A 72,089-nucleotide genomic window follows, 5' to 3' on the forward strand; every position below is an offset into this window, starting at 1 on the left:
AATAAAGATCTTTTAGTACGCCAAACCGATAAAGGCGGCAATATAGTTATTATGAATGCTGGTCTTTATAAAAAACTAAATATTGAGATGTTAAACAATCAGGATACATACAGAAAAGTAGCATATAATCCCACATCTCAGATACAAAAAGATTTGTTGTCCCTTTTGAATGAAGGTTTACATACGGGTGCTATTACTAAAAAAATATTTGAACATTTATATATAGAGCACCCAGTAGTACCTATTTTCCACTCATTACCGAAAGTGCATAAAAATGTTTTTCCACCTCCTCTTAGACTGATTATTGCTGGCATAGGCTCCTTAGGTGAAAAACTTGGAGCATGGGTGGATCATTACCTCCAGCCAGTCATCCCTAATATCCCAGGTTATATAAGGGATACTAGCACTGTGGTCAATACCTTTGATACGTACACTTGGCTTCCCTCATATAACTGGCTATCATGTGATGTTGTCGGTGTGTATCCTGCCATACCTCATGAAATAGCGCTGAACTGTCTTAAATATTTTTGCATAAATATAGTGGATATACCACTTGTATTCAAGACTTTATACTACTCTCCACAGAATTCTTACTAAAAAATATTTTTTTTCTTTTGATAGGGATTTTTATTTTCAGAAACAGGGAGTTAGTATGGGGGGAAAATTCTCCCCTTCTCTGGCAAATATTGTCATGTTGGTATGGGAAGAAAGTTATATTTTCTCTAAGTATAATCCCTTTATAAATGATATAGAATGGTACGCTAGGTACATAGATGATTTACTACTTATCTGGAAGGGGCCCATTTCTAAAGTTCCATCGCTTGTGGATTATCTCAATGGGAATGACTACAATTTGAAATTTACTTTTTGCCTTCAAAAACATACTATTAACTATTTAGACATTGTTTTATCGGGTGATGACAATACCAAAAAAATCACAATACTTCCTTTTAGAAAAGCAACAGCTGGAAATACTATTTTGCAAGTTTCATCTTGTCACCCTAAACATATAATAAAAAACATCCCAGTGGGAGAATTTATCAGCATGAAGAGACATTCCTCAAATCAAGAGATTTATACAACTACAGTTCAATCTAGCAAAAAACGACTTTTAAGGAGAGGTTACCCCAATAAATTCTTATCCAGAGCGGACAATATTGTAGCAGATATTAATAGATTAGATCTTTTAAAAAATCCCACTAGAAAAACTAGAGCAAAAAATCAGACTTCAGATAATAAAATGGTTTTCTGCACCCAATATAGCCCGCAATATCAGGATATTATTAATATTGTGAGAAAATATCTACCAGTCTTAAATCAAGATCAGACACTCTGTAAAATCTTGGAGACATCGAATATTCAATTTGTATCTCGAAAAGCAGCCACTTTAGGTACTATTTTGTCTCCCAGTCTTTTTTTGTCAGAAAAAAATCCTCTCTCCGATACTTGGCTAACACTAAAAGGTTTCTATGGCTGTGGTCACACACGTTGCATTTCTTGTGGCTATGCCCAGAAAAGCACATCTTTTCAATCTTATATTACTAATCAGACTTATAATATTAATTCTTTTATGAATTGTAATACTGATAATGTTATCTACCTTGCAGAATATTTTCTTTGCAAATTACAGTATGTTGGTTGCACTACTGGGCCATTGAAAAAACGCATTAGTAAGCATCTATCTGATGCTAGCAACCCAAAAATCTTTAATTGCTCGTCTCTATCAAGACATTTTCAGCACACACATGGAGGAGATGTGTCTGGTTTTAAATTTAGAGCCATAGAAAAAGTTTAAAAACCTTTTAGAGGAGGAGAACATAAGAGAAAAATTCTCAATAGAGAATCCTTTTGGATCTTTAGATTAGCTACTAGAATACCGCAAGGTCTGAACATCAGACAATACTTAATATTACAATATACATAAATTGAAAAAAAAATGTTTTAGTTTTTTTTTTGCAGGTTTTCTCCTGCAATTCCAAATATCTCTGGGGGAGAATTTAATATGATGATGAGACACTATTATAACAAAGAAATTTATATGCCCATAGTTAAATTTATGAAATATTTATTTTCAAATAAAGGTTATTAATGCTAATTCTCAATCAGAATTGATAATGTTGTAGTAGAAAATCAATACCAGATTTCTTAAATAATTCTATTCATTTAAGGTAACTCTCGTACTTTTTTCAGATTGTACTATTCCATGATTCATATATATATACTCTGTATAACTGTTTTTCTTTTGTAGTGTCAGTGAAATATAGTGGTTTTATTTTGTATTTTGTTCTACTGGCCTTTCACTTTTAATTTAACTCCTACCTAGTAATTAACTAATTATTTACCATCTGTGTCTAGGTGGAGGCATGATTGTATGCATAGCTATATATACCATTATGTCCCACAGTGACTTTATCCCATGATTAAGGCTAATACTTAGCTGAAACACGTTCGGACTATCATGTCTTGTGTCCTTGTATCCGGTATATTGTCCTTGTGACATGGCTGTGAGTCGGTCGACAGGGGAAGGGTTACTCGGATACCGGGATGGATGGGTTACTTCTGTGGGGATCTCGGTTGGTCGGTTCCCGGTTCAGTGCCCTGGACCGTCATTAAAGGGATGGGGGTCTGGATGATGGGAGAATTGTGTCCTGACGCCTCCTGTGGTAACTGGTAAAATCGGTTACCAGCGCTGTGCATGGTTGCTGAGGTGATCGGCATATGGCTTGTACGAACACTATAGGCAGTAATGTCAAAGTAGGCACACACACACATTAAGACTTTGTTTCAGTACCTTTCTTTTACTGATGTCCGGTAACAGGTACAGCTCAGGAGGGTAACCAGGTTTTCGGTGCAGGTAGAGATATTCACTCTGGAGATTTGTGAGGCCTCCTCTAACATTGTGTGCGTTGTTTGGGATCAGTCCTGCCTTAAGCTGAGCCTGCCACCTTTTACTTTCTTTGGGGTCCTTCTCCACAACTGACAATGAGGACCTTTCCTTGGGGCTACCAATTCTCTTTCTGGGCCCCTGGTCCTATACTTGGTCAAGTTTGGCAACTCTTTCCCCTTCTTCTTCAGGGGGAGTAAATCCTCCTGATCTGTCCGGGTTTTCTATGCTATTCCTGAATTAATAGCCATCTCGGACTCCGGTGTCCGGGTGAGCTAAACGGATTATATTTGTATCTCTTTCTTTCTCCTTCTAGCCTCCGTCCCTCTCTCTAGGGCGCTTCACAACACGGACCTGTTTCCTAGTTCAGGGTTTCACTGGTCCTCCGCCAACAGCTCTCTCTCTCTCTCCTCCTTCACCCGTCTCCAGACCAACTGGCGCTTTGCTGTCTCCCTGGAAAATGACTCCTCCCCTCAGACCAGGGGTGGAAGGTGTTGTGTGTGCCAAAGTGTACATCTCCCCCTGCACCTATGGATCCTGTGGTAATTCCCCGCAGGGGTGCCACATTCCCCCCTAGTTAACTTCAGTCCTCCGGGACTGAAACATTTTTTTTTTTTTTAACAAAGATAACATAACATTAACATTTATATTTGTAATTTGAACAGAGTCTCAAAAATAAAATTTACAAAAACCAGGGATAATGGGAAAAATGGATAACCAGTCCATACAACGCTAGTCGATCTTCTGCAAGCTGTTAAAGGGAAAGTGTTTTTGCTACCACCAGTCCTGTGGCTTCGGTCCATTCTTAAAAAATTTTCAAAAAGTTTCAGACGTCCAAACAGGTAAAGTCTCTTTAGGCTTAAAGATTCAAATAGACTTAATAATTCACAATACACAACAAAACATTTACTACGTGTGTTCGGCGCAAGGGTCCTAGGTACTGCAGGGGTCTCTCCCGGTCTTAAGCACTGTAGGCCCTTTGGCCCTGGGGTCACCTATTGGTCAAGATTTTGCTCTCCCTAGACAGCTTCTTACGCCAACTCTACTCACCCCCTTTTTTTATGTTGTGTACCTGGTGTAACCTGTTTTGGTCTACTCGTCACCCTTCTATATACTGACTTTAACTACATATTTACATTTTTGAACCTATTTACATTTCCTTTTTGTTATGGTTTACTCCCTGTATCTGAGTGGTGGGTGTCCAAAATTAATACGTGATGACCTCCGTAAAACTGGTATCCCACTGGTGCGTAAGCGAACACTACTTACTGACTCATGTGTTGGTCTACATAGCACAGATATGCCGGAGTGTCTTCCCACTCCCCTAGTGGGAATGGCAGGTACTCCGATTGCAGGATTCCCTGGTTCGGCTACAGCGGGTGGTTCTTCTTCTCTTGATCCTTCTACTGGTTGTGGGAATGTCAACATGGGAATTAAATATGCTCCTTCTATTTGGGGCCAATCTGCGGGTAACTCTCCTAAGATTGTTTTAATTGACCTTGGCGTCTCTTCTTCTGGTATGGGACAATGGATATATTCTTTTTGTTGTAAGGGTTGAGGACACTTCTATAAGTGGTCTCGGGACACTGTTGCTGTTGTTTTTCCGTTATCCTTGCTGATTAGACAGGTATTCTGGTTGTCGAAATTGGATGGTAATACAGTGTATGGGTCTTCTTCCCATTGATTATCTAGCTTATGAAGTCTCTTTTTCCTTTTCAAAACCAATTCTCCGGGGGTTAACGGGATTCCTTGTGCGTTTTTATTGAAATTGGTTTCTGGTCTTTGTCTGGATTTTGCTAGACTTTTCTCAACACACTCCTGTATTTTCTTGTATTGTTCTGTTCTTCTAGTATCCCAATCTGCACTTGAGTGGTCTTCCTCAGGAACTACAATGCCCATTTCAAAGTCCACTGGCAATTTTCTTGGTCTCGCTCTCATCAAGTATGCCGGGGTGCAATTAGTTGAACTTACTGGGATGTTGTTATAGATGTCAATAAGATCTGGTAATTTCTCTGGCCATCTGTTTCTGTCTTCCAAGGGTAGAGTCTTCAGCAATTCTATTACAACGTGATTCATTTTTTCGCACATTCTGTTAGTTTGGGGATGGTAAGGCGTGGTACAAATTTTCTTGCATCCATACAAGCTACAGAACTCTTGAAATATTTCCGCTTCAAAGGCAGGACCCTGATCTGTCAATACCTGTTCTGAATATCCATGTGGCCTGCAGAAATAAGCTTGAAAGGTTCTTGCTGCTGTCTGAGTTGTCAAGTCCTTCACAGGAGCTACCACTAGGTATCTGGAATAGTGGTCCACCATGGTAAGAGCATAAGTATAGCCTGATCAACTGGGTGTGAGTTTGACATGATCCAAGGCTACTAGTTCATTACTTCATCTTTGATATACAGTAAGGCTTTTAATATAGACAGTGTAGGACCGTCCCAATTTAGGGTCACCTTGTCGCTGGTGGGACGGCTTGTATACTTTTTTTGATCAAAAATAGTTCACTAAGTACCCTATATTTCATATGCAACTTTGCTTTACATTTATATATAATGATGGTAAGGTATGAGATATTTTTTGTCTTTTGTAGGTTTTGCATCTTTTTGCTAGTGTGAACATGCTCCTATTTCTTGCATGTGTACCATCTTAGACCTCAGTTCACATTGCTTGGTTTTTTGTCTTGTTTGCATTCTGTGCAAATTAGGGGTGTGGCATCCCCCTTGTTGAGCTGTTTAGTATATATGTAGCTTACCACGGGCTTGGATGGTCTGATATTGGGACCCGGTTCTATTTGTCTACCCTTTTATATGCATTACTTCAACTTTGATATACAGTAAGGTTTTTAATATAGACAGTGTAGGACCGTCCCAAATTAGGGTCATCTTGTCGCTGGTGGGACGGCTTGTATACTTTTTTTGATCAAAAATAGTTCACTAAGTACCCTATATTTCATATGCAACTTTGCTTTACATTTATATATAATGATGGTAGGGTATGAGATATTTTTTGTCTTTTGTAGGTTTTGCATCTTTTTGCTAGTGTGAACATGCTCCTATTTCTTGCATGTGTACCATCTTAGACCTCAGTTCACATTGCTTGATTTTTTGTCTTGTTTGCATTCTGTGCAAATTAGGGGTGTGGCATCCCCATTGTTTAGCTGGTTAGTATATATGTAGCTTACCACGGGCTTGGGTGGTCTGATATTGGGACCCGGTTCTATTTGTCTACCCTTTTATATGCATTACTTCAACTTTGATATACAGTAAGGTTTTTAATATAGACAGTGTAGGACCGTCCCAATTTAGGGTTACCTTGTCGCTGGTGGGATGGCTTGTATACTTTTTTTGATCAAAAATAGTTCACTAAGTACCCTATATTTCATATGCAACTTTGCTTTACATTTATAAATAATGATGGTAGTGTATGAGATATTTCTTGTCTTTTGTAGGTTTTGCATCTTTTTGCTAGTGTGAACATGCTCCTATTTCTTGCATGTGTACCATCTTAGACATCAGTTCACATTGCTTGATTTTTTGTCTTGTTTGCATTCTGAGCAAATTAGGGGTGTGGCATCCCCCTTGTTGAGCTGGTTAGTACATATGTAGCTTACCACGGGCTTGGGTGGTCTGATATTGGGACCCGGTTCTGTTTGTCTACCATTTTATATGCATTACTTCAACTTTGATATACAGTAAGGTTTTTAATATAGACAGTGTAGGACCGTCCCAATTTAGGGTCACCTTGTCGCTGGTGGGACGGCTTGTATACTTTTTTTGATCAAAAACAGTTCCCTAAGTACCCTATATTTCATATGCAACTTTGCTTTACATTTATATATAATGATGTTAGGGTATGAGATATTTTTTGTCTTTTGTAGGTTTTGCATCTTTTTGCTAGTGTGAACATGCTCCTATTTCTTGCATGTGTACCATTTTAGACCTCAGTTCACATTGCTTGGTTTTTTGTCTTGTTTGCATTCTGTGCAAATTAGTGGTGTGGCATCCCCCTTGTTGAGCTTGTTAGTATATGTATAGCTTACCACGGGCTTGAGTGGTCTGATATTGGGACCCGGTTCTATTTGTCTACCCTTTTATATGCATTACTTCAACTTTGATATACAGTAAGGTTTTAAATATAGACAGTTTAGGACCGTCCCAAATTAGGGTCACCTTGTCGCTGGTGGGACGGCTTGTATACTTTTTTTGATCAAAAATAGTTCACTAAGTACCCTATATTTCATATGCAACTTTCTTTACATTTATATATAATGATGGTAGGGTATGAAATATTTTTTGTCTTTTGTAGGTTTTGCATCTTTTTGCTTGTGTGAACATGCTCCTATTTCTTGGATGTGTACCATCTTAGACTTCAGTTCACATTGCTTAGTTTTTGGTCTTGTTTGCATTCTGTGCAAATTAGGGGTGTGGCATCCCCCTTGTTGAGCTGGTTAGTATATATGTAGCTTACCACAGGCTTGGGTGGTCTGATATTGGGACCCGTTTCTATTTGTCTACCCTTTTAAATGCATTACTTCAACTTTGATATACAGTAAGGTTTTTAATATAGACAGTGTAGGACCATCCCAATTTAGGGTCACCTTGTCGCTGGTGGGACGGCTTGTATACTTTTTTTGATCAAAAATAGTTCACTACGTACCCTATATTTCATATGCAACTTTCTTTACATTTATATATAATGATGGTAGGGTATGAAATATTTTTTGTCTTTTGTAGGTTTTGCATCTTTCTGCTAGTGTGAACATGCTCCTATTTCTTACATGTGTACCATCTTAGACCTCAGTTCACATTGCTTAGTTTTTTGTCTTGTTTGCATTCTGTGCAAATTAGGGGTGTGGTATCCCCCTTGTTGAGCTGGTTAGTATATATGTAGCTTACCACGGGCTTGGGTAGTCTGATATTGGGACCCGGTTCTATTTGTCTACCCTTTTAAATGCATTACTTCAACTTTGATATACAGTAAGGTTTTTAATATAGACATTGTAGGACCATCCCAATTTAGGGTCACCTTGTCGCTGGTGAGACGGCTTGTATACTTTTTTTGATCAAAAATAGTTCACTAAGTACCCTATATTTCATATGCAACTTTGCTTTACATTTCTATATAATGATGGTAAGGTATGAGATATTTTTTGTCTTTTGTAGGTTTTGCATCTTTTTGCTAGTGTGAACATGCTCCTATTTCTTGCATGTGTACCATCTTAGACCTCAGTTCACATTGCTTAGTTTTTTGTCTTGTTTGCATTCTGTGCAAATTAGGGGTGTGGCATCCCCCTTGTTGAGCTGGTTAGTATATGTGTAGCTTACCACGGGCTTGGATGGTCTGATATTGGGACCCGGTTCTATTTGTCTACCCTTTTCAATGCATTACTTCAACTTTGATATACAGTAAGGGTTTTTAATATAGACAGTGTAGGACCATCCCAATTTAGGGTCACCTTGTCGCTGGTGGGACGGCTTGTATACTTTTTTTGATCAAAAATAGTTCACTAAGTACCCTATATTTCATATGCAACTTTCTTTACATTTATATATAATGATGGTAGGGTATGAAATATTTTTTGTCTTTTGTAGGTTTTGCATCTTTTTGCTAGTGTGAACATGCTCCTATTTCTTGCATGTGTACCATCTTAGACCTCAGTTCACATTGCTTAGTTTTTTGTCTTGTTTGCATTCTGTGCAAATTAGTGGTGTGGCATCCCCCTTGTTCAGCTGGTTAGTATATATGTAGCTTACCACGGGCTTGGGTGGTCTGATATTGGGACCCGGTTCTATTTGTCTACCCTTTTAAATGCATTACTTCAACTTTGATATACAGTAAGGTTTTTAATATAGACAGTGTAGGACCATCCCAATTTAGGGTCACCTTGTCGCTGGTGGGACGGCTTGTATACTTTTTTTGATCAAAAATAGTTCACTAAGTACCCTATATTTCATATGCAACTTTGCTTTACATTTCTATATAATGATGGTAAGGTATGAGATATTTTTTGTCTTTTGTAGGTTTTGCATCTTTTTGCTAGTGTGAACATGCTCCTATTTCTTGCATGTGTACCATCATAGACCTCAGTTCACATTGCTTAGTTTTTTGTCTTGTTTGCATTCTGTGCAAATTAGGGGTGTGGCATCCCCCTTGTTGAGCTGTTTAGTATATGTGTAGCTTACCACGGGCTTGGATGGTCTGATATTGGGACCCGGTTCTATTTGTCTACCCTTTTAAATGCATTACTTCAACTTTGATATACAGTAAGGGTTTTTAATATAGACAGTGTAGGACCATCCCAATTTAGGGTCACCTTGTCGCTGGTGGGACGGCTTGTATACTTTTTTTGATCAAAAATAGTTCACTAAGTACCCTATATTTCATATGCAACTTTCTTTACATTTATATATAATGATGGTAGGGTATGAAATATTTTTTGTCTTTTGTACGTTTTGCATCTTTTTGCTAGTGTGAACATGCTCCTATTTCTTGCATGTGTACCATCTTAGACCTCAGTTCACATTGCTTAGTTTTTTGTCTTGTTTGCATTCTGTGCAAATTAGTGGTGTGGCATCCCCCTTGTTGAGCTGGTTAGTATATATGTAGCTTACCACAGGCTTGGGTGGTCTGATATTGGGACCCGGTTCTATTTGTCTACCCTTTTAAATGCATTACTTCAACTTTGATATACAGTAAGGTTTTTAATATAGACAGTGTAGGACCATCCCAATTTAGGGTCACCTTGTCGCTGGTGGGACGGCTTGTATACTTTTTTTGATCAAAAATAGTTCACTAAGTACCCTATATTTCATATGCAACTTTCTTTACATTTATATATAATGATGGTAGGGTATGAAATATTTTTTGTCTTTTGTAGATTTTGCATCTTTTTGCTAGTGTGAACATGCTCCTATTTCTTGCATGTGTACCATCTTAGACCTCAGTTCACATTGCTTAGTTTTTTGTCTTGTTTGCATTCTGTGCAAATTAGGGGTGTGGCATCCCCCTTGTTGAGCTGGTTAGTATATATGTAGCTTACCACGGGCTTGGTTGGTGTGATATTGGGACCCGGTCCTATTTGTCTACCTTTTTATATGCATTACTTCAACTTTGATATACAGTAAGGTTTTTAATATAGACAGTATAGGACCGTCCCAATTTAGGGTCACCTTGTCGCTGGTGGGACGGCTTGTTTACTTTTTTTGATCAAAAATAGTTCACTAAGTACCCTATATTTCATATGCAACTTTGCTTTACATTTATATATAATGATGGTAGGGTATGAGATATTTTTTGTCTTTTGTAGGTTTTGCATCTTTTTGCTAGTGTGAACATGCTCCTATTTCTTGCATGTGTACCATCTTAGACCTCAGTTCACATTGCTTGGTTTTTTGTCTTGCTTGCATTCTGTGCAAATTAGGGGTGTGGCATCCCCCTTGTTGAGCTGGTTAGTATATTTGTAGCTTACCACGGGCTTGGGTGATCTGATATTGGGACCCGGTTCTATTTGTCTACCCTTTTATATGCATTACTTCAACTTTGATATACAGTAAGGTTTTTAATATAGACAGTGTAGGACCGTCCCAATTTAGGGTCACCTTGTCGCTGGTTGGATGGCTTGTATACTTTTTTTGATCAAAAATAGTTCACTAAGTACCCTATATTTCATATGCAACTTTGCTTTACATTTATATATAATGATGGTAAGGTATGAGATATTTTTTGTCTTTTGTAGGTTTTGCATCTTTTTGCTAGTGTGAACATGCTCCTATTTCTTGCATGTGTACCATCTTAGACCTCAGTTCACATTGCTTGGTTTTTAGTTCCAAGGGCTGTTTGGTTATGATAGGCTGGAGTGGTGCTTTCTGGTTGTTACGATCTCCTCTTCTTAATGAGCATTTTCCACAATTTTTACACCATTTTTCTATGGAAGACCTCATGCCAATCCAATAAAACCTCTCACGTAACAGTATTTCCAGTTTTCTCCATCCAAAGTGTCCTGCTCCATTATGGTACGCTTCCAATACCCTTTGGACGTCTCTCTTTGGAACCACAACTTGCCATACCATTTAATGTGTCCTTGGATTGATATACCGTCTGCACAATTGGTTTTTATAGATAAATAACCTGCTTCTTTCTTTCCACAGGTATTGGGCCTCTGGGGGAGCATTCTTCTCAATTTTGGAATCCGGTTGGGTTACCAGCCTCTTCACTAGGCTCACTGCCGGATTGCTGTCTTGGGTTTCTTTCCATCTATAATGAGGCAGCGGGTTTAGTGCAACATCCTGACGGTTCTGGTAGATATGGGTTTCTGTCATTTTCCATTTTCTACTTTTATGGAAAGCTGGAAGTTCTATTCCTCCAAGTCATCTGTTTCTTCTTCAAGCCCTTGCAAATGTACTTGAGGGTTTCTGGAGAGGGCATCAGCATTTGCATTTCCACGGCCTGTTTGGTACTTGATGGTAAAGTCGTAGTTCGATAGTCGGGCCATCCAGCGCTTCTCCAATGCACCAAGCTTTGCAGTATCCAAGTGTGTTAGCGGATTATTGGCCATAAAGATGGTAAATTTTGAAGCTGCTAAGTAATGCTTGAACCTCTCCGTGACTGCCCAGACCAAGGCCAGGAACTCCAACTTAAAGGAACTGTAATTTTCCGGGTTCCTCTCGGTAGGTCGAAGTCTTCTACTGGCATAGGCAATTACTCTTTCCTTGCCTTCTTGTATTTGGGACAGTACTGCTCCCAGGCCTACATTACTTGCATCCGTGAAGAGGACAAATGGAAGGTTATAATCTGGGTATGTCAAGATTTCCTCACCGGTCAGGGCCTGTTTCATTTGTTGGAAGGAGTCTTCTTGTTTCTTTCCCCATTCCAATGGCGGCTCTGAAGACCTTCTCTTCTTAGCTTGGCCTACTAGAAGATCTTGTAGGGGCGCTGCCATCTTCGTGTAGCCCTTAATATATCTTCTGTAATACCCAACCAAACCTAAGAACTGACATACCTCTCTGACGGTGGTCGGCCTCTGCCAGTCCTGGATCGCTGTCACTTTTTCGGATCAGGTGCTACGCCATCCGCGCTGACCACATGCCCTAGGTATTGGACTTTTGGCTTCAGCAGGTAACATTTAGATGGTTTGAGTTTCATTCCATACTTTGTTAGAGCTGTAAATACCTCCACCAGGTGTTCAAGATGTTCTTCATAGGTTTGGGAATACACTATGACGTCATCCAGATATAAAAGTACCGTCTCAAAATTCCGATGTCCCAGGCAGCACTCCATGAGTCCCTGAAACGTCCCCGGAGCATTGCATAACCCAAATGGCATGCTATTGAATTTGCATAGGCCCATTGGTGTTGTGAATGCTGTTTTCTCCCGGTCTTCTTCTGCAACGGAGACCTGCCAATACCCACTAGTGAGATCTAATGTGGAGAAATACTTAGCAGTCTTTAATGCAGCAAGAGACTCCTCTATCCGGGGTAACAGGTAAGCATCTTTGTGAGTGATCTTATTGACCTCCCTGTAATCCACACACATCCTCATAGTGCCATCCTTCTTTCTGACTAAGACTAAGGGGACCGCCCAGGGACTACAGCTATCTCTTATAACCCCGGCCTCCTTCATGTCCTGCAGCATCTCTTTAGCACACTGGTAGTGGTTTGGTGGGATGGGTCTATGTCTCACTTTAATCGGGGGATGATCTCTTGTGGGTATGTGATGGCGTACCCCTTTTATCCTCCCAAAATCTAATGGATGCTTACTGAATACTTGGCTAAACTCTTGTACTACCCAGTAAACACCTTGCTTCTGGTGGTCGGGAGTGGCATCAGTCCCTATGTGCAACTGCTGACACCACTCCTCCAGCTGTCCCTTGGGGTTGTTGTCCTCCACCTGACTTGACGGGGGCAAGGGCTCTAGTGTCTGTATGTTGTTATTACTGACAGTGTACAGCTTTGCTACAGTAGCATACCGGGGTAGTTTCACTTCTTCCTCACCACAATTCAACACACTGATTGGTACTCTTCCCCTGCATACATCCACCACCCCTCTAGCTGTCAGCAGTGTAGGTCAATGCTCTGAATATACCGGTTCTACAATTGCCTGGTATTTCTTTCTTCTGATACCCATAGCTGCTCGACACCATATCATCATTTCACTGTTTGGTGGTAATACAATGGGAAATGGGTCTGTTACCCGCGCACTGCCAATCTCCCCCCTAGACAGATTTACCTGTTGCTTGTGAATTAAGGCACGGATTTCTCTTTGAAGGACTCTCGCCCAATGCCAGCAGTCTTTGTAATCTGTTGGAGTAAAAACATCACTTCTTCAAGGCAGTTTTCAATCATATTAGTACCAAGCACCATGTAAGGATATTTGTTATTGGGGTCATCTTCTACCTCACATAACCCTTGGCCTCCCAACTCCACCCTCCCCATCTTTATTGTCACTTCTCTAAACCCCACCTGATTCAGTGGTTGACCATTAGCTGCTGAAATGACAAGACTAGAGTCTGGGGGTCTAAGATCAGCATCAGACCAAAATTGCTTGCAAAGGATATGTGGGATGGTCGTGACTTGTGACCCAGTGTCCAATAAGGCCGATGTGGGGATTCCTTCTAGCGTAATGTTGAGATACGGGCGGCCTCCCACATACCGACTACACCAGTCATATGGGCCCTGCCGTTTTATTCCTGGGGGTTGGCCCTGGGACCCAGGAATCTCGGGTTTAAACTACATCTTCTTGCAAAGTGGCCTATTTTGTTGCAACGAAGGCAAACGGGTTGTCCTGAAGAATCCATGTGGTCGGTGGCTCTGCGTCGGAATGGTGCGTTGGTCCCCTGAACGGGCGACTTGTTGATCTCCTCCACGGGCGACATGAGCTTTCTTCTCATCCACGGAACATCCTCAGGGGATTCAGCTAACTGGATTTTGCTTGGTGGTTGTGCCTCCGGTCTGGCTTGCAAGAGTTTTAGCACGTAGTCCATGTTTTTGGTTAGTTGTAACACTTGATTACGTAGGTCATCAGCAGATTCAGGTGTGACAGCTTGTCCTACCGCTTCTACAGAGTTTTTAGGGGTAGGCTCTAAGTTCATGTGAGAGGTATTAACCTGCCAGGATGGAATTGCAGGTTTTGCAGGTAATGGGTCTCGTAGTACAGTTATAGCACGGTCCTTTAATGTATTAAAATCCACATCTGGATGATCTAGGACCCACTTGTGCACCTGCTGACGGTGAAAGTATGATCTCAACCCAGTCATAAACTGTTCTGCAAGCAATTTATCTTCATCTTGCACACTTGCTGGATCTACCTGTTTTATGGACCTGAGTGCCGCTTGTAAACGTAGGGCAAAGTCTCTGATGGTATCTTGCGGTCTCTGCTTGCATTGGTAGAATAGCATCCTTAGTTCAGACTGTGTGCGTTTTTCAAAAAGCAGCTTTGAGCTTATCAAACACATTTTCTATAGAGTCTCCATCAGCATCGCTCCAAGTCTCAGCTTCTAGCTCCGCTGCACCTATTAATTGTCCCTGCACAACAGAGGCTCGCTGCATTCCTGTCATCGCATACATGTCCAGCACCGCACACATTTTACGTTTGAAAGCTGCTAAGGTACCGGGTTTACCTTCATACGTCGGTAACCATTTGGCCCCTGGTACATACGGCAAGGCAATTGGCATTATCGGGACCATCGCTCCGGATGCTGCGGCTCCTTCACCAGCTGAGGAATCGGCTGCTGCTGCGTCTTGGGCATTCCCTTCCTCAAGGTCTCAGATATTGTTTGCTTCACTCATGACGGTGCCCCCCTAGTTAACCGTTACCAGCCGCTACGATTAACTCCTTCAGTAACCGGTGACTCAAAAAAAAAAAACGGCGGGCTATCCTCGCGCTCCTTTACCCGTGCCCCCGCGACTCTCTCCGCTCTGTGACGCAGTTTAATTTCTCTATGATGCAGTAATGATGGCCCATTTTACAGTACACAAACTTTCAATAAAGTTCAATTTGACCACACAGTACCCGGTTCTACCAGGCCTGGTATTCTGTTCGTGACGCCAAACTGAGTCGGTCGACAGGGGTAGGGGTACTCGGATACCGGGATGGATGGGTTACTTCTGTGGGGATCACGGTTGGTCGGTTCCCGGTTCAGTGCCCTGGACCGTCAGTAAAGGGATGGGGGTCAGGATGATGGGAGAATTGTGTCCTGGCGCCTCCTGTGGTAACTGGTAAAATCGGTTACCAGCGCTGTGTATGGTTGCTGAGGTGATCGGCATACGGCTTGTACGAACACTATAGGCAGTAATGTCAAAGTAGGCACACACACACATTAAGACTTTGTTTCAGTACCTTTCTTTTACTGATGTCCGGTAACAGGTACAGTTCAGGAGGGTAACCAGGTTTTCGGTGCAGGTAGAGTTATTCATTCTGGAGATTTGTGAGGCCTCCTCTAACAATGTGTGCGTTGTTTGGGATCAGTCCTGCCTTAAGCTGAGCCTGCCACCTTTTACTTTCTTTGGGGTCCTTCTCCACAACTGACAATGAGGACCTTTCCTTGGGGCTACCAATTCTCTTTCTGGGCCCCTGGTCCTATACTTGGTCAAGTTTGGCAACTCTTTCCCCTTCTTCTTCAGGGGGAGTAAATCCTCCTGATCTGTCCGGGTTTTCTATGCTATTCCTGAATTAATAGCAATCTCGGACTCCGGTGTCCGGGAGAGCTAAAGGGATAATTGTTTTATCTCTTTCTTTCTCCTTCTAGCCTCCATCCCTCTCTCTAGGGTGCTGCACAACACGGACCTGTTTCCTAGTTCAGGGTTTTACTGGTCCTCCGCCAACAGCTCTCTCTCTCTCTCCTCCTTCACCCGTCTCCAGACCAACTGCCGCTTTGCTGTCTCCCTGGAAACTGACTCCTCCCCTCAGACATGGGGTGGAAGGTGTTGTGTGTGCCAAAGTATACATCTCCCCATGCACCTATGGATCCTGTGGTAATCCCCCACAGGGGTGCCACAGCTGCTTTTATATGTTCCTAATAAAAGCTTAATTTTATCGAAGATCCGCTGGAAAACCACATTTCTTTTTCCTGTTCTCAAAGAGTGCCTGGAACCAGGGCTATTCCGTTGTCGGATCAACTCACACAGAGCCTCCAGCTGTTAACGATCGGGTGAGCTGATTTCTTTCTCCCCTTCTCCCTTTCCTTATTTGTCAATGTTATACTATGGGGCAGTGCAGATCTGCATTTTTTTATTCTCATGGTAATTTTGAAAAAAATCACAGCAGGCTACAGGTGGATCACGCGTACCCATACATGTCTGTGGATGCATGTAAAACATCACACTGCACTCAGGTGTCATCAGAGTGCAGTCTGATTTCCACAGGCTCAGACAATAGGAATGAAGAAATTAAGCTCTCCATCTTGCACTTGTGCTCCGGTTTTCTCATGTGAGAGAATCGAAGCCCACTAAGCTGATGTGGCGCCCCTGAGGGTTCAGTCGCCACAGATGTACTGCACCTCAACCAGAGGTGTGGCATCTCCTTCTCTCAGGTAAGGATGGAGTACTGCCCGGGACCCCAACACCTGCACTCAACACTACACTACTCCAGGCCGGCTGGAAGGGCATTATGCATTTCTTCCGCTGCCCCGTCCCTGGCTGGAGTGGGGGGAACCAAAAGGTTGGGGGAACCAAGTAGTGGGTGTGGGTGGAGGACGCAGTACAGGGGAGCACTTTCAGGAGTAATATAATAAGGGAAGCCATCATGTGTAGGGGTGCATTCAGTGAGAGAGAAGAGGAGAAGAGCAGTCTGAGGAGCAGAGTCTCTTCAGGAGCTCTGCTCCAGAGTGGGGACTAGTAAGAGAGGCCCAACAGTGAGAGGGGAGCGGAGGAGAAAGGCTCCAGTAACAGAAGGGATCCCAGGGTGTACGGTGAGTGCAGGACGGCACCCGTACCCCCGAATCTGCCAGGCGTCAGAGGGATCAGGCCGCAAGAAGGGCACCGGTCCCTGGACTAGTCGAGTTACTTCAGGTCTCGGAAGGAAAACCGGAGGCTTCTGCACTTTCAAGGTGCAGTTGCCACATCCGCACCTAAGCCGCCAAAAAGGGCACCAAGCCAGGTCCGGGAACTTCAAGTTGCCCAGAGAGATCTCAAGGTACCCGATCGGGACTTCGTGTGGCAGGGCCCAGGGCAGGTGGGAGAGACCCAGCGCGGGAAGTCAGCTCAGAAAGGAACATACAGAGAGGGGTCCCTTTAAGTGCTCTTGAGATACTTGTGGGAGTGCTGAACCCCTGCCTGGTAAACGCAGCACGACGTGGGAGACTGTCAGCTATCTAGTGCTACATGAGGAACCTAAATAACTGTGAGTAAACTCGGATGACTGCACCCCACTCAGTTATTTCTACCACGCTATCGCTACTGCATTACAGAGCCCAGCATCACCATTTGCACCTACACTGCCCTGGAGCTGTGCTCTGCCTGTGGAGAGCCGCACCAACCCAGCTGCTCTAACACCTGCTCCAGAGGTCTGCAGCAGCGCCGGTACCGATTGCCGGGAACCACAGGTGGCATCACGAGACAAAGCTGTTATTCATCCCATCAAGTAACAAACCCCTTTTTATGAGTGACCCCAGGGTACGGGACCGGGAGACGACCGCCGTGACGTCCCTAGAAGGTAAAGGCCCGGGTACCGAGTTTCCCCCATATCCCCTGGGTGAGTCATCCCTTCCTGGCATCACGAACAGGATTCAAACAAACCCGTTATCACTGGGTATTGTGCGCTTAGAGACTGTGTTTCTTTACTGAATGTGGCGCCCGCCCCAGAAGAACGGGCGCCATTGTGTGCGTACTCAAAGACAACAAGGAATCACCTCCCATCGTGGGCCGAGTCCCAGAATGGCGTCAAAAGCGAGGCCCGCCCCAAGCAACAGAGACCATGTATGTAGATGTGTCTATCAAAGTAGGGGGGCCGCCCTTAGGGGTGACCGACAACAGGCTGCCATGGAACCACCCCCGAAAGGGGAGAGGAGGAGGAGAGAAGCAGTGGAGACAGGGTGTGGTCTTAATCAGTCTAGACAGACCGCACCCGGCAACCAGCATGGATGGAAGCCAGTACCGAGCCTCCGCCTCTGGCCTGCAGCGCAAGTGACCCCCCTCACCCTGGAGGGAGCGATAACCAAGCTGTCCCCGGAGGATGCCGAATTCCTCCAGGCTGAAGTGCAGGAGCTTAGCCAGCAAGTGGAGAAGGCCCAGCAAGCAGTAGTTGCCAGGTGGAATGAGGAGCTGCTGGCAAAGACCGCAGCCCAGCAGTGGCCAGCGCTGGGTGTCACCAGTGGCATCCCAGCCCCGGTGGAGCCTGATGAGCGCCAGGAGGCCACGTGCAGCATAGGAGCAGGTAGGAGAAGTTCCCCTGTCCCGGGCGCTGAAAGCGCCAACCTGCTCCTGGGCATCCTGCAGAACCCTCTGTCCCCGGGCACGTACGCCCTAGAGCAGCTGCTGAGTAGTGTTGAGCCACCCCCGTAGTGTTCGAGTTCGGTTCGGTTCGTCGAACACCCGTGTGTTCGCCGAACTGTTCGTCGAACTGTTCGTCGAACACCTTCGAACACCGTTAAAACCAATGGCAGGCAAACAAAAACACATAGAAACACATAGAAAACACCTTCAAAGGTGTCCAAAAGCTGACAAACTGCTCAGAAGACACAACTAACACATGGAAAAGTGACAAGTACATATAGTCATGCGAAAAGAAAAGAGGTGGAGGAGTAAAAGGAGGGGGAGACACAGATATAGGCATGTCATGCCCTTCTAAAATCCAAAAAGTGAGAAGCCGACACGTTCAGTCCGCTCCTGCCCGTGCCACCTCCGTGTCGCCGGGTTTGTGCCAGAGCCGCGGTGAACCCTGACGGCCAGCCCCCCTCTCCCAATACTGGTGCCTGTCCGCTGGTGGGTCGAGCGAGCCCCCCTGTGGTGGAGGCAGCTCTAAGCTTTTTAATTTAAATTGTCTCTCTAATTTGAATGAATGCACTTTAAATCCATTTACAAGGATCTATTGGAGGGCAAGTCTCATGCCAGCAGCCGCGTAATTCCAGCTCCAGTAGCGTCCACTAAAGCTGCTGCAGTTAAAAAGCTTTTATAAGGATCGAGCTCGGCTGTCCACCGCAAGGCATCCTACTGCCAGTCCCAGCCCCTATGCCTTGGGGTGCCTCCTGATGCTCTTCACTGAGTATCCCGTGGTCCCGAAGCATTTCCTTTGAAAAAATTAAGTGTCCAAACTACAGGTGGTGTAGCTTGCTTAACAGCCGGGATAATCCGCTGACTAGCAGACACTGCTACTAGGCACAAAGTATTTCCTGGGCTAGATGCAGTTAAAAATTTGTAATTAGATACTCTCGTTGGATGCTGAGAAAGCATTCCATAGAGTCTCCTGGCACGCCATATATGATTCTCTTAAAAAGATTGGGGTAGGGGTCTAGGGGACCCTTTTATAGCCAAAATCACGGCCCTGTATCACAATACGTCACCTAGGCTGAAGATAAATGGAACTGTAGCACCCTGAGGGCTCGGTTGCTACAGAGGTATTGCACCTCACCCAGAGGTGTGATATCTCACTCTCAGGTAAGGATGGAGTGTGGATCAGGACCCGACACCTGCATGCATTACACCACATTGTCGTGGGGCAGGGTGACCAATATGCCTCTGAGATGGGCACGACAGTCCCTGTCCCTGGCTGGAGTGGGGGGAGGGAACACTGAGGAAGGGGAACCCTGCAGTGCAGGAGCAGGGAGGAAGCAGTTCCTGGGTGCATTGAGAAGGGAGTATAAAAGGTGGGCACCATCTTAGTTCAGTGCAGAGAAGTCGGAGCAGAAGTGGCAGGGAGCAGGGGCTCTGCATGAGCTCTGCTCCGGAGGCGGGCCTAGTAACAGAGGCCCAGGCCTGGAAGAGGGAGAAGGAAGGAAGAGGAGCGGAGAAGGCTCCAGGAACGAGGAATGAAGCGATCCCAGGGGTGCGGACGGGCGAGTCGCCACCGCACGCCCGAATCCACCTGCGTGGAGGGGTCAGGCCATAGGGGGAGACCGGTCCCCGAAACTAGTGGAGGCAGGAAACGACCCTCAGCTAGAAACCGGAGGCTGTGACATTTTATGTGGCGCAGCCCCTCGCTACACCCGCTAGGAAGGCACCACATAGGGTCAGGGAAACTGGCGCCAAGTTTACCAAGAGGAGGCTCGAGGCAGCCGGACAGAAGGGTTGGTAAGAAATGCTAGACAAAGGACACACAAAGGGGGTCCTGTGAAGCGCTCCAAAGTTATCTGGGAGTTGTCTGAGCCCCTCACCTGGTGAGCACAGTACGACGTGGGCAGCCGTTACCTGCAGACGTGGTCTGGATAATAAGAACTGTGAGTAAAGGCCCTGGACTGCATCACTGACTCCGTGTCGTTACTGCTGCTGCCCTGCACCATCACCCCCATCCTCCGCATACACTGCCCTGAGGCTATACTCCTCCCGTGGGGAGTTATGCTACGCTCTGCTGCACCCAAAACACCAGCCTCAGCGGTCTGCCCTGCAGCGGCGGTTCACTCTGACCGCAATCCACGGGTGGCGTAGTCGGACATTTAAACATCAAAACCACATAAATAGTTCCGCCACTGGTTTGACCACCCTGAGCCACGGAACCGGGTCGCCGCCACGAAGACTACAACCACCAGCATCCACCAAAAAGGGTCCGGCTCCGGGTGTCCCAAGGCCCAGGGGGTGCATCAGAACATTTTCATCACCTTTCACAATCACCAATGGGGCAAGGCAGGGATGTCCTCTGTCCCCTCTCTTATACATCCTAGTGATGGAGCACCTGCTCTCATCAATTCGCCATAACCCCAATATTAGGTGGATTGAGGTGGGAGGCACCGAGTACAAGTGCTCTCTATTTTCTGATGATGTCCTAGTATATATCACTCAATCACATATATCCATCCATGCTGTTATGGCTGAAATAGATCACTTTGTTACATGGTCAAATTTTAAAATCAATGCAGCGAAGTCTGAGGCCCTCGATGTCTCCCTCCCCAAATCCATATAGGATTCCATCCAGTCCAACTTTCCCTTTGCCTGACCCTCACAGGGTATCAAATACTTAGGAATTCCTATTCATAGAGACCTCTCCCATCTATGTTATCTTAATTTTGGGCCCTTTATTGAACAACTCCATACAGACCACGGTTGGCAAGTTAGAACTGTAAGATTCACTACGTGAACCACTGGTGTTTTGTGGAAAAGCACATGTACACTGTGTTCCAAATTATTATGCAAAAAGTGTTTAGGAGTGATAAGGGAAGAATTTGTTTGTTTGTCAGTTAAACTCATTGATGGTGATGTGTGTCAGGGCTCTTTATATCACTGTAAGCAATTGCAGACACCTGTGCTATTTAGTTTGGCAGGTGTGTCCAATGAAAGGCAAGACTACTTAAGAAGGCTGTCTCACATTATTAAGCAGCCTACATTTTCTGCCAAAATGGGAAAGAAAAAGGATGTGTCGGCTGCTGAGAAGCAACAAATTGTGGAGTGTTTAGGTCAAGGCATGACTACAATCAACATTGTGCGATGATCAGGATAAAGTGTCTTGGCAATCAAGAAGTATGTAGCTGATTCACAGTACACACGTGTGCGTGCTGATAAGGGCAAATTGAGGACTCTTTCCTACAGGCAATTACGTCAGGTTAAAAGAGCAGCGGCAAAAAAGCCTTGTCATAGCAGCAGACAAGTTTTTGAAGCTGCTGGTGCCTCCAACGTCCCCCGAACAACAAGATGCAGGGTCCTTCAGAGGTTTGCAGCTGTGCATACGCCATCCTGTCGACCCCCTCTATCCACTTCACACAAGCAGAAACGGCTCCAGTGGGCCAAACATTACATGAAGACTGATTTCAAAACTGTTTTGTTCACGGATGAGTGCCGTGCAGCGCTCGATGGTCCATATGGATGGAGTGGAGGATGGCTGGTTGATGGACACCCCACGCAAACACTGCTACAGCGCCAACAAGGAGGAGGTGGAGTAATGTTTTGGGCTGGAATCATGGGGAGAGAGATTGTCGGCCCCTTTAGGATCCCTGAAGGCGCTAAAGATGAACTCCATAATGTATGTGGATTTTCTCAAACAGCACTTCCTGCCATGGTTCAAGAAGAAGAACCGTGTATTTCACAGCAAGATCATTTTTTTGCATGATAATGCACCATCTCATGCTGCACATAAAACATCTGCATCTCTGGCTGATATGGGCATAAAAGGGGACAAACTTATGGTGTGACCCCCATGCTCCCCTGACCTCTACCCCATTCAGAACCTCTGGAGCATCATCAAAAGGAGTGTCTATGATGGCAGGAGGCAGTTCACATCTAAGTAACAGCTCTGGGAGGGTATTCTGTCCTCATGCAAAACAATTGAAGCAGAAACCATCCAAAACCTGACAAATTCAATGGACGAGAGAGTTCAGAAGCTCCGTTTGAAAAACAAGGGGTCCTATGTGAAAATGTAACGTCACCTAGAATAAAGTTTTGAGTTGAAAACTGTTTGATTTCAGTTTCTAATAAACTGCTAATGCTTATAATTTCAAAAATGACCATTTTTTTGGTCTTTATTAAAATGAAAAGGTTGATCGAAAAGTTTGGGGGATCTAAGAGTGTGGCAACCCAGTAGTCATGATTACTTCGAATTCTGACAATATGAGGGTCATGTTGCAGGTAGTGCAGCAAGAAGGCACTTATGTGTCTTGCGCATCTCGGAGCCCCAAAATTATTTTCCGGGCTAGATGCAGCTAAAAATTATTATTAATTTTAAATCTGGTGGAGCTTAGTATAGATGGCCAGTAGGACCAGTGCTGCACACTGCTACAAAGCCCAAATTATTTTCCAGCCAAGATACAGATAAACATGATTAGTAATTTTAAATCTGATGGAGCTTATTATAGATGGCCTAATAGAATCAGTGCTGCACACTGCTACAAAGCCCAAATTATTTTCCAGCCAAGATACAGATAAACATGATTAGTAATTTGAAAGCTTAAAACGGTTGGTAGGGTGATTTTAACCAATCATCAAGCTTTTACTCTCCGCAGGATGACACAGGGGTAGAAAAGTCGTTTCGGATCCATGATTTGTTCATCTTTATGAACGTGAGTCTGTCTACATTATCAGTGGAGAGCCGCGTGCGCTTATCTGTCAGCACACCACCAGCAGCGCTGAACACACGTTCAGACAGAACGCTGGCTGCGGGGCATGACAAGATCTCCAAGGCGTAAGTGGCTAGCTCCGGCCATTTATCCAGATTGGAAGCCCAAAAAGAGCAAGGGTCCAGTGACACAGTCATGGCTTCAATGTTTACTTGGAGATACTCCTGTACCATCGTCTCTAGGCGTTGACTATGTGTCAGACTTCTTGTCTCCTGTGGCCTTGCAAAGGATGGGCTAAAAAAGTGGTGAAATGATTCAGCAAAATTGATGTTACCAGCAGATACTGTGGTTCTGTTACGGTTTGAGTGCTGAACACTTGACGGTCCCACGGTTTGCAAGTTGGAACTGTGAGATTCACTACGTGCACCACTGGTGTTTTGTGGAAAAGCACATGTAAGATTCTGCAACAGTCTCTGCTGATACTCCTGCATGCGTGCATCCCTTTCTATGGCAGGAATAATTTCTGCAAATTTACTTTTGTACCGGGGATCTAACAGTGTGGCAACCCAGTAGTCAGGATTATTTCTAATTCTCACAATTCGAGGGTCATGTTGCAGGTAGTGCAGCAAGAAGGCACTCATGTGTGTTGCGCATCCAGGAGCACCACGTCCCTGTTGTGTTGGTGGCGAGGTAACAATCATGCTTCCTTCCTCTGTCCTCTCCCCCCAACCTCGCACAACAGAAATGTGATCAAGGTCTCCCTCATCTGATGAGTCTTCCATCAGTTCGTCCTCCACTTCTTCCTGGGCTCCTGCACCTTCCTCACTAGTTTGGCTGCTACCATGCGCCCTGGTAAAACCATCTCCCCCACCCTTACATGCCTGACGCCTTGGTGCTGCCGACCGTCTGGACCTTGCAGATGTTAGCCCTTCCGCATACAACTCCTCCTCCTCTACTTCCTCCACCTCCTCTTGTGCCACCACCTGACTCCGAATTCTGTTTAACATGTGCTCAAACATGTAAATCACTGGAATAGTCATGCTGATAATGGCATCGTCAGCACTAAACATCTTCGTCGCCATTTCAAAACTGTGCAGAAGGGTGCATAGGTCACTGATCTGAGACCACTCCTCCAGCGTGATTTGCCCCACCTCTGGATCTCGTTGGCCCAGGCTATACGTCAGAACGTATTGCACCAGGGCTTGTCGGTGCTGCCACAGTCGCTGCAACATGTGCAGAGTTGAATTCCACCGGGTAGGCACATTGCATTTTAGCCGGTGAAGTGGCAGGCCCAACGACTTCTGTAGAGATGTAAGTCGCTGAGCTGCGGGATGCGAACGGCGGAAGTGAGCACACAGCGACCGTGCCCTCTGCAGAAGGCCATCTAGTCTGGGATAGTGGGCTAAAAATTGCTGGACAACCAGGTTCAACACGTGAGCCATACAAGGCACGTGTGTGACATTGCCCCGGCGAAGGGCCGCACCCAGGTTTGCAGCATTGTCGCACACGGCCTTCCCTAGTTTCAGGTCCAGTGGAGACAACCATTCATGAAATTTGTTCTCCAGAGCTGACCACAACTCCTCAGCTGTGTGACTCACATTTCCCAGACATTTCAAAGTAAAAACCGCCTGATGACGTTGAGCCCTACTGCCAGCATAGTAAGGAGGTGTGCAGGATCCCTTCTGTGCAGTTAGAAAGCTTGTGGCATGACCAGACAGGCTTTGGGTGCAGGTGGAAGACCGAGAGGAGGTTGAGGAGGCAGAAGCAGTGGAGGAACTTTGACATAAAGAGGATTGACGCACAACTCGTGGGGACGGCAAGACTTGGACAGCAGCCCCTTGTCCTGCTGTCACCATAGTTACCCAGTGCCCAGTCAGCGACATGTAACGCCCCTGTCCATGCCTACTCGTCCAAGTGTCTGTGGTGAAATGCACCCTGTCACACACAGAGTTTCTCAAAGAAGCGGTGATGTTGTGTGCGACATGCTGGTGGAGCGCAGGCACACCTTTCTTTGAGAAGTAGTGCCGACTGGGCATCTGGTACTGGGGCACTGCGACGGACATAAGGTCTCGAAAATCCTCTGTGTCCACCAGGCGGAAAGGCAGCATTTCTGTAGCCAAGAGCTTGCAGATGGTGAAATTCAACCTCTTAGCTTTGTCATGGCTAGGAGGAAATGGTCTTTTATTTGTCCACATCTGAGGGACCGAGGGCTGGCCATTGTGCTTAGACGGGGTTGATAAGGGTGTCCCCGGCAAACTGCCGGTCTGTGAGGAAGATGCAGGCGGACATGTTAGGTTGCCTTGATCCAAAGGTGGTGCTATCGATGTCGGACAGCGCTCAACACCAGCTGGTGTTACCACCTCCAAAGAAAAATGCACAAGATATGGCAGACGGTGGTTGGCCTGGCCGGCTAGGCCGCATTGTAGCACACTGAGCTTCCCACTGCAACTTATGCTTCATGTCCATGTGCCGGTTCATGCATGAAGTACTCAAACTATGTATTTTTTGGCCTCTACTTAGCTTTTGCTGACAAATGTTACAGATAACACGAGTTGGGTCATCTTTATCGATCTGAAAAAATGCCCAGGCTATGCAAGGCTTAGCACCCATGCGACCTGAAGAGCCACCACGACTTGTGGTGAGAGGCAGAGTTGTGTTTGAGGATGCAGTTGTTGACGTGCTTCCAGTACTACGTCTCTGTCCAGGAAGGCGCAACCTGACCTCGTCGTCACTAGCATCTTCCTCCACCTCCTCTGCTGACTAGTGTTGAGCCACCCCCGTAGTGTTCGAGTTCGGTTCGGTTCGTCGAACACCCATGTGTTCGCCGAACTGTTCGTCGAACTGTTCGTCGAACACCTTCGAACACCGTTAAAACCAATGGCAGGCAAACAAAAACACATAGAAACACATAGAAAACACCTTCAAAGGTGTCCAAAAGCTGACAAACTGCTCAGAAGACACAACTAATACATGGAAAAGTGACAAGTACATATAGTCATGCGAAAATAAAAGAGGTGGAGGAGTAAAAGGAGGGGGAGACACAGATATAGGCATGTCATGCCCTTCTAAAATCCAAAAAGTGAGAAGCCGAGACGGCCAGTCCGCTCCTGCCCGTGCCACCTCCGTGTCGCCGGGTTTGTGCCAGAGCCGCGGTGAACCCTGACGGCCAGCCCCCCTGTCCCAATACTGGTGCCTGTCCGCTGGTGGGTCGAGAGAGCCCCCCTGTGGTGGAGGCAGCTCTAAGCTTTTTAATTTAAATTGTCCCTCTAATTTGAATGAATACACTTTAAATCCATTTACAATGATCTATTGGAGGGCAAGTCTCATGCCAGCAGCCGCGTAATTCCAGCTCCAGTAGCGTCCACTAAAGCTGCTGCAGTTAAAAAGCTTTTATAAGGATCGAGCTCGGCTGTCCACCGCAAGGCATCCTAGTGCCAGTCCCAGCCCCTATGCCTTGGGGTGCCTCCTGATGCTCTTCACTGAGTATCCCGTGGTCCCGAAGCATTTCCTTTGAAAAAATTAAGTGTCCAAACTACAGGTGGTGTAGCTTGCTTAACAGCCGGGATAATCCGCTGACTAGCAGACACTGCTACTAGGCACAAAGTATTTCCTGGGCTAGATGCAGTTAAAAATTTGTAAGTAGATACTCTCGTTGGATGCTGAGAAAGCATTCCATAGAGTCTCCTGGCACGCCATATATGAATCTCTTAAAAAGCTTGGGGTAGGGGTCTAGGGGACCCTTTTATAGCCAAAATCACGGCCCTGTATCACAATATGTCACCTAGGCTGAAGATAAATGGAACTGTAGCACCGAGGGCTCGGTTGCTACAGACGTATTGCACCTCACCCAGAGGTGTGATATCTCACTCTCAGATAAGGATGGAGTGTGGATCAGGACCCGACACCTGCATGCATTACATCACATTGCCGTGGGGCAGGGCGACCAATATGCCCCTGAGATGGGCACGACAGTCCCTGTCCCTGGCTGGAGTGGGGGGGAGGGAACACTGAGGAAGGGGAACCCTGCAGTGCAGGAGCAGGGAGGAAGCAGTTCCTGGGTGCATTGAGAAGGGAGTATAAAAGGTGGGCACCATCTTAGTTCAGTGCAGAGAAGTCTGAGCAGAAGTGGCAGGGAGCAGGGGCTCTGCATGAGCTCTGCTCCGGAGGCGGGCCTAGTAACAGAGGCCCAGGCCTGCAAGAGGGAGAAGGAAGGAAGAGGAGCGGAGAAGGCTCCAGGAACGAGGAATGAAGGGATCCCAGGGGTGCGGACGGGCGAGTCGCCACCGCACGCCCGAATCCACCTGCGTGGAGGGGTCAAGCCAAAGGGGGAGACCGGTCCCCGAACTAGTGGAGGCAGGAAACGACCCTCAGCTAGAAACCGGAGGCTCTGACATTTTATGTGGCGCAGCCCCTTGCTCCACCCGCTAGGAAGGCACCACATAGGGTCAGGGAAACTGGCGCCAAGTTTACCAAGAGGAGGCCCGAGGCAGCCGGACAGAAGTGTTGGTAAGAAAGGCCAGACAAAGGACACACAAAGGGGGTCCTGTGAAGCGCTCCAAAGTTATCTGGGAGTTGTCTGAGCCCCTCACCTGGTGAGCACAGTACGACGTGGGCAGCCGTTACCTGCAGACGTGGTCTGGATAATAAGAACTGTGAGTAAAGGCCCTGAACTGCATCACTGACTCCGTGTCGTTACTGCTGCTGCCCTGCACCATCACCCCCATCCTCCGCATACACTGCCCTGAGGCTATACTCCTCCCGTGGGGAGTTATGCTACGCTCTGCTGCACCCACAACACCAGCCTTAGCGGTCTGCCCTGTAGCGGCGGTTCACTCTGACCGCAATCCACGGGTGGCGTAGTCGGACATTTAAACATCAAAACCACATAAATAGTTCCGCCACTGGTTTGACCGCCCTGAGCCACGAAACCGGATCGCCGCCACGAAGACTACAACCACCAGCATCCACCAAAAAGGGTCCGGCCCCGGGTGTCCCAAGGCCCAGGGGGTGCGTCAGAACATTTTCATCACCTTTCACAATCACCAATGGGACAAGGCAGGGATGTCCTCTGTCCCCTCTCTTATACATCCTAGTGACGGAGCACCTGCTCTCATCAATTCGCCATAACCCCAATATTAGGTGGATTGAGGTGGGAGGCACCGAGTACAAGTGCTCTCTATTTGCTGATGATGTCCTAGTATATATCACTCAATCACATATATCCATCCCTGCTGTTATGGCTGAAATAGATCACTTTGTTACATGGTAAAATTTTAAAATCAATGCAGCGAAGTCTGAGGCCCTCGATGTCTCCCTCCCTAAATCCATATAGGATTCCATCCAGTCCAACTTTCCCTTTGCCTGGCCCTCACAGGGTATCAAATACTTAGGAATTCCTATTCATAGAGACCTCTCCCATCTATGTTATCTTAATTTTGGGCCCTTTATTGAACAATTCCATACAGACCACGGTTGGCAAGTTAGAACTGTAAGATTCACTACGTGAACCACTGGTGTTTTGTGGAAAAGCACATGTACACCGCGTTCCAAATTATTATGCAAAAAGTGTTTAGGAGTGATAAGGGAAGAATTTGTTTGTTTGTCAGTTAAACTCATTGATGGTGATGTGTGTCAGGGCTCTTTATATCACTGTAAGCAATTGCAGACACCTGTGCTAATTAGTTTGGCAGGTGTGTCCAATGAAAGGCAAGACTACTTAAGAAGGCTCTCTCACATTATTAAGCAGCCTACATTTTCTGCCAAAATGGGAAAGAAAAAGGATGTGTCGGCTGCTGAGAAGCAACAAATTGTGGAGTGTTTAGGTCAAGGCATGACTACAATCAACATTGTGCGATGATCAGGATGAAGTGTCTTGGCAATCAAGAAGTATGTAGCTGATTCACAGTACACACGTGTGCGTGCTGATAAGGGCAAATTGAGGACTCTTTCCTATAGGCAATTACGTCAGGTTGAAAGAGCAGCGGCAAAAAAGCCTTGTCATAGCAGCAGACAAGTTTTTGAAGCTGCTTGTGCCTCCAACGTCCCCCGAACAACAAGATGCAGGGTCCTTCAGAGGTTTGCAGCTGTGCATACGCCATCCTGTCGACCTCCTCTATCCACTTCACACAAGCAGAAACGGCTCCAGTGGGCCAAACATTACATGAAGACTGATTTCAAAACTGTTTTGTTCACGGATGAGTGCCGTGCAGCGCTCGATGGTCCAGATGAATGGAGTGGAGGATGGCTGGTTGATGGACACCCCACGCAAACACGGCTACAGCGCCAACAAGGAGGAGGTGGAGTAATGTTTTGGGCTGGAATCATGGGGAGAGAGATTGTCGGCCCCTTTAGGATCCCTGAAGGCTCTAAAGATGAACTCCATAATGTATGTGGATTTTCTCAAACAGCACTTCCTGCCATGGTTCAAGAAGAAGAACCGTGTATTTCACAGCAAGATCATTTTTCTGCATGATAATGCACCATCTCATGCTGCACAAAAAACATCTGCATCTCTGGCTGATATGGGCATAAAAGGGGACAAACTTATGGTGTGACCCCCATGCTCCCCTGACCTCTACCCCATTCAGAACCTTTGGAGCATCATTAAAAGGATTGTCTATGATGGCGGGAGGCAGTTCACATGTAAGCAACAGCTCTGGGAGGGTATTCTGTCCTCATGCAAAACAATTGAAGCAGAAACCATCCAAAACCTGACAAATTCAATGGACGAGAGAGTTCAGAAGCTCCTTTCGAACAAGGGGTCCTATGTGAAAATGTAACATCACCTAGAATAAAGTTTTGAGTTGAAAACTGTTTGATTTCAGTTTCTAACAACCTGCTAATGCTTATAATTTCAAAAATGACCATTTTTTTGGTCTTTATTAAAATGAAAAGGTTGATCGAAAAGTTTGGGGGATCTAAGAGTGTGGCAACCCAGTAGTCATGATTACTTCGAATTCTGACAATATGAGGGTCATGCTGCAGGTAGTGCAGCAAGAAGGCACTTATGTGTCTTGCGCATCTCGGAGCCCCAAAATTATTTTCCGGGCTAGATGCAGCTAAAAATTATTTTTAATTTTAAATCTGGTGAAGCTTATTATAGATGGCCTAATAGGATCAGTGCTGCACACTGCTACAAAGCCCAAATTATTTTCCAGTCAAGATACAGATAAACATGATTAGTAATTTGAAAGCTTAAAACGGTTGGTAGGGTGATTTTAACCAATCATCAAGCTTTTACTCTCCCCAGGATGACACAGGGGTAGAAAAGTCGTTTCGGATCCATGATTTGTTCATCTTTATGAACGTGAGTCTGTCTACATTATCAGTGGAGAGCCGCGTGCACTTATCTGTCAGCACACCACCAGCAGCGCTGAACACACGTTCAGACAGAACGCTGGCTGCGGGGCATGACAAGATCTCCAAGGCGTAAGTGGCTAGCTCCGGCCATTTATCCAGATTGGAAGCCCAAAAAGAGCAAGGGTCCAGTGACACAGTCGTGGCTTCAATGTTTACTTGGAGATACTCCTGTACCATCGTCTCTAGGCGTTGACTATGTGTCAGACTTCTTGTCTCCTGTGGCCTTGCAAAGGATGGGCTAAAAAAGTGGTGAAATGATTCCGCAAAATTGATGTTACCAGCAGATACTGTGGTTCTGTTACGGTTTGAGTGCTGAACACTTGACGGTCCCACGGTTGGCAAGTTGGAACTGTGAGATTCACTACGTGCACCACTGGTATTTTGTGGAAAAGAACATGTAAGATTCTGCAACAGTCTCTGCTGATACTCCTGCATGCGTGCATCCCTTTCTATGGCAGGAATAATTTCTGCAAATTTACTTTTGTACCGGGGATCTAACAGTGTGGCAACCCAGTAGTCAGGATTATTTCTAATTCTCACAATTCGAGGGTCATGTTGCAGGTAGTGCAGCAAGAAGGCACTCATGTGTGTTGCGCATCCAGGAGCACCAAGTCCCTGTTGTGTTGGTGGCGAGGTAACAATCATGCTTCCTTCCTCTGTCCTCTCCCCCCAACCTCGCACAACAGAAATGTGATCAAGGTCTCCCTCATCTGATGAGTCTTCCATCAGTTCGTCCTCCACTTCTTCCTGGGCTCCTGCACCTTCCTCACTAGTTTGGCTGCTACCATGCGCCCTGGTAAAATCATCTCCCCCACCCTCACATGCCTGCCGCCTTGGTGCTGCCGACCGTCTGGACCTTGCAGATGTTATCCCTTCCGCATACAACTCCTCCTCCTCTACTTCCTCCACCTCCTCTTGTGCCACCACCTGACTCCGAATTCTGTTTAACATGTGCTCCAGCATGTAAATCACCGGAATAGTCATGCTGATAATGGCATCGTCAGCACTAAACATCTTCGTCCCCATTTCAAAACTGTGCAGAAGGGTGCATAGGTCCCTGATCTGAGACCACTCCTCCAGCGTTATTTTGCCCCACCTCTGAATCTCGTTGGTCCAGGCTATACGTCAGAACGTATTGCACCAGGGCTTGTCGGTGCTGCCACAGTCGCTGCAACATGTGCAGAGTTGAATTCCACCGGGTAGGCACATCGCATTTTGCCGGTGAAGTGGAAGGCCCAACGACTTCTGTAGAGATGTAAGTCGCTGAGCTGCGGGATGCGAACGGCGGAAGTGAGCACACAGCGACCGTGCCCTCTGCAGAAGGCCATCTAGTCTGGGATAGTGGGCTAAAAATTGCTGGACAACCAGGTTCAACACGTGAGCCATACAAGGCACGTGTGTGACATTGCCCCGGCGAAGGGCCGCACCCAGGTTTGCAGCATTGTCGCACACGGCCTTCCCTGGTTTCAGGTCCAGTGGAGACAACCATTCATGAAATTGGTTCTCCAGAGCTGACCACAACTCCTCAGCTGTGTGACTCACATTTCCCAGACATTTCAATGTAAAAACCGCCTGATGACGTTGAGCCCTACTGCCAGCATAGTAAGGAGGTGTGCAGGATCCCTTCTGCGCAGTTAGAAAGCTTGTGGCATGACCAGACAGGCTTTGGGTGCAGGTGGAAGACCGAGAGGAGGTTGAGGAGGCAGAAGCAGTGGAGGAACTTTGACATAAAGAGGATTGACGCACAACTCGTGGGGACGGCAAGACTTGGACAGCAGCCCCTTGTCCTGCTGTCACCATAGTTACCCAGTGCCCAGTCAGCGACATGTAACGCCCCTGTCCATGCCTACTCGTCCAAGTGTCTGTGGTGAAATGCACCCTGTCACACACAGAGTTTCTCAAAGAAGCGGTGATGTTGTGTGCGACATGCTGGTGGAGCGCAGGCACACCTTTCTTTGAGAAGTAGTGCCGACTGGGCATCTGGTACTGGGGCACTGCGACGGACATAAGGTCTCGAAAATCCTCTGTGTCCACCAGGCGGAAAGGCAGCATTTCTGTAGCCAAGAGCTTGCAGATGGTGAAATTCAACCTCTTAGCTTTCTCATGGCTAGGAGGAAATGGTCTTTTACTTGTCCACATCTGAGGGACCGAGGGCTGGCTATTGTGCTTAGACGGGGTTGATAAGGGTGTCCCCGGCAAACTGCCGGTCTGTGAGGAAGATGCAGGCGGACATGTTAGGTTGCCTTGATCCAAAGGTGGTGCTATCGATGTCGGACAGCGCTCAAGACCAGCTGGTGTTACCACCTCCAAAGAAAATGATGACCTGCCAATCACGCTGGCTGTTGCGGGTAAAGAGGTGGCAGGTCTGCGCCCCAAAACAGGTGTGACTGCTGTCCCCCCAGTCACAGAGGATGAAGAGGCCGCGGATGCACAAGATATGGCAGACGGTGGTTGGCCCGGCCGGCTAGGCCGCATTGTAGCACACTGAGCTTCCCACTGCAACTTATGCTTCATGTCCATGTGCCGGTTCATGCATGAAGTACTCAAACTATGTATTTTTTGGCCTCTACTTAGCTTTTGCTGACAAATGTTACAGATAACACGAGTTGGGTCATCTTTATCGATCTGAAAAAATGCCCAGGCTATGCAAGGCTTAGCACCCATGCGACCTGAAGAGCCACCACGACTTGTGGTGAGAGGCAGAGTTGTGTTTGAGGATGCAGTTGTTGACGTGCTTCCAGTACTATGTCTCTGTCCAGGAAGGCGCAACCTGACCTCGTCGTCACTAGCATCTTCCTCCACCTCCTCTGCTGACCTCATCTCTTGGCTGACTGTGGGTTGACAGTAAGTGGGATCTCCGACCTCATCATCACCCTGTGCGTTATCACACCCGTCGTCCTCAGAGCCAACCTGTTCCTGCCCTGACAAAAAACTAAAGTTGTCGCTCCAATCAGGTATTTGAGTCTTATCATCGTCTTCCTCATTGTCTCCACCAACAGGAGTTACAGTTTGGGAATGAGGGTCTACATTATGGTCAGAACCTTCTGCGTCTGGTCCTGGATCCGACTCATAAAGATTCTGGGCATCAGTGCAGATCATTTCCTTGTCTGGATTCACAGAAGCGCTGGAGTCGACCTCTGATTCCCAGGCTATAGTATGAGTAAACAGCTCTGCAGACTCAACCATCTGTTCTACCTCATACTCAGACGGGCAGCTGGAGATTTGGGAGCTGTGAGGAAGCAAGTGCGATTTGGGTGACACCTTTGAGGATTGGAGTATTTGTGATGTTGAAGTTGATGTGGAGGAGAGCCCACTTAAAGGAGCACTTGATATCCGTTGAAGCACCTGCTGTTTTTGTGCCTCATCTGGAATTTGTAGCGATTGGCGTGGCCGTAAGAAAGGGATCTTATCACATTGTCCGCTAAAAGAAGTAGACATTTTAGTTTGGCTGGAAGATGGTCTTTCTTCTGCAGATGTTACTGTTGCTTTAACACCTACCCCACGGACACAACCTTTTTTCACCTTCCCAACACGCCTATTCCCCTTTCCACCAGCAGCAGGCCTTTTTCCACTCATTTTGGTGGTTAACTAATTCACAACTCTGGAGTTGTTTGCACAAAAAAACAATGGATGGTAACCGAGCAGAGCTGAGTGGCCAAACTGTGGTATTAGGCCAAAACTATTGGCTGAGTTAGATGCAGAAAAAAATTATTTTGAATTTGCAACCTGATGGAGGTCAGTATAGATGGACTAATACAAATAGTCCCACACACTGCTAGAAGCCCAAATATTTTTTCAGAGGTACTATAGATGCAGATAAAAATTATTTTTAATTTGCAACCTGATGGAGGTCAGTATAGATGGACTAATAGACCAAGTCCCACACACTGCTAGAAGCCCAAATATTTTTTCAGAGCTAGATGCAGAAAAAAATTATTTTTAATTTGCAACCTGATGGAGGTCAGTATAGATGGACTAATAGACCAAGTCCCACACACCGCTAGAAGCCCAACTATTTTTTCAGAGCTAGATGCAGAAAAAAATTATATTCAATTTGCAACCTGCTGGAGGTCAGTATAGAAGGACTAATAGAACAAGTCCCACACACTGCTAGAAGCCCAAATATTTTTTCAGAGCTAAATGAAGAAAAAAATTATTTTTAATTTGCAACCTGATGGAGGTCAGTATAGATGGACTAATAGACCAAGTCCCACACACCGCTAGAAGCCCAAATATTTTTTCAGAGATAGATGCAGAAAAAAATTATTTTTAATTTGCAACCTGATGGAGGTCAGTATAGATGGACTAATAGACCAAGTCCCACACACTGCTAGAAGCCCAAATATTTTTTCAGAGCTAGATGCAGAAAAAAATTATTTTTAATTTGCAACCTGATGGAGGTCAGTATAGATGGACTAATAGACCAAGTCCCACACACCGCTAGAAGCCCAAATATTTTTTCAGAGCTAGATGCAGAAAAAAATTATTTTTAATTTGCAACCTGATGGAGGTCAGTATAGATGGACTAATAGACCAAGTCCCACACACTGCTAGAAGCCCAAATATTTTTTCAGAGCTAGATGCAGAAAAAAATTATTTTTAATTTGCAACCTGATGGAGGTCAGTATAGATGGACTAATAGACCAAGTCCCACACACCGCTAGAAGCCCAACTATTTTTTCAGAGCTAGATTCAGAAAAAAATTATATTCAATTTGCAACCTGCTGGAGGTCAGTATAGAAGGACTAATAGAACAAGTCCCACACACTGCTAGAAGCCCAAATATTTTTTCAGAGCTAAATGAAGAAAAAAATTATTTTTAATTTGCAACCTGATGGAGGTCAGTATAGATGGACTAATAGACCAAGTCCCACACACTGCTAGAAGCCCAAATATTTTTTCAGAGCTAGATGCAGAAAAAAATTATTTTTAATTTGCAACCTGATGGAGGTCAGTATAGATGGACTAATAGACCAAGTCCCACACACCGCTAGAAGCCCAACTATTTTTTCAGAGCTAGATTCAGAAAAAAATTATATTCAATTTGCAACCTGCTGGAGGTCAGTATAGAAGGACTAATAGAACAAGTCCCACACACTGCTAGAAGCCCAAATATTTTTTCAGAGCTAAATGAAGAAAAAAATTATTTTTAATTTGCAACCTGATGGAGGTCAGTATAGATGGACTAATAGACCAAGTCCCACACACTGCTAGAAGCCCAAATATTTTTTCAGAGCTAGATGCAGAAAAAAATTATTTTTAATTTGCAACCTGATGGAGGTCAGTATAGATGGACTAATATACCAAGTCCCACACACTGCTAGAAGCCCAAATATTTTTTCAGAGCTAGATGCAGAAAAAAATTATTTTTAATTTGCAACCTGATGGAGGTCAGTATAGATGGACTAATAGACCAAGTCCCACGCACCGCTAGAAGCCCAACTATTTTTTCAGAGCTAGATGCAGAAAAAAATTATATTCAATTTGCAACCTGCTGGAGGTCAGTATAGAAGGACTAATAGAACAAGTCCCACACACTGCTAGAAGCCCAAATATTTTTTCAGAGCTAAATGAAGAAAAAAATTATTTTTAATTTGCAACCTGATGGAGGTCAGTATAGATGGACTAATAGACCAAGTCCCACACACTGCTAGAAGCCCAAATATTTTTTCAGAGCTAGATGCAGAAAAAAATTATTTTTAATTTGCAACCTGATGGAGGTCAGTATAGATGGACTAATAGACCAAGTCCCACACACCGCTAGAAGCCCAACTATTTTTTCAGAGCTAGATTCAGAAAAAAATTATATTCAATTTGCAACCTGCTGGAGGTCAGTATAGAAGGACTAATAGAACAAGTCCCACACACTGCTAGAAGCCCAAATATTTTTTCAGAGCTAAATGAAGAAAAAAATTATTTTTAATTTGCAACCTGATGGAGGTCAGTATAGATGGACTAATAGACCAAGTCCCACACACTGCTAGAAGCCCAAATATTTTTTCAGAGCTAGATGCAGAAAAAAATTATTTTTAATTTGCAACCTGATGGAGGTCAGTATAGATGGACTAATAGACCAAGTCCCACACACCGCTAGAAGCCCAACTATTTTTTCAGAGCTAGATTCAGAAAAAAATTATATTCAATTTGCAACCTGCTGGAGGTCAGTATAGAAGGACTAATAGAACAAGTCCCACACACTGCTAGAAGCCCAAATATTTTTTCAGAGCTAAATGAAGAAAAAAATTATTTTTAATTTGCAACCTGATGGAGGTCAGTATAGATGGACTAATAGACCAAGTCCCACACACTGCTAGAAGCCCAAATATTTTTTCAGAGCTAGATGCAGAAAAAAATTATTTTTAATTTGCAACCTGATGGAGGTCAGTATAGATGGACTAATATACCAAGTCCCACACACTGCTAGAAGCCCAAATATTTTTTCAGAGCTAGATGCAGAAAAAAATTATTTTTAATTTGCAACCTGATGGAGGTCAGTATAGATGGACTAATAGACCAAGTCCCACGCACCGCTAGAAGCCCAACTATTTTTTCAGAGCTAGATGCAGAAAAAAATTATATTCAATTTGCAACCTGCTGGAGGTCAGTATAGAAGGACTAATAGAACAAGTCCCACACACTGCTAGAAGCCCAAATATTTTTTCAGAGCTAAATGAAGAAAAAAATTATTTTTAATTTGCAACCTGATGGAGGTCAGTATAGATGGACTAATAGACCAAGTCCCACACACTGCTAGAAGCCCAAATATTTTTTCAGAGCTAGATGCAGAAAAAAATTATATTCAGTTTGCAACCTGATGGAGGTCAGTATAGATGGACTAATAGAATGATGCTATGCCCAAAAGATTTTACTTCACTAGGTGCAGTAAAAAAATTGGTATTCTATACACAGGTGTTATATCTTGCAACACAGATAGGCTACTCCACTGACTAACACACTCTGCAATAGGCCAAAAAGGATTAGCTTTGCTAGATTCAGCCAAATGCTGTGAAAAAAACTTGCACAGCACTGGCACCGACCTGCCTGGCAAAACTGATAGGAACTCATGTAACCTAGTCCTGAAAAGGACTCCAATTACAATTAGTCTTTACTCCCACAACCTATCTATTTAAGAGCACAGACCTCCCTGATAAAAGTCGTAGGAAATGCTGTAACCTAGTCCTTAAAAGGACTGCAATCACAACTATTCCCTACTCCCAAGCTATCTGTATATTTGTGCGAAAATTGGCTTGAAATTAACAAGGTATAGCGCACACAGCAACAGCGGTGCCGTCTAACACGCAGCTGCAGCAGTGAGAAAATGGTGGCGACGGGGAAAATGGCTTGGTCTTATAGGGCAAGGACATGTGACATACACTGCCAATGACACATGCCCTTGCTTGTGTGAAAAAAAGCACTTCGCTCCGTGTGTGCGCTGCTGATAGGCTGACAGATTGCACCTCCCCACTGCAAATGCAGGAAAGAGAAAAAAAAATGGAGATCTTCATTGTTCCTGCAGAGATCCATCCCCTGCCCCTCCCCCCACCCCGCTGTACACTCAAACTGCGTATTAACATTAATTTTCATCATTACTGAGAAAAAATCCAGTTATGATTTTGGTGCACGAACAGTTATCGAACATAACCTCGAACAGTCGAATTTTTCTCAAATTGTTCGTGTTCGCCGAACGGCTCGAACACCGCCCAAAACAGCTCGAATTTGAGATTGGCGAACAGTTCGAGTAGAACAACGCTCATCTCTAGTGTTTAGTCTTATTTTAGTCTTATTTTACCTATTAAATAAAGAAATAATTTTTACAAAATTACGTTGGGTCCCCCCTATTTTTTATAACAATCCAAGGTAAAGCAGGCAACTATGGGCTTATATTATCAGGCTTGGAAGGTCCTTGGTTATTGGGCCTTTCCCAGCCTAAAAATACAACCCGCAGCCATCCCAGAATTGGTGCATCACATGAGATGCGCCAATTCTGGTGCTTGGCCCGCTCTTCCCAATTGCCCTGGTGCAGTGGTAATATGACTAATGGTTTAATCCCTGCTGCTCCGACATAATCCATGGCGTTCCCATGACGTTCACCAATTTTGTACTGCAACCTATGGCGCATCGCTCTGAGAATGACACTTCATAGGTCACTCCTGGTCATGTCTCATGAGAGATAATGTCAGTAACTCAGTAACATCATCGCTCGTGAGACATGACCAGGAGTGACCTATGGTTGCAGTACAGAATCAAAGTTGCTGGCTCCCTCTAGATGTGGCGGCTCTGAACAACGGTGACATCAGTAACTATCAGAGTTGCAGAGTTTCATAGAGGGCAGCGTGACTCGGTGACTCTGATGAGCGGTGTTGTGGAGAAGTGGAGAAGTGGCATTACTTTAGTTGAACAATTTAATTATCCCTTTTTACTAGTGTTGAGCGAGCAAGCTCGACACTACTCGTTACTCGCCCGAGCATCTCACTACTCGGGATGTTTGGTGAGCACCGAGCATTTCCGGGTTACTCTGGCGGGAGCATGGGTCTCCGCCCTGCACGTTTGGTGTTCTTTACAGAGCCAATGAACATGCAGGGATTGCCAGCCAGTCACTGTAATGCCCAGCCATGTTGTTTGTGGGCATTACAGTGATTGGCTGGCCGCACAGCGTCACCTCGAGTATTTAAAACCAGGCGCCGCCATCTTGGACACAGTCGCTCCGGATCAGACAGTGTAGAGAGGGTGCTGCTGAGTTAGGGAGAGATATATAGTCCGAAATATGTAGTGTAGGGTCTCTAAAACCTGACAAATCAAACAAACTGTCCTTCTCAGGACTAATATCCATCCCAGACATCAGGCAGGCAGGCAGGCTGTATAGGAGACGCGGTGGTTATACCAGCAAACGCTGCATTACAGTCCTGTGTGCTCCTGTTGGTCAAATTGCTAGATTTATCCCCCAGTCTCAGGGGCCAGGAAAAATCCTTTTTTTTTTCATCTAAATCCTGTATTTTTGTTTTCCTCAGTCAGACTGTACAAATACATGTCTTTTCAACCTTTTGGTATTTCCCCCCCCCCCCCAAAAAAAAATTGAGTGTGTCTGTGACTGTTCAGACACCAATATATCTGTTTAAAAGAGTCAGGTGTAGGCCAGAAAAATAGAAGTGTGGTTTTGCAGTTCCACAGGTCAAATCTCTGTATTATCCTGCTTTTGGCATTTTTTGCCGTAAAAAAAAAACTGGAATAGTGTCTCCCTGACTGTTCAGACACAAATATATCTGTTTAAAATATTCTGGTGTTGGCGAAATAATTAGAAGTTTGGTTTTTCAGCTCCATGGGTCAAATCCCTGTATTATCCTGCTTTTGACATTTTTGGCCGTAAAAAAAACCTGTAATAGTGTCTCCCTGACTGTTCAGACACAAATATATCTGTTTGAAAGATTCTGGTGCATGCCACATAATTATAACTGTAGTTTTGCAGTTCCATGGGTCAAATCTCTGTATTATCCACTTTTGGGTCTTTTTTACATATAAAAAAAACAGTTTGAGTGTGTCGCTGACTGTTCAGCCCCAAATATATATATTTAAAAAAGTCTGGTATACGCCAGTAAATTAGAACTGTGGTTTTGCAGTTCCACGGTTCAAACCTCTGTATTATCCAGGTTTTTGCCTGTTTTAGGTAAAAAAAACAGTAATAGTGTCTCCCTGTCTGTTCAGTCACAAATATATCTGTTTAAAAGATTCTGGTGTAGGCCAGACAAATTGACCTGTGGTTTTCCTCTTCCACGGTTCTAATCTCCTTTTTATTACCCTTTTTCCATTGATGGTCCGAGTGTAAGTTATTTTACTTCATTTACAATGGGCAAGGCGCGTGGCGAGGGACGTGGAACTGGATGTTCTGGTGATGGTGCGTGTAGAGGACGGGGCCGTGGCCAAGGTGAAAATGTGCCACAACCAACAGCCACATGTTCTCGCTCCCACTTCTTGACCCAATTAATAGGGAAGCACACTACAACACCAGTATTGCGAACTGATCAGTGTGAACAGGTTATTAATTGGATAACAGATAATACTTCCAGTTACCTGGGCACCACCACCTCCGGTCTGTCATCCACACGGTCAAGTTTTAGTAGCCGTGAGTCTCGACCGCATACTCCTCCTCACCCTGTTGCTCTTTCCTCCCACCATGCCGAGTGTCGTCAGACAGCAACTGATCCAACACTTGGAAACTCTGAAGAGCTGTTCACTGGTCCATTTCCATATTTGGGCCTCTCGCCTGCTCTGCTTGAAGTGGTGGAAGAGGAGATCCCATGTAGCGATGCCCAAATATTTGAGCAGCTACGGCCACAGGGAGTCGACGCTGGCAATTTGTCACAAGAGGTGGACGATGACGAGACACAATTGCCACGAAGTGAGGAGGAGCATCGTGGTGCGCAAGTGGAAGAGGAGGAGGTGGTGGATGATCTAGTAACTGACCCAACGTGGCAGGAGGACATGCAGAGCGAGACCAGCAGCACACAGGGGGAGGAAGGCAGAGTACCCCAACTGGCAGGAAGAAGCAGTGTGGTGGCCGCACACAGAAGGCGGGCAACAGTTCCCCGTAACACCAACACGAGGGAACCGGTAGGTCTTCCAGAGTCTGGAATTTTTTTAAAGACTCTGCTGATAACACCAAAAAGGCCATTTGTACCACCTGCCATGCCAGCATCAGCAGGGGTGACAAAACTACCTGCCTGACCACCACTAGCATGATCAGGCACATGGCAGCAAAGCACCCGACTTTGTGGGGCGAACCCAAGGGTCCACGACCAGTGTCAGCGGGTGTCACCACTGCTTCTTCCGCTGTTGTGCATGTAATAGAACCCCCTGTTGTGCGTGCAAGGCAATCCCCTGTCCATACTGCATGCAAAGATGCCCCCTCCTCTCAGTCTTCACTTGTTATGGCAGTTTATCAAGAAACAGCATCAACATCCACATCCACGTCCCACCACAGCATTCAAGTGTCCATATCCAAGAGCTTTGAACGAAAGCAGAAAATTAACAGCCAGCGCCCCACAGGCCACAGTCCTAAATTCGCACATTTCACGACAGCTTGCGTTGGAAATGCTGCCTTTTAGGCTGGTGGAGACGGAATTTTTCCGCAACATTATGGCGGTGGTCGTCCCTCAGTACTCGGTCCCCAGCCGACACTATTTTGCCCGGTGTGACATCCCCGCACTACACAAGCATGGGTCCCAAAACATCTGCCGTGCCCTCAACAACGCAGTTACTGGGAGAGTCTACCTGACAATGGACACGTGAACAAGTGCTTGTGGCCAAGGATGGTACATCTCCCTGACGGCACACTGGGTAAACATAGTGGAAGCCGGGACCCAGTAGGACCTTGGGACGGAACACATCCTCCCCACACCGAGGATTGCGGGCCCTATGTCAGTCAGAGTTGCCCCCACAGTGTACAGCTCCTGTGCATCATCCTCCTCCTCCTCATGTTCAGCCTCCATCTCAGATATCACCACATCAGTTACAAGCTGGAAGTACTACAGTACTGCCTCAGCCAAGCGGCAACAGGCTGTGCTGAAACTCATAAGCTTAGGTGATAAACCTCACACTGCTTGTGAGTTGTGAACAGCTGTGAAAGAGCAGGCAGATCTGTGGCTGAGACCGCTGAACCTACATCCAGTCATGGTCGTGTGTGACAAAGGCCGTAACCTGGTGGCGGCTCTGAGGCGAGGCGAGATCACACACGTACCATGCCTGGCTCATGTGCTTAACCTCGTAGTTCAGCGTTTTCTTAAATTGTACCCCGAGTTGCCAGATCTGCTCGTCAAAGTACGCCACCTGTCAGCTCATTTTCGCAAGTCGGCTACAGCTTCCGCCGCCCTTGCTGTGTTGCAGCAGCGTTTGCAGCTTCCGGCACACCGACTGGTGTGTGATGTCCCCACATGTTGGAACTCTACTCTCCACATGTTGCAAGGGATTTGTAAGCAGAAGAGAGCAGTTGTGGAGTGCCAGCTGCAACAAGGCTGTCGATATTCAGGTCAGACTCCACACATAAGACCTCAGGAGTGTACCTGGATGTCTGACATATGTACCATCCTGACAAACTTTGAGGAATCCACCAAGATGGTGAGAGGCGATGACGCCATCATTAGCGTCAGCATCCCACTTGTCTGTCTTTTGCAACGCTCTCTGCAGAGGATTAAAGAGGAGGCATTGCAGCCAGAGTATGATGAGATGGATCAAGAACCCGCAATGGGCGGTTACACACAGCCCAGAATCATCTCATCCCAACATGCATTGGGGGACAATGAGGGAGAGGAGGAGGAGGAAGAACAGGAGCTGGTATCATGCGCTGTAGACGGTAGTACCTGTACAATTGTCATACAGTCGGATCAGCGTGGGTGGCCTGAGTACAGGGGGGAGGAGGAGGAGGAGAGCATGGTCAATCATCATCTTGGTGAGGACACGGAAGTCTTGCCCATTACCAGTCTGGCACGCATGGCTGACTTTATGTTACGCTGCATTAACCGTGACCCTAGTGTTGTCAAAATGTGGGGTGTCAGTCATTACTGGTTGGTGACACTTTTAGTCCCCCGCTACAAGGAGAAATTTCACTCTCTTATTTCTGAGGTGGAGAGGTCTACAAAAATGGGGCAGTACCAGAAGGCCCTTGCTGCAGAACTGTTAAAAAAAATTTCCCATCTGAACACGCTAGCGGCAGAGGTCACAGTTCGTTGACCAACCAAGGCGTACAGGTGAGAGAGGCGCAACTCCAATCCAGCAGAGGCAGGGGAACACTGTGAACATTCTGGGACAGTTTTCTGAGGCCTGCCCAGCTTGCAGGCCCTGAGACGTGGGGTACTCTCACAAGGAGTGGAAAGTTTCAAAAGATGGCGAGGGAGTACCTTGTCGACCGTACCAACATCCTCTGTGATTCCTCTGTGTCTTTTAATTATTGGGTATCCAAGCTGGACACTTGGAATGAACTCGCTCTGTACACCTTGGAGATCCTGGCCTGCCCTGCCACTAGCGTGTTATCGGAGCGTGTTTTCAGTGCCGCTGGGGGAATTATTACCGATAAGCGCACTCGCCTGTAAACTGACAATGCCTACAAGCTGACCCTTATCAAAATGAACAAGGGCTGGATTGGGCCAGACTTCTCATCACCACCAAGTGACAGCAGAGTAACATAAAGTCAAATCCACTGTGTTATTTCGGGAGGTGCATTCCCATGCACCGCTTCACACCCACACATGGGTATAGGCTTCCTCATTTCGGCTTTATTTTGCTCTTCCCCTTATCCTCAGCCTCAACCACCACTACACCACCAGGGGGACCATGGTCCGTGTTGCCAGCATTGCAAGTTCCTCCGTCCTAATTTTTGACAGCTTTTGCTTGGAAGGCATAGGCAAAGACTATGGGAGACCCACTCCCCAATAATGGGAATAATGTTTTTAATATGCTGTACTGCATGGCTCTTGTAAGGAGCATGAAAATCATCTTTTTAAGCTACTGCGACTTCTACCACTTTTCCCAGGGGCATTGATATTGTCTTTTTATTCCACTGCGACCTCCACGTCTCTTCCAAGGGGCATTGAAACCGTCTTGTTAAGCTACTGCGACCTCCACCACTTTTCTAAGGGGCATTGATATTGTCTTTTTATTCCACTGCGACCTCCACGTCTCTTCCAAGGGGCATTAAAACCGTATTATTAAGCTATTACGACCTCCTCGTCTCTTCCAAGGGGCATTAAAACCATCTTATTAAGCTACTGCGACCTCCACGTCTCTTCCAAAGAGCATTAACACCGTCTTGTTAAGCTACTGCGACCTCCACGTCTTTTTCAAGGGGCATTGATATTGTCCGTTTATTCCACTGTGACCTCCACATCTTTTCCAATTGGCATTAAAACAGTCTTGTTAAGCTACTGCGACCTCCACCACTTTTCCAAGGGGCATTGATATTGTCTTTTTATTCCACTGCGACCTCCACGTCTCTTCCAAGGGGCATTAAAACCATCTTAATCTACTGCGACCTCAACGTCTCTTCCAAGGGGCATTAAAACCGTCTTGTAAAGCTACTGCAACCTCCACCACTTTTCCAAGGGGCATTGACATTCTCTTTTTATTCCACTGCGACCTCCACCATTCTTCCAATGGGCAATAAAACCGTCATGTTAAGCTATACGACTTCCACCACTTTTCCAAGGGGCATTGATATTGTCTTTTTTTTCCACTGCGCCCTCCACGTCTCTTCCAAGGGGCATTAAAACCATCTTGTTAAGCTTCTGCGACTTCCACGTCTCTTCCAAGGAGTATTAACATCGTCTTGTTAAGCTACTGTGACCTCAACATCTTTTTCAAGGGGCACTGATATTGTCTTTTTATTCCACTGCGACCTCCACATCTTTTCCAATTGGCATTAAAACAGTCTTGTTAAGCTACTGCAACCTCCACGTCTCTTCCAAGGGGCAATAAACCCGTCTTGTTAAGCTACTGCGACCACCACCATTTTTCCAAGGTGCTTTGATATTGTCTTTCAATTCCACTGCGACCTCCACCATTCTTCCAAGGGGCATTAAAACCATCTTGTTAAGCTACTGCGACCTCCACCACTTTTCCAAGGGGCATTGATATTGTCTTTTTCTTCCACTGCGACCTCCACGTCTCTTCCAAGGGGCATTAAAACTGTCTTGTTAAGCTACTGCGACCTCCACGTCTCTTCCAAGGGGCATTAAAACCATCTTGTTAAGCAACTGCGACCTCCACCACTTTTCCAAGGGGCATTGATATTGTCTTTTTATTCCACTGCAACCTCCACCATTCTTCCAATGGGCATTAAAACCGTCTTGTTTAGCGATGCGACCTCCACCACTTTTCCAAGGGGCATTGATATTGTTTTTTTATTCCACTGCGACCTCCACGTCTCTTACAAGGGGCATTAAAACCATCTTGTTAAGCTACTGTGACTTCCACGTCTCTAACAAGGGGCATTAATACCGTCTTGTTAAGGTACTGCGACCTCCACCACTTTTCCAAGGGGCATTACAACAATCTTGTTAAGCTTCTGCGACCTCCACCACTTTTTCAAGGGGCATTGATATTGTATTTAAATTCCACTGCGACGTCCACCATTCTTCCAAGGGGCATTAAAACCGTCTTGTTAAGCTACTGCGACCTCCACCACTTTTCCCAGGGGCATTGATATTGGCTTTTTATTCCACTGCGACCTCCACCATTCTTCCAATGGGCATTAAAACCGTCTTGTTTAGCGATGTGACCTCCACCACTTTTCCAAGGGGCATTGATATTGTCTTTTTATTCCACTGCGACCTCCACGTCTCTTACAAGGGGCATTAAAACCATCTTGTTAAGCTACTGCGACTTCCACGTCTCTAACAAGGGGCATTAATACCGTCTTGTTAAGGTACTGCGACCTCCACCACTTTTCCAAGGGGCATTACAACAAACTTGTTAAGCTACTGCGACCTCCACCACTTTTTCAAGGGGCATTGATATTGTATTTAAATTCCACTGCGACCTCCACCATTCTTCCAAGGGGCATTAAAACCATCTTGTTAAGCTACTGCGACCTCCACCACTTTTCCCAGGGGCATTGATATTGTCTTTTTATTCCACTGCGACCTCCATCATTCTTCTAATGGGCATTAAAACCGTCTTGTTAAGCTACTGCGACCTTCACCACTTTTCCAAGGGGCATTGATATTGTCTTTTTATTCCACTGCGACCTCCATGTCTCTTCCAAGGGGCATTAAAATCGTCTTGTTAAGCTACTGCGACCTCCACGTCTTTCCCAAGGGGCATTAAAACCATATTGTTAAGCTACTGCGACCTCCACCATTTTCCAAGGAGCATTGATATTGTCTTTCAATTCCACTGTGACCTCAACCAATCTTCCAAGGGGCATTAAAACCGTCTTGTTAAGCTACTGCGACCTCCATTTCTCTTCAAAGGGGCATTAAAACCGTCTTGTTAAGCTACTGCGACCTCCACCACTTTTCCAAGGGGCATTGATATTGTCTTTTTATTCCACTGCGACCTCCAGCATTCCTCCAAGGGGCATTAAAACCGTCTTGTTATGCTACTGCGACCTCCACCACTTTTCCAAGGGGCATTGATATTGTCTTTTTATTCCACCGCGACCTCCACGTCTCTTCCAAGGGGCATTAAAACCATATTGTTAAGCTACTGTGACCTATACGTCTCTTCCAAGGGGCATTAACACTGTCTTGTTAAGGTACTGCGACCTCCACCACTTTTTCAAGGGGCATTGATATTGTCTTTTTATTCCACTGCGACCTCTACCATTCTTCCAAGAGGCATTAAAACCATCTTGTTAAGGTACTGCGACCTCCACGTCTCTTCCAAGGGGCATTGAAACCATCCTATTAAGCTACTGCGACCTCCACATCTTTTCCAAGGGGCATTAAAACCGTCTTGTTAAGCTACTGCGACCTCCACATCTTTTCCAAGGGGCATTAAAACCATATTGTTAAGCTACTGCAACCTCCACGTCTCATCCAAGGGGCATTAAACCCGTCTTGTTAAGCTACTGCGACCACCACCATTTTTCCAAGGCTCATTGATATTGTCTTTCAATTCCACTGTGACCTCAACCAATCTTCCAAGGGGCATTAAAACCGTCTTGTTAAGCTACTGCGACCTCCATGGATAGTAGCAGGAAAACATCCAGCAATCCTCTGAGGAGGTAGGATATGCGCCAAAACTCTGACCACCTCAGGCCTAGCCGCTACTGCATACATGCGCTTGCATTCCAAGAAAACAAAGCAGACGCTAACCTCTATCATCATCTTGCTCCTCACCTTGGCACTCTCAACTCCCCTGATAGAGAAGCAAGGGCCCACCGGAGGAGTCTGGTTCTCTGGTGGGCTCGTCCAATGCTGCCCTAAAGCAGGCCAGGTTAAGAAAAGTGTGGGGGAACTTCCAAGGAGAAGTTAAATGGCTGGGGGCAGTTAAATGGACACCCGGCCACCCTCAGGCGACTGGGGACCGTGTGTCGACACCCGGCCGCGGGACGGCTGGGGACCGATCATGAACAACCGGCCGCCGGGCGGCTGGGGACTGAGTATGGATACCTCACTGCCGAAGCAGCATTGAGGTAGTGGCCAGCTTCGGCCTCCTCCAAACTAAAAGGCCCCATTTGAAGTGCAAGCTAGAAGTATGGTATTGCAGCCTGGGGGTGGGTGGGTGGCAGGCTGCATACTTGTGCTTGCATTGCAAGGAATGGGGGAGGTACAATTGAACACTGCCCTGGGACAAGGACTTGCACGGGGATAGTTGTAAGTCTGTATCTTCTGATGCGGAAAGGATCACTTCTGATGGGCACACTTTTAGGCAGTTACCTGGGTGTCAGAGATGCTTCCAGGGGTCTTCCCCATGCTGTTCCCATGTCTTTTCAGCACTGTATGCATGTGTCACACAGCACATGGCCAGATAAGATTGCAAAATGTTAAAATGACATTTCCCTGTGAATGTATTTGTCACAGTTAAAAGCAATACAAAAGTGCAAAAACGCATAAAAAATGCTTCTTGTGAACATAGCCCAAAGTGTGGAGGAGTATTTTTGTTTTTGGTTATTTATTTTACCTCATACACAAGTCTTTACCCTGGAAAGGAAGTTCCTTAACATATTTCACAGGAAAACCGTTTCAGTTTCCTTTTTGAACATTTTTTTGTGAGCCCGTAAAAGTGCCTTAATACCTCTGACCATGTTGTTGACAGCAGTGACCTGGGGGTCAGAAATGCTTCCTGGGGCAATGTCCATGCTGTCCCCATGTCTTTTGAGCACTGTCACTATCATTTTAGGCTTTCTACAGACTGCCGGGGGTGCGGCCACAAAAATTCTCGGGTCTCCCATAGACTAACATTGGGCTCGTTGCTCGGGTCGAGCACCTGAGTATCACGGTGAGCTCGGCCTGAGCTTCGAGCAACCGAGCATTTTAGTGCTCGCTCAACACTACTTTTTACTTTTCTATTTTGAACAATGTTTAGGAAAGTATATCTTCACTTTCCTTCTGCAGCCAATTTTTACTTTTACATTAGCATTTTTCCCTCTTCTACCAAGAGCCACAAATTTTCTATTGTGCTGTCGATAATCCAGTATGAAATCTTGATTTTTGAGGGACAAGTTGTAGTTTTGAATGACCAAATTGATTTCACCAAAAAATATCCTGGAAGAACAGGAAAAATCCAAATTGGATGAAACTGTGAAAAAAATGCAATTCAGACATTGTTTTTCGGGTTTTGTTTTTTAATTGTATTGAATTCATTGTATAGAAAAAATGACTTGGAAACATGATTTTCCACGTCAGTACAATTACAGCAATACCAAACTTGTATAGATGTTTTTCAAATAAAAGTTTGGTCTGTGTTGCCATTTTCAAAAGCTGTAACGTTTTTATTTTTCTGCCAGTGGAGCTGTGTGAGTGCTTGTTTTCATGGGGTCAGCTGATGGTTTTATTGAAACCAATTTGAGGTACAAGTATACGATATTTTGATTTTTTATTGCAACTTGTTATGGGAAATAACTAGTGATGAGCGAACATACTTGCCCGAGCATCACTGTGCTCGACAAACTCGGCACTCGCAGAGTATTTCCGGGTTGCTCGGGCGGGAACTCGGGCCCCTCCCTACATGTTTGGTGATCTTTAGAGAGTCAATGAGCCTGCAGGGATTGCCTGCCATGCACTGTAATGCCATAGCCATGTTGGTTGTGGGCATTACAGTGATTGGCTGGCCGCACAGGGTCATTGTAACATACCTGGCGGCGTCCTTGCATAGTGGTCCATCTCCCACTGTGCAAGAGCGCGCACTTGATCTCCAGTCCAGAATGTCTCTCTGGCTTCCCTCCATGCTGTCTGCTTGTGTCTGTTTCTGCTGCTTAAGGGCGGCGCCCGATCACTTCCTGCTTTTTGTACCTGCTGTGGGTAACACCCCTTGTGCGTCCTCAGCCTATTGCTGTCTGTCACCTGGTATATAGCCCGCTGCTCCGGCAGTCCTGTCCTGCCCTGCTTCTGCCCGCTGCTCCGGCAGTCCTGTCCTGCCCTGCTTCTGCCCGCTGCTCCGGCAGTCCTGTCCTGCCCTGCTTCTGCCCGCTGCTCCGGCAGTCCTGTCCTGCCCTGCTTCTGCCCGCTGCTCCGGCAGTCCTGTCCTGCCCTGCTTCTGCCCGCTGCTCCGGCAGTCCTGTCCTGCCCTGCTTGTGCTCGCTGCTCCTGCAGCCCCGTCCTGCTCTGTTCTTGCCCACCGCTTCAGGCGTTCCCTCTCTGCTGTGGTTGTCTACCGCATCTGCGGTTCTGTGACCCAGTCTGTACTGGGTCTTAACCTTTCTGTGCTCCAGCCCGTCCTTTTGGCCAGTACCTCCCTGCCTGCATACTCGCCTGTATCCACCCATCTGCATACCTGCCGTGTTTGCTTATATCCACCAGTCTGTGCCAGCCTAACCTGCCTGTTCCTGAGTCCCAGTGTGTACTGGGTCCTATCCCGCCTGTGTTCCTACCTGCTAGTGCCTCCCTGTCTGCACTCTAGCTGTGCTTGCCTGTACCCCTCTACCTGTATTGTTCCTGAGTCCCAGTGTGTACTGGGTCCTATCCCGCCTGTGTTCCTACCTGCTAGTGCCTCCCTGTCTGCACTCTAGCTGCGCTTGCCTTTACCCGCCTGCCTGCATACCAGTCGTGCCTGCCTATACCCTCCAGTCTGTGCGCCAGCCTAACCAGCCTGATCCAGTAATCCCTGTGTGGGTCAACCCCCGTGTCCGGAGTTTGACCTGGAGTAGCACCTGGTTCCTCTGCCCGGTTTCTCCCTGGTGCACTGGCGTCGTATGCCGTCGTGCCATCTTGGTCGGATCGGCCAGATACTTAGTCACGCCCCTCCAGGCACTCTCCGGTTCATGGTCCAGTGGAATCACTACAATCACACGCACACGCCGCTCAGCCCGGGCGTGTGCATAACAGTCATCAGGTCTATATAAGACCTGGCGCTGCTATGCTCGTCACAGTCTACCCCGGAAACAGGCAGAGTAGGGAGAGGTGCTGCTGCGTCGGCGAGAGATTTGCTTGTTTATAGTTAGTATAGGTATGCCACAATATATATATATATATCCAACTGAACTAAGAGTCCTTCTGAGGACTATTCCAGCTGCATATATTCAGCGGTGATAGCAGAACTTAGCTAGGCAGGCAGTGTATGTGGCAGACTGCAGTGCATATATTGCAAGAGGGTCCATTGAACGTCCTGTTAGTATAGGTATAGGTTAGTATATATATATATATATATATATATATATCTGAACTAACAGTCCTTCTGAGGACTAATCAAGCTGCTAGGCAGGAGTTAGGCATGCAGGCAGTGTATGTGGCAGACTGCAGTGTATGATACAGCACAAGAGGGTCCATTGAATGTCCTGTCTGCTACTGCTGTAATTACAGATATTCGTACACATAGCCCCATATATCAAGGGCCAGGGCAATTTTTTTTTATCTTAATCCTGGTTATTTGCTTAAAATAGCAATCCAAAGTACACCATTTTTCTGCTCCATTTGCTTGTTAGCACTCCAGAATACAGCCAGATCTGTTCCATATTTCAGCGATAAAAATCCAGAAATTTGAACTGAATGTGCAAAATATTGGCCTCCTTTTCCATTCTGTTGTAGTGTGTCGGTCAAGCTATTCAAACTAGGTGTCTGTGAAGAATAGTATTAGTAAATTACAGGCCTGCTATTTAAAACCGTGGTTCTCTGTCAGACATATCACCTATAAGACTGTTCCAAAATTAGACATTTATTCCATTTTCATTTCGTTGCAGTGTGTCGGTCAAGCTATTCACACTAGGTGTCTGTGAAGAATAGTATTAGTAAATTACAGGCCTGCTATTTAAAACCATGGTTCTCTGTCAGAAATATCACCTATAAGGCTGTGTGCCCACGTAGCATTTTTCAAGCGTATATGCTGCGGAATTTCCGCAGCATAAACGCTCCAAAAACGCTTGGTAATCCGCCCCCCATGGTCCTCAATGAGAAGCCGCACTGTCAATGCCCACGCTGCGGTTTTTTCCGCTGCGTTTATGCTCCGCGGAAAAATCCGCAGCATGTCATTTAATTTTGCGGAAGCGCGGCGTAATCGCCGCCATTGACTTGCATTGGGCCGCTTCAAATCCGCAAATATGTAAAAATAATTGCGGAAGTGAAGCGCATTTGCTGCGGTCTTGTACCTCAAAACCGCAGCAAATAGGAAGTGACGTCACAATTGGGCGTTCCATCCATCCATCCCATGAGCATCCCATAATCCAGGAAGACGAGAATCCCATAATATTCCCGTCTCTCAGGATCATGGCTGCTAACGTGGGATGGTACAAGCGGATGAACGTCAACGTGGGATTCATGATTAGTGTGGTAAGTGTCTGTATGTGTCTGTGTGGTGTGTATGGGGTCTGTATGTGTCTGTGTGGGGTCTGTGTGGGGTCTGTGTGGGGTCTGTGTGCGCGGGTGTCAGCAGGCAGACATAGGCCGATGTGACACTACTACTCCCATCGGCCTATGTCTGTCCCCCGTCCACTCCTGCCAGCAGGATCAGCTCGATGGGAGCAGTAGTTCCCATCAGACTGATCCTGCTGTAAAATGTGCCCCAAAATTAAATTTAATAGCCCCCATGTGTGCCTCCATATATTATTGACCCTATCCCCCCCCCCTATTTTTTTTTTTTTTTTTGGGGGGGGTGCTATCATTATTAAAGTTTTTTGGTTATTGGCCCCAATAATATGTAATCTACTGCCCCCTTTTTTTTCATTGGTGGCCAGTGGTTACCTAAAATAAATTAGTTCATACATTACCTGTCCCCGCCGATCGCCACCTAAAATAAAGTAAAAAATAAAAAACTACACCTATACTCACCTAGACACCTAATTCCCCGAAGCCATCGATCTCCTGTAATAAAATCTAAAATAATAAACCACAACCTTATCCTTACCCCTCCGTAGTAGTCCACGAGTGTCCCACGATGATCTCCAGTTCAGAGCAGCCACATAGAATGTGACCGCTCTGAACCGCTGCCGCCGCTAGAATGAACGGGTTCGCCGGAGTTCAGGCAGCGCTGCTCCGGTTAGCTGCTTTACGGCCCCGCTGTATCGTGAGAAATTCCCACGGTACAACAGGGCTGTAAAGGAGGTCACCGGAGCAGCGCTGACTGAATGCACTCCGGTGACCTCAGTCAGGGGCTCATGGTGCTGGGAGCGGACGTGTTCCCGGCAGTGTGAGCTTACAGCAGCCATGACAGCTGTCACATCTCCAGATGTGACAGCTGTGCATGGGAGATCAGCGCAGGAACGTGGACAGGTAACTATTTTTTTTTTTTTTAGTAAAATTAGAATTAAATAAAATTGTGTTTTATTTCAAATAAATTATTTTTTTCTGGGTGTTTGTCTTTTTTCTTTTTAACACTTTGTAGGTTAGTAATGGGGGTGTCTTATTGACGCCCATCATTACAAACCTGGGCTTCATGTCAGCTGGCGCTGACATGAACCCCACCACTATTACCCCCTGCCACCGCACCAGGGCAGCGTGGAAGAGCGAGGCTAAGTGCCAGATTTGGCGCACAAATATGATGCGCCAAATCTGGGGCAGCTGAGGGCTGATATTATAGCCTGGGAGGGGGCCTATAACCATGGCCCCTTTCTAGGCTATTAATATCAGGTCGCAGCTGTCCGCCTAGCCTTTGCTGGCTACAATTTATAGGGGGACCCCATGTCACTTTTTTTGGGGGGGGGTCTTCATATATAGTAGCCAGAAAAGGCAAAGTGGCTAGCCTTTGCTGGCTACAATTTATAGGGGGACCCCATGTCATTTTTTTTGGGGGGGTCTTCTTATATAGTAGCCAGAAAAGGCAAAGCGGCTAGCCTTTGCTGGCTACACTTTATAGGGGGACCCCATGTCACTTTTTTGTGGGGGGTCTTCATATATAGTAGCCAGAAAAGGCAAAGTGGCTAGCCTTTGCTGGCTACAATTTATAGGGGGACCCCATGTCATTTTTTTTGGGGGGGTCTTCTTATATAGTAGCCAGAAAAGGCAAAGCGGCTAGCCTTTGCTGGCTACAATTTATAGGGGGACCCCATGTCACTTTTTTTGGGGGGGGTCTTCATATATAGTAGCCAGAAAAGGCAAAGTGGCTAGCCTTTGCTGGCTACAATTTATAGGGGGACCCCATGTCATTTTTTTTGGGGGGGTCTTCTTATATAGTAGCCAGAAAAGGCAAAGTGGCTAGCCTTTGCTGGCTACAATTTATAGGGGGACCCCATGTCATTTTTTTTGGGGGGGTCTTCTTATATAGTAGCCAGAAAAGGCAAAGCGGCTAGCCTTTGCTGGCTACAATTTATAGGGGGAACCCATGTCACTTTTTTTGGGGGGGGTCTTCATATATAGTAGCCAGAAAAGGCAAAGTGGCTAGCCTTTGCTGGCTACAATTTATAGGGGGACCCCATGTCACTTTTTTTGGGGGGGGTCTTCATAAATAGTAGCCAGAAAAGGCAAAGTGGCTAGCCTTTGCTGGCTACAATTTATAGGGGGACCCCATGTCACTTTTTTTGGGGGGGGTCTTCATATATAGTAGCCAGAAAAGGCAAAGTGGCTAGCCTTTGCTGGCTACAATTTATAGGGGGACCCCATGTCACTTTTTTGGGGGGGGGCTTCCTATATAGTAGCCAGTAAAGGCTAAGCTAACTGCTGCGGCCTGGTATTAATAGCAAAGGAAGGGTCCATGGTTATTGGCTACTTCACAGACTATAACATCAGCCAACAACCGTCTGCTTTCCCTTTGCTAGTTATTAAAACTATGCGTGAGCCCACTTATTTTTTTTGGTTAAAAGATTTTATTAAAGTGAAAGATTATTGTACAGTGTATGTAGGTTCATTCACTGAAAGCTCCTGCATACGCTGTAAGGTTGATTTCTCACGTCCACATATCCACGTTAGTACAGATAAGTGTGACCGAGCATGCTTTGCAATGGGTCTGTGTGTGGGTCTCCGCTGTGTGTGGAAAATGGCATCAACACTCATCCCGGAGATTGACGTGTGAAAGAACCGTACAATATAGGTGAGGGGTTAGTGTTGGTGTGTGTGCGTACATATCTCCATATGTTTATTTAACTATTTTTTTGGGGTTAATCTTTTATTCCTCCATTTTGTTTTTAAAATAATATTCACACACGTTATTATTCACTGTAGATTGAAAAATATCCCGAAATATGGGACCGAGCTAGTCCTGACTACAAAGACAAGCAGAAGAAAAAAGACGCCTGGGCCTCTGTGTTGAGCCAAATCTATCCCCAGTGGGTGAATGCGGAACGTGATGCCCAAGAGGAAATTAGTAAGTTTTGATTTTTACACTTATTTTTATATCTATTTATAATTGCACTTTTTGGTGTTAAAGCAGTTCATAAATTGTTTTGGTTGTGTCATTGCAGTGTATGATATTAAAAATCGGTGGAGATCGGTCACCGACCGGCTGGTGAAGTATCACCAGTCGGTGCAAAGTGGCTCATCACCAAAAAAAAGAAAATTTCCTTTTGCGGACGAGCTGGCCTTCATACTAACCAGTAGGAGTTTGCGGAGGTAAATTCCCAAAACATATTAATTGAAATGTTTCCAAAAATGTTGTATTTACATTGGGATTTACCTTTTATTATATACAGAACTGAAGGAAACATCATGGCCCCAACAGCAGAAGAGGACACAAACACAGAGCAAGCAGAGGAGGAATCCGAGGACTTTTTCCAGCTTTCCTCACCGGATCCATCTGCTTCGGCATCTTCAGCATCTGGTTGTCCCTCACATTCTTTGTCCAATACAGCGGACATCGGGACGGGTTTGGTGACTGATTCTCCTGCTCCTGCTCCAAGTGACGCTGGAAGCTCTGCTGGTGATGTGTTGAGGCCCACTGGGAGGGGGTCTGGTTCTGCTCATCTCGTGGCATCGAGAAGGGCGGGCAAAAAGAAGGCCAAAAGCCACGGGGGTGGGACTATTGTGCTTGAAGCACTCACAAATCGAACCCTCAGCCTTGTGGAAAGGGCATCCCAGGAAGATGCCATCGATAAATTTTGCTCAGTCCAAGCTGCCCGCATCAGATCTCTGCCACGAGATAGGCAGAACATGTACATGACTGCAGCAGGCGCTATGGTCATGGCAATTGAAGAGGCAGCAGTTATGCCCTCGCCCCCAGCCGTAGTATGCGGAATATTTAATTGTTTCAAACCCAGTGTGCCTCCACCACGACCAGCAGCTGCAACCCAGCGTTTTGGGCAGGTTGCTGCAGCATACCGTCCAGAAGATATGCAACCAAGTTATGGTCGGCAAATGGCTCATGGTGCATCATCATTTGTCAGAGGACCATCCCCCAACTCTACTTTTTCTCAAGAAATGTTTCCTGGGTACAGCTTTGAAGAAGACCTTCAAAACTTGTAGTTAAAAAATTTTACCCCTCCCTGTCAGCATTTTTGGACCCTAGCAAATACAGACAGCACCTGTAGGTCGATAGATACACAATGTTTTAGAGAATCAGACAATTAACAAAGACCTTTTCTTATGGTCACCTATACCAGGCATCAGGCGTAGGGGACTGTAAGAAAAGGTCTTTCTTTTTATATAATTAAACAACCTACAGGTGCTGCCCGTATTTTAGGGCCCAAAACTGATTACAGGACAGGTGTGCTGTACACAGTGTGTAATTTCTTCCCAAGTTATGGGCAATGTTTGTCCGAATAAATTTTCTAGAAGTTTGTTGTTTTGTGTTTTTAAAAAGTTTTTTACAGTTATTCTATATTACGTATTAAAAAAATTATTTAAACTATCTGTTAATTTTTCTTTTCAAGTGTATATGTGGTTGGATTGGGTTGTAATGAAAAAGTGTTCCCCTGATCTGCGCTCACCATAGCGCAGGTCAGAGGAACTCTACATTTTTGAAATTTGTTCAAACTAATCTACGTATGTGGTCGGCTGTATACAGTCGTTTTTAAATTAGAAATATACTTTGATATTTTGGACCACAACTATTTTTTGGATGAATACTACTCTCAACACTGTTATTTGCTAGTTCTGTTCTTAGCGCAAGCAAATAACAATGGTGAGGGTTGACTTTAACAGACAGTACTTGTGAAGAGCGCTCTAGGTAGTAATGCCAATTTACAGGCTCTGGTCTTTATGGGTTGTTCACTTTTGCGTTGACGTATTGTCGGAAAACAAAATGTAGAAGGTTGCAATTCAAGAAATATTTTAGACAAATTTAAGTTTAACCAAAATTTATTTTTTTTAGAAACATTTTTTTTTACATTTTTATTTAAAAAAAAGGAGGAAGTTCTTCTTTTATTGTTCATCAGATCTTCTCTGCTGGTCAGGCTGCTCAACACCAGCACAGGAGTATTGCCAGTGCACGGCACCTTCAGGACTCATGAAGTAGTCAGCGAAGGTTTCTCGCACCCTGGCACCAGAGTTGGATGGCCTTCCCTGACCGGAGTTGACAATTGGAATTAATTCAGATAGCTGTGACTCCTCATCTTGCTCGGTGCTGTACTCACGAGCATAGTTGTGGAGTACACAGCATGCCTTAATTACAGTGTCAACGGTCTCCGTATCCAACTGGATGGCAGTGTGAAAGATCCTCCACTGACTACACATGATTCCGAAGGTGCATTCCACATATCTGCGTGCACGACTCAGCCGATAATTGAAAATCCTCCGCCGGGCATTCAGTGCCCTTTGTGGGTATGGGCGCAGCAGGTTGGTCTGTAAGGGAAATGCCTCATCCGATACCATCACAAAAGGAACTGGATGTGTGGAACCCGGCAAAGGTCTTGGGGCTGGGAGCGTTACGCCATCTTGAAGAATTTGCAGCCCAATCTGTGATGATCGAAACACCCGAGAGTCCCCAGTACTGCCATAAGCACCAACGTCAATGGCAACAAATTTGAAATGTGCATCAGCCACCGCCATCAGGACCACAGAAAAAAATTTCTTATAATTAAAGAAGCGTGATCCTGATCGTGGTGGCTGCTGAACTCTCACATGTTTGCCATCGACAGCACCAATGCAGTTTGGGAAATTGGCCACAGTTTGAAAGCCTGCTGCGACCTGCAGCCAAGTCTCCTCGGTTGGAGAAGGCATCACGATGGGCTGCAACTTCTGCCAGATGACGGTACATGTGCACCTCACAATTCTGGAAATGGTGGATTTACCAACCCTAAATTGGAGGTGCAGTGATGTATAGCTCTCTCCTGTGGCCAAAAATCTGAAAAGGAAAAATAGATAATTAGAAAAACCATAAAAAGAAATACAAGCCAACAGTAATTATCCATTATTGATTCATCTTTTAAAAAATTAAGGTCTTTATTACAAAAAACTATTCCAACAATGGGCGCGTTTTTTTTTGGGGGGGGGGGTCCACATTTTCAATCTTTTTTGGTCATCTTTTGTTTTCTCTTGAGTTCACACATATCAATTTATAATGTGTTTTGACTTTGTGTCTGTGTTTGCCTACGATGTTTGCTCTAGAGTTTACACATCAGTGACCTTTTCAATCTGATCTCTGTGCATGGTGATCTCATGGTCAAGCCAAAAATATGTACACAAAGACAGACACAGTGGAGCCATCACCACAGGGTAACAAAACCAGGTACACCAGCCATCACTGCAGGGTGGCGAACAAAACCAGGTACATATAAATCAATATTCAACTTACCGCAAGGTGATGAGCAGCCTTTCCTCAGCAGAGATGGCCCTTCGCATTACAGTGTCTTGGAAGTCCAGGTCAGGAGACATAAGGCTCAGCAGCCGATCAAATGCAATAATGTTCAGACGGCAGAACTGTTTAAATTTTTCAGGAAAACTATAGTAAACAGAGAAAAAAAAAATATTAAAAGATAATTTTGTAACATAGTATACAAACAAAACCTTAAAAAAACAGCATAGACGGGTGACATTATACTTTCTTCACATATATCTTACCTCCTTAAATCCTGGTAGAGAACATTAAAGTGGCCCTTGTCCGTCCGCTCCTGCAAGATAGGGTGTACCCAAATTTTTTTTGGTCGTCTTCTCCTCCTTAAACGCTCCTATAGAACAATAATAGGTTAGTACACACACTACATAAAAATAATGTACCCCAAAATAACTTAGTTTATATTACCTGCTCAACGTTGTAGTGCAGGAGATTTAAGCAAGTCATTAGCAGAAGGTTTAGGCATGGTCTGCTGACCCGCAGGGGCTGCAATTCCTGTGGCATACTGTCTTTTGCAAAAAACAAAATGGTGAAGAGGGGTTGAACTAGGAAATGACATCAGGATTTCCATCTTTTTTTTTTTTTTTTTTAATAACTTTATTTGTGCTCAAAAACGCATGAAATAAGCTTACAAAAACGCATGTAAAATCCGCATACAAAAACGCGTCAAAAACACGTCAAAAACGCGTCAAAAACGCGACCAAAAAACGCACGCGATTTTCTGGCAAGGGACATGCAGAAATGTTGCAGAAATTTTCTGCTTCATAAATGCAACGTGGGCACATAGCCTTAGAGGGTTCCAAATCAGCCATTTCTTCCATTTTCATTTAGTTGCAGTGCATCGGTCAAGATATTCACACTTGGTCTCTGTGTAGAATAATATTAGTAAATTACAGGCCTGCTATTTATTTTTTTAGTTTTATTCATATTACTGTATTGTGGAAGCAGAGGAACTTTATTCAATGATCAAACGCACGTGATCCATGTGACTACCGTAATAATACAGAAATTTTGTGGAGCATGCCAAATATTCCACTCCTTTTAAAGTCTGCCACCTGTGTTTTTTTTTAACCAATTGACACTTGGTCATAGACAAATACCATACTATTAGGCAACTGCCTGAAACCGTGGCCATCAGACGTTATTCCATATGACTGCCCTAATAATCCAGCAATTATTGTGAGCGTGTCAAATATTTCACTCCATTTAAGGTATTGCAGTAGCATATCTGTGAACAATGTTGTCAGAGTTTTTCACCACTTTTGCGGACTGACAGAAAAAAACATACAAAAAACAAGCTGTTCCTATTGTAAATGCATCTGACAGCGTTATCGATAGGGAATAGAATAAATTTTTAATTTTTGGGGGCAGCACCAGCAGCACGCAGTATAAGGCAATAATACCTGGCTGGATCGGTGTAATATGCTAGCCATACTTCGATTCCTCACCCGTAAAAGAATTTCAGATAAGACAGTTAAAATTCTAGGAAATAGAATCTATTGGAATTGTCCTTCCCATTATTAAGGAGTGTGTTTCCTATACTTTTATTGCATATGCAACAATTTCAAGGGCTGCCAAAAAATAGGACGCACTCAAATACACATTTGAAGAGACGCAAAAAAATAAATAAAAACACAGTAGCATCTTTCTTTAGTATAAAAACCAGATTCGCCAATGTAACTTCAATGTAATCACATTGTTTAGCTCCTGCACCTCCACCTGCTAACTACTGAGCCACTTTGCTGCCCTCTCTGTTCTCCCTCTGAAATCTAACATGCTGGATAAACTTGCACCTACTGCCACTCAGTATCTTCAGCTCCTTTTTGAGAAACTAATTTATTTGGGCAGCCACTCAGTCTACCAAATAAAATTCCTGAGAAGTAAATTGTGGAAGGCTTTGCGACTGGTACTGGGTGCCAATACCATACCATTGGAAATATTCCAGGCTGGTTGGAGCCAAGCTGATTCCCTCAGAAAAGTACCAGCAGCAAGCTAAGGAGATGGTGGCCTCTATCATCATCATGACCTCACCTCGGCACTATGAACTCTCCTGATGGAGAAGCCAGGGCCCACTGGAGGAGTCTCCGGTTTCTTCTCTGGCCCATCCACCCCTGCCAAGAAGAAGCCCTGGCTAAGAAAAGTGTGTGGGTAGGTTCCCGGATACTCTATGGCTGTGCTTTTTTTTTACTGTGGACTGGCTCCGTACCGTCCCTGGCCACATTCACCTGTCCACGTGTTTGTGGTTAGGCGGTCCTTCCCAGTAAGTGCACTGGGAATGGCACGGGTAATTTTCTGGGATCCGTGCTTTTGGAAGGCGGAGACGATACCGGGAGAAATAGTGGCAGCTGGGGACCGAGTATGGACACCTGGCCGCTGCTGCCATGAGGTTGTGGAAAGCTTCCGCCTCCATGAGCCTAAAAGGCAACATTTCAAGTGCAAGCATTCCAGAAATGTGGCTGTTTAGTATTGCGGCTTGTTTGGCTAGTTGCATACTAGTGCTTGCATTCCAAGAATTGTGGTAGGGTCAACTGAATGCTGCAAAGGGACAAGGACATGGACGGTGATGATTGCAAGTCTGCAATGACAGGTGCAGGGCGGGAGGCATCTTCACATATGCCATGGACAGGGGATTGGCGTGCATGCACATCAGCAGAAGAGGCAGTGGTGTCACCCACAGACACGGTTTCTGGATCTTGGTGTTTGGCCCAGTTAGTCAGGTGCTTTGCTGTCATGTGCCTGAGCATGCTGGTGGTGGTAAGGCTAGTAGTTTTAGTGCTCTTGCTGATGCTGGCCTGGCAGATGTTGCAAATGGCCTTTTTGGCGTTATCTAAACAGTCTTTAAAAAAGAACTGGACTCAGGAAGACCTAACAGTTGTACTGGCAACTTCTGTCATGTTGGTGTTCCGGGGAGAAATTGCCTGCCTTTTGTCTGTGGCCACCACACTGCTTGTTTCTACCTGTTGTCGTTGTATGCCTCCCTCTCCCTGTGTGATGTTGTCCTCGCTCTACATGTCTCCTTGCCAGGTTGGACTAGTGACTTCATCGTCCACCGATTCATTTTCCACTTCCGCACCCTGGTCCTCCTCCTGACTTTCTGTCCATTGTGTCTTATCATTATTCACCTCTTGTGACAGTATTTGCACTTTCCCACCATCACCTTTGGGTGAACATGGCTCCTCAAATCCCTACATGTGATTTTCTGTTGCCCTGCTCGAAGCTGACCGGTCAAGAGGCCCAAATTTATTGATGAAAAAGTGAACAGCTCTTGGGGTAACCCTGGACTCTAATCTCTCACACTGAAGGCATCAAAACTATAAATTAACACATGTGGAATTATATACTTAACAAAAAAGTGTGAAACAACTGAAAATATGTCTTATATTCTAGGTTCTTCAAAGAAGCCACCTTTTGCTTTGATGACTGCTTTGCACACTCTTGGCATTCTCTTGATGAGCTTCAAGAGGTAGTCACCGGAAATGGTCTTCCAACAATCTTGAAGGAGTTCCCAGAGATGCTTAGCACTTGTTGGTCCTTTTGCCTTCACTCTGCGGTCCAGCTCACCCCAAACAATCTCGATTGGGTTCAGGTCTGGTGACTGTTGAGGCCAGGTCATCTTGCGTAGCACCCCATCACTCTCCTTCTTGGTCAAATAGCCCCTACACAGCCTGGAGGTGTGTTTGGGGTCATTGTCCTGTTGAAAAATAAATGATGGTCCAACTAAACGCAAACCGGATGGAATAGCATGCCGCTGCAAGATGCTGTGGTAGCCATGCTGGTTCAGTATGCCTTCAATTTTGAATAAATCCCCAACAGTGTCACCAGCAAAGCACCCCCACACCATCACACCTCCTCCTCCATGCTTCACGGTGGGAACCAGGCATGTAGAGTCCATCGGTTCACCTTTTCTGCGTCGCACAAAGATATGGTGGTTGGAACCAAAGATCTCAAATTTGGACTCATCAGATCAAAGCACAGATTTCCACTGGTCTAATGTCCATTCCTTGTGTTCCTTAGCCCAAACAAGTCTCTTCTGCTTGTTGCCTGTCCTTAGCAGTGGTTTCCTAGCAGCTATATTACCATGAAGGCCTGCTGCACAAAGTCTCCTCTTAACAGTTGTTGAGGAGATGTGTCTGCTGCTAGAACTCTGTGTGGCATTGACCTGGTCTCTAATCTGAGCTGCTGTTAACCTGCGATTTCTGAGGCTGGTGACTTGGATAAACTTATCCTCAGAAGCAGAGGTGACTCTTGGTCTTCCTTTCCTTGGGTCTTCATGTGAGCCAGTTTCTTTGTAGCGCTTGACGGTTTTTGCAACTGCACTTGGGGACACTTTCAAAGTTTGCCCAATTTTTTGGACTGACTGACCTTCATTTCTTAAAGTAATGATGGCCACTCGTTTTTCTTTACTTAGCTGCTTTTTTCTTGCCATAATACAAATTCTAACAGTCTATTCAGTAGGACTATCAACTGTGTATCCACCTGACTTCTGCACAACACAACTGATGGTCCCGACCCCATTTATAAGGCAAGAAATCCCACTTATTAAACCTGACAGGGCACACCTGTGAAGTGACAACCATTTCCGGTGACTACCTCTTGAAGCTCATCAAGAGAATGCCAAGAGTGTGCAAAGCAGTCATCAAAGCAAAAGTTGGCTACTTTGAAAAACCTAGAATATAAGACTTATTTTCAGTTGTTTCACACTTTTTTGTTAACTATATAATTCCACATGTGTATATTCATAGTTTTGATGCCTTCAGTGTGAATGTACAATTTTCATAGTCATGAAAATACAGAAAAATCTTTAAATGAGAAGGTGTGTCGAAACTTTTGGTCTGTACTGTACCTCTTTTTCACATGTAAAGTGCCATGAAATAAATGGCAATAAAGTAATAATAATTTTGTGATCCAGACTCACATTTACTGTGGTGGCAAAGTGACTGGAAGCATTATCTGCTATCCAACCAACAACCTTTTCACACAGCTCTGGCTTCAATAGTGGTGTTCCGCGGCCCCCTAGAAATTGAGACATTAAGATAGTTCATCATGACTTGGGTGTTTGCTTTGCTCCCTCTGCAGACACAGCTCCATCTTGCCCACGGCCTCTGCGTGCACTATCACCATCACCATAGCGTCCACTTCCCCGTCCCTTGGCACACACCTTGCCCATTTTAAATGGAGTTTAAGATTTGTCATGTTGCCAAAAATGTCTGTATTATTACCGCAGAAATATAGGATCACGTCTGATGAGATTACCACAGTATTAGGCAGTGCCCTGGTCAGAGTTGCTTCCAGGAGTTTTCCCCATGCTGTTCCCATGTCACACACCAAATAGCCAGATAAGGTTGTAAAATGTTAAACTGACATTTCCCGGTGAATGCATTTGTCTTGGTTGAAAGCAATGCAAAAGTGCATCAAAAACTCTACGTGTGAACATAGCCCATGGTGTGGAGGAGCGTTTTTGTTTTTGGTAATTTATTTTGCCTTATATACAAGTCATTACCCTGGAAAGGATATTCCTTAACATATTTCCCAGGAAAATCCATTTTGGTTTAGTTTTTGTATGTTTTATTGTGAGTCCGTAAAAGTGGCATAATACCTCTGACAACGCTGTTGACAGTGGTGACCTGAGAGTCAGAGATGCTTCCAGGGGTCTTCCGCATGCTGTTCCCATGTCATTTGTCCACTGTTCCCATCGATTTGGGCAATTTTTAGGCCGTCTGCAGACCGCCGGGGGGGCCGCCGTAAAAATGCTCGAGTTTCCCATAGACATACATGGGGCTCGTTACTCGGACTGAGCACTCGAACATTCCAATTTGCTCGACCCAAGCAATGAGTACCCGAGCATTTTAGTGCTCACTCATCATTAGAAATATCTATAAAACTCAATTCTGGCATTTTTAATTGTTTTATTTTTTTTTAATGGCATTTACGATATTGGTTGATATTTTGATGGACTGGACTTTTACTAATGCTGCAGTACCAAATATTGTTGTTTTTTTGTTTTTTTTTCTTATTTTTAATGGGAAAAGGGGGGAGATTCAAACTGTTCCATGTTTTAGTTATTTTTTACAATCTGGAAACCATTTTGTAATCTTTTACTTATATTTGAGTCCCCCTCAGGGAACTTTATTCTGCTATCATCTAATTATACTATATAGTGGAATACTGCAGTATTAAAGTACATAGCGTAAATCACGGTGTGCTTTGAAGGTCAGCCTGTGTCTGAGTTTAACAGGAATACCAATATGGCAATGATGGTGGCATTCAGCAGGCCCCCGGCTGCCGAGCTATCCCATTGGTTCACTATTACCAAAACCATTCTATTTACAGTGAGGAAAAAAGTATTTAGTCAGGCACCAATTGTGCAAGTTCTCCCACTTAAAAAGATGAGAGAGGCCTGTAATTGACATCATAGGTAGACCTCAACTATGAGAGACAAAATGAGAAAACAAATCCTGAAAATCACATTGTCTGATTTGGAAAGAATTTTTCTTCAAATTTTGGTGGAAAATAAGTATTTGGTCAATTACAAAAGTTCTTCTCAATACTTTGTTATATATCCTTTGTTGGCAATGACAGAGGTCAAACGTTTTCTGTAAGTCTTCACAAGGTTGGCACACACTGTTTCTGGTATGTTGGCCCATTCCTCCAGCAGATCTCTTCTAGAGCAGTGATGTCTTGGGGCTGTCGTTGGGCAACACGGACTTTCAACTCTCTCCAAAGGTTTTCTATAGGGTTTAGATCTGGAGACTAAATGTGTTACTGATGGTAGCCTGTGTAACATTGGTCCCAGCTCTATGCAGGTCATTCACTAGGTGCCCCGCTGTGGTTCTGAGATTTTTTCCCACCATTCTTGAGATCATTTTGACCCCACGGAGTGAGATCTTGAGTGGAGCCCCAGATCGAGGGAGATTATCAGTGGTCTTATATGTTTTCCATTTTCTAATTATTGCTCCCGCTGTTTATTTCTTCACACCAAGCTGCTTGCCTATTGCAGATTCAGTCTTCCCAGCCTGGTGCAGGGCTACAATTTTGTTTCTGGTGTCCTTCAACAGCTCAATGGTCTTCACCATAGTGGAGTTTGGACTGTGACTGTTTGAGGTTGCGGACAGGTGTCTTTTATACTGATAACAAGTTCAAACAGGTGCCAGTACTATAGGTAATGAGTGAAGGACAGAGGAGCCTCTTAAAGAAGAAGTTGCAGGTCTGTGAGAGCCAGAAATCTTGCTTGTTTGTAATTGACTAGATACTTATTTTCCACCAAAATGTAAAAAAAAATTATTTTAAAATCAGACAATGTGATTTGCTTGATTTGTTTTCTCATTTTGTATCTCATAGTTGAGGTCTACCTATGATGTCAATTACAGGCCTCGCTCATCTTTTTAAGTGGGAGAACTTGCACAATTGGTGGCTGATTAAATACTTTTTTTCCCCACTGTAAATGCCACAGTCAAAGATTGACGCATCATCTAAATGGTTCACAACAGCAATCTGAGCTCAGCTTTGGCCACTGCTGTTAGAAACAGAAGCCAGCATCTACCGAGAGTGAAGGGAACCCAACTCCAGATTCCCCTCCACACATGGTATGCTCACTGCTGACATACATATAAGTAATTTTTCGCAAAGGGGTTAAAGAGTCAAAGGTGACTAGTTTTTGCTCTTATTTTATTTATGCTGTTCCCCTGAGCATTACAATTTTTTTTAACTCCGCCATATGGTTTCTTAGATATGGGCTTTTTTATTTAGTTCTAGTCTTTATGGTCTGTCCAAGTGGGTGTGGTTCACAGTATAATAATTCAGGGCAGCCTAAGGAAATGCCCCCCAAAATTTCTGTGAGTAATACGCAATTGGTAAAGACCATAAAAATTAGCAGTAAATAAAAAGGTCCACATCTGTGGAACCAAATCTTAGATTAAAAAAAAAAGATTACTCAAGTAGCAGGTATAAAAGAAGAGCAAAAACTGGTCACTTTTGACCTTGTGACAGGACCTCTTTAAAGAGATTAATTGGTTTGGAAACCACATTTGCAATGTTGTATTGGAATTCTTGTTCTACGAGTAAATATTACATGTCTATGTCACGTCATGTAAAACATACATTTTCCAAACGCAATAATTCTAAATGAAATTATGTAATGCCTAGACATAGCTATTTTATATTTGGCATGGTTTCCCTTGGTCTTCTTTCTTCTCATTTCAGAAAGTCAGGTCATATATGCTCAATAGCCCATTCAGAGTGGGGTATGTAGTAACAGAAATAAACATAGGAGTATTTTTTTTAATTATTTTTTTAAAAAAGTGTTGTATTTTAGAGCAACTAATATGTCAATACATTACAAGTCTAGTTTATTAATTAAATGGGAGCTATACAGTACAATGATACATAAGGGCAAGTGATGAGCGAGCACTAAAATGCTCGGTGGCTCGAAGCTCGGGTCGAGCACATTGGAATACTCGGGTGCTTGACCCGAGCAACGAGCCCAATGTAAGTCTATGGGAAACTCGAGCATTTTTCTGGCGGCCCCCCCGGCAGTCTGCAGTAGGTCAAAAATTGCCCAAATAGATGGGAACAGTGCTCAATTAAACGTCAGGCAGGCAGAATATATAGGCAGACAGGCAGGCAGGGTATATAGGAGGGTGCAAGAAAAACATAGCAGGGCAGTTGGAACACACTAGTGCCCTCTGATTTTCATGCACCCGTCTCTTTAAAAAAGCCGCCCAACAATTTTGAACAGAAAAAATAGAGCATCACACATAGATTAGATAGATAGAAACATGTCAGTCACATATATAATAAGTACAGTGACAGTGTTGGTTACTGTACTTGTCATTTAGTGTTAAAATAAAGGATTTATAAAAAAAAAATTGGCTTGGGGTTCCCCGTAACTTTAGTCTCTAGCGGAGGTTAAGCAGACGGCTGGGGCAGATGTTTGAAGCCTGGGAAGGGGGTAATACCCACGGAGCTTCCCAGGCTACTAATATCAGCCCCCAGCTGAATACCTAGCCTTTACTAGCTATTAAAATAGGGGCCCCAAAAAAAATGACGTGGGGTCCCCACTATTTTAATAGCTAGCAAAGGCTAGGCAGACAGCTGGGGGTTGATATTAATAGCCCAGGAAGGGTGCCATGAATATTGACCCCCTCCCAGGCTAGAAACACCAGCCGTCAGCCGCCCCAGAAATGGCACATCCATAGGATGCGCCAACTCTGGCACTTAGCCTCGTCTTCCCATTGCCCTGTAGCGGTGGCAGTGTGGTAATAGGGTTGGGGTTGATGTCAGCTTATAATGTCAGCTGACATCAAGCCCAGATTAGTAATGGAGAGGCGTCTATAAGATACCCCCATTAGTAACCCCATAGTGAAAGTTAAAAAAAAACACAAACACCCAAAATAAAGTCCTTTAATTGAAATAAAGACACAATTCTTTAATGTTCTAAATAAACCAACCTCATCCTTACCTTTCCATGGTTCCCAGGACGGCTCCAGCACTGCTACATTGACATGACAGGCTGGATCGCAGCAGAACGCTGCCATCCAGCTTGCCATGCCGCAGACACTGAGAATGAACTCAGCTCACTTCATGCATGTCACTGACAGCGTGGGAGAATTCTCCTGCGCATGCGGTGCCGGCAAATAACATCACCGCTTGAGCAGGAGAATTCTCCCACACAGGGACGGCATTGAGATGGCAGGCTGGATGGTAGCAGAACGCTGCCATCCAGCATGCCATCTTTCAGAGACACTGCAGAGCGCAAGCATGCTCGCTCATCACTAGTAAGGGCCCATTCAGATGTCAGTCTCTCAGTTTGTCAAGTACGAATTGTTTTTTTTGTGCTGTCCACTTTTCATAAATGTTTGATAAGAAAATCTTGAAAAAACTTCTCATATGCAAAAAAAAAATAAAACACTAATGGTACATACTGACACATGGATCAAACACTGATGACAATCTGATCCAAAACACTCATGAAAATCAGTTCCTTTTTGTATGAGAAAAATCACTGATATCTGAATGCGCTGCTGTAATGAAGAATCTTTAGGACCAAGATAAGTTGAATGTTTTTTATTTTTTTTATTTCCATAATGCTTTAAACAGCCCAATAAATATCATTCATGATAACAGAGGTATACTCCTTAGCAATATTTTGTTTTCAGCAAGAGTATTAATAAAACATAACCTTTAATCAGATATATTAAAATAAAATAAACCACACAGTAAAGTGCTCTTAGTACCAGTGCTCAATACAAATCATGAACTCACAAAAAAATGATGGCTCAGGTGGGTCCTACAGATGGAGACAGGCCATCCAGAATGCAGGGGTACCGATGACTGTTCCCTGTGTACCCCCATAAAAGGTATGATCCGCAAAAAGTTGCATTGCCATATGCTGCAGTGGCAGTCACACGATGCCAGGACCGTGCGGCTACCCACATTTTTTGACCAGGCAGCACTCTGCACGGTCCTGACATTGTGTGACTGCCACTGCAGCACATGGCAATGCAACTTTTTGCGGTTTCTGCATGCCTGTTAGTGCCACACCTGATCCCTGCCCTGACAGGCTGGGGCTGGCGCTTTTCCCTCCTGTGCTCTGCCTGATTCCAGCAGGGTTTCCGGCCATGTCCTTAGGGCACGCGAAAGCCCTCACAGTCTTAAAGGCCCAGCATGCGCACTTGATATTACATCCTCAGCCAATGGCTATGGGACATTTCATATATATTGCTTCCTCCCTGTTGGGGAGGTGCCTGAGCAACCTTCCTGTTCTGCAATCTATGTTGTAAAGGTTGCGTGTTAGCCTGCTGCACTCCAGTGCAAACCCTGTCTGCTGCACTCCAGTGCAAACCCTGCCTGCTGCACTCCAGTGCAAACCCAGCCTGCTGCACTCTGGTGCGAACCCAGCTTGCTGCATTCTGGTGTGAATCCAGCCTGCTGCACTCTGGTGCGAACCCAGCCTGCTGCACTTTGGTGCAATCTCAGCCTGCTGCACTCCGGTACAAACCCAGCCTGCTGCACTCAGGTTCAACCCAGCCTACGGCATTCAGGTGCAACCCAGCCTTCTGCACTCCGGTGCAAACCCAACCTGCTTCACTCCGGTGCAACCCAGCCTACTGCACTTAGGTGAAACCCAGCCTGCTGCACTCCGGTGCAACCCAGCCTACTGCACTCCGGTGAAACTCAGCCTACTGCACTCCGGTGCAAACCCAGCCTACTGCACTCTGGTGCGAACCCAGCCTGCTGCACTTTGGTGCAATCTTAGCCTGCTGCACTCCGGTGTGAACCCAGCCTACTGCACTCCGGTACGAACCCAGCAAAAGTGTCCTTGCATGCTTGTACCTATACTCCATTCCCTTTATCCATTTCAATTGCTCAGTACAACTTAATGGACATGTGTCTTTTTTCAGCCATACTATGTAACTATGTAATTTCTTTCTATACCTTTCCTTTTACAGGTTCACAACGTACTGTATATATAAAAATATGTGTGTTATATATTTATATGTATATATTCCCAAACCAGTCCCTTTATTTCCTCTTCACTTTACTGTACAGGATAATAGAAAGCTTTCCATACAAGTAGACATTTTTAACAGTTTGAAAGATAAATTGAAAGTTGTGCAAAATAAATCATCCCAGACTCACTCACACACTGTGAAGATGCCCATTTATAAAGAGTTGCAATCCATCTGAAAATACATTAATTCATGCCTGCAGGATTGTGATAGTCTTGTAGAAGAACTAAAACAGTTCTTCCATTTTAGCATCTTTAACATGACAAGTGTCCATGGCCATTGGCATTTTTATCCAAAATATTCAGCCAAAGACAGACTTACTGCTTTATATCCCATCAAGAGAATATTATCTCAACATTTTTTCCATTCTGTATTACTGTCTCTGATTCTTTTGTTTCTGATAAATCTTGCAAGTGTCAGATTTAACTAATGTCTTTTTCAGACTGTAAATCTATTAAAGAAGTTTTTCACTTTTTTGTTATTCAGCTTTCTATTACATCAAATGCCCTGGATAAATATTTTTTTTAATATACATGTCCTAAAAGAGGACCTGTCACCATGCCAAAAGTAGTCAGTTCATGCTCTTATTTTTTTTCTGGCTACTTTCCTGAATATTATTGAATTTTTTGTTTGTTTGTTTGTTTTTCTCGTATTTTTTCTTTTTTAAGTCCACCAAATGGTTCTAGAGATGTGGAACTTTATATTTAATGTGCCTAGCATGGTAATTTCTTGTGTCTTTACCAAGGGGTGTTGCTCACAAAGTAATCATATAGAACAGCTTAAAGACACACCGACAGAGAATCCTGCGAGCAATGCCCCCTTGGTAAAGAACTGAAAAATTAGCATACTGGGTACCAGAGATGGACTGAGCCTAAAATTCACAGACCCATGACAGCTCTGTCCCCTTTCCCAGAGTGAAGTCTCTATTAATAATTATACCTTGCCAGCAGATAATCAAGTTTTACTAAAAGACCAATACTACCGCTATATAAGATTTAGTAATAATATTGCAGTATAAAAGACAAATACCACCAGAACATAACCGAATATCACCAGCATATATAGTAATATAGTATTAGTGATAATATCAGCATACTGATCATTAACCACTACCACTGTACTAATACTGATATTATCACCATACTGAGACCATCAAATGGTAATATCAGGTGTACATCAGTGTTCTGAAGACCATATATTTGTATACTGTACAGGTTCTCACCAGTGACATATTTGATGATCATAGTCTTAATGTTCCCTTTTCTTTACCCTTCGGCTCAGATCGCCATGACATCTTCTTCTATACATAATAAGTCCCTGCAAAATGTAACACAGAGACATCTTTGGCTTACTGATTTACCAGCACCCTCCTCACATTCTTCACCTCTACACAAAACATGTACAATGTGTGCAGAATTATTAGGCAAGTTGTATTTTAGAGGATTATTTTTATTATTGATCAACAACTATGTTGTCAATCAACCCAAAAGACTCACAAATATCCAAGCTTAATATTTTTGGAAGTTGGAGTGGTTTTTTTTTAGATTTGGCTATCTTAGGAGGATATCTGTTTGTGCAGGTAACTATTACTGGGCAGAATTATTAGGCAACTTAATAAAAAACAAATATAATCCCATCTCACTTGTTTATTTTCATCAGGTAAACCAATATCAGTGCAAAACATTTAGAGATAAACATTTCTGACATGCAAAAACAAAAACCCCAAAAAAATTGTGATTAATATAGCCACCTTTCATTATGATGACACTCAACAGCCTTCCATCCATAGATTCTGTCAGTTGCTTGATCTGTTTTCGATCAACATTGCGTGCAGCAGCCACCACAGCCTCCCAGACACTGTTCCGAGAGGTGTACTGTTTTCCCTCCCTGTAGAGCTCACATTTTATGATGGACCACAGGTTCTCTATGGGGTTCAGATCAGGTGAACAAGGGGGCCATGTCATTATTTTTTCTTCTTTTAGACCTTTACTAGCCAGCCACGCTGTGGAGTAGTTGGATGCATGTGATGGAGCATTGTCCTGCATGAAAATCATGTTTTTCTTGAACGATACTGACTTCTTCCTGTACCACTGCTTGAAAAAGTTGTCTTCCAGAAACTTGCAGTAGGTCTGGGAGTTGAGCTTCACTCCATCCTCAACCTGAAAAGGTCCCACAAGTTCATCTCTGATGATACCAGCCCATACAAGTACCCCACCTCCACCTTGCTGGCGTCTGAGTCGGAGTGGAGCTCTCTGCCCTTTACTGATCCAGCCTCTGGCCCATCCATCTGGCCCATCAAGAGTCACTCTGATTTCATCAGTCTATAAAACCTTTGAAAAATCAGTCTTAAGATATTTCTTGGCCCATTCTTGATGTTTTATCTTATGTTTCTTGTTCAAAGGTGGTCATTTTTCAGCCTTCCTTACCTTGGCCG

The sequence above is a fragment of the Phyllobates terribilis genome, unplaced genomic scaffold (assembly GCF_046119375.1).
Source record: "Phyllobates terribilis strain yellow unplaced genomic scaffold, ASM4611937v1 Scaffold_1__5_contigs__length_1240528914, whole genome shotgun sequence".
Lineage (NCBI taxonomy): Eukaryota > Metazoa > Chordata > Amphibia > Anura > Dendrobatidae > Phyllobates > Phyllobates terribilis.